The sequence below is a fragment of the Dromiciops gliroides genome, chromosome 3 (genome assembly GCF_019393635.1).
Source record: "Dromiciops gliroides isolate mDroGli1 chromosome 3, mDroGli1.pri, whole genome shotgun sequence".
NCBI lineage: Eukaryota > Metazoa > Chordata > Mammalia > Microbiotheria > Microbiotheriidae > Dromiciops > Dromiciops gliroides.
Window position 1 is genome coordinate 241392987 of NC_057863.1, and position 72089 is coordinate 241465075.

Consider the following 72089-nt stretch of genomic DNA (forward strand, 5'->3'; position numbering starts at 1 on the left):
AGGTCCTCCTGAATCCAGGGCCAGTGCTTTATCCACTGTGCCATCTGGTTGCCCTAGATACATATTTTTTTTCTGGAGTGGCTGCTGTGATGGAGAACCCTGAGAAGCTGGTGTATATTTCTCAAACAAAACTAATCTGGTCAACAAGTTAATATGTCTACCAAAAGGAGTGAATGACAATGTGATTGTCACTTGCAGGAAAATGCCACACTACCACCATCAGTGCATATGTTCCTACTACAATGAACCCCGATGAAGTAAAAAAAAATTATGAAGACTTGGAGACTTTCATCATCATTGTGCCAAAAGAGGACAAGCCTATAATTCTGGATGACTATAACCACAGAGTAGGCACAGACTATCAGACATGGTAGGGAGTCCTTGGGAGGAATGGAGTTGGAAATGTCAACAGCAATAGTCATTTGCTACTGAAGATTTGTGCATATTATGGCCTTCTCATCATCAACATTGTCTTCCATTTACCTAAATGCAATAAAACTTCATGGATACACCCTTACCATGAACTTTGGCATTTAATAGACTATGTCATTATAAGGAGAAGAGATGGACAGAATGTGAAAGTGATAAAGCCAAAGTGTGACTTAGAATGCTGGACTGATCACAGACTTCTCTCCAAGCTAAACATTTACATTAACAATGAAAGTGGTGGCCCCAAGGCAAGATGACCACCAGAAGACTTAATGTCAACAGATTAGAGTGCTTCTCAGAGTGTTAGCCTTGCTAACTTGGAGGGAAAGCTGAGACTTTGGTTGGCAACAGTGGAGCAGAAAAGGAGTGGACAGCTGCCAGAGATTTGGTGTAAAGCACTGCATTAACTGCTCTAGGCTAGAACACTCACAAACATCAATATTGGTTTGGTGAGAATGATGGGGAAATAAAAAATAAGAACTCTACATGGTTTACCAGCTGGATGGTTCATCCATCTCTAAGAAGGCATCATTTAATTTCATCAAAAGTCAAGTTCAAGCAAAACTTAGAGAGATTCAGGATTCTTGGCTCAATAAGAAGGCAGATGAAATTTAGTTTTATACTGATAATAATCCAAAGCACTTTTATAATGCCCTGAAGGCTAATATGGGCTGAACATTTCAATAATATTCTAAATAGACCATCATCAACCAATGCTGAAACCACTGACCAGGTTCCTCAGGTTGAAGTCAATCCCCATCTAGTCAAAATTCCAAATGAAGAGGAGGTTTTGAGTACTATTAGGTTCCTCTTGTGTGGAAAAGCACGTGGGACTGATTCTATTCTAGCTGAGATTTACAAGGCAGAGTGTCCACTGCTTACACAAAAGCTGACAGAAATCTTCTGGGTTATATGGCAAGAGCAGGTTATCCTCCAGGAGTTCAAGGATGCCTTCATTGTCCATCTCCATAAAGAAAAGGGAAGATTATTCTGTGAGAATCACAGTGGGGTCTTTCTCTTAGTCACTCTTGGTAAGATTCTGGCTAGAGTCCTACTAAATAGGCTGATCCTTCACCTGGAAGATGCTTATCTGGCTGAGAGTCAGTGTGCTTTAAAAAGGGCCAAGGGATGGTATTTGCTGCCTGACAACTCCAGGAGAAATGCCAGGAGCAGAGGTTTGTATACAACATTCATAGATCAAATGAAGGTTTTGACACTGTTGGTCATGAGAGCTAATGGAAAATTATGACAAAATTTGGGTGCCCAGAGTTCATCAGTACTATATGCCCATTTTATGATGGCATGCCTAAATGGGTCTTGGATAATGGACAATGCTCTCGTGCTTTCCCAATCATCAATAGAGTTAAGCAGAACTGTGTGCTTACTCTATGCTTTTTAGAATGATGTTTTTCTGTGATGTCAGATACCTTCAATGAAAATGAAAACAGCATTAAGTTCATCTACCACACTGATGGTAAATTATTTAACTTGAAAAGGCTATAAGCCAAAACTAAAATGGAGGGAGTATTGGTGCATGACTTTTTTGTTTGCAGATGATTGTGCACTTAATGCAGCCTCTGAGGCTGTGATGCAATGGAGTATGTCTTGGTTCTCTGCTGCTTGTGCTAATTTTGGTCTAACAATGAACATCAAGAAAACAGAGGTTCTCCACCAGCCAGCACCACACCATCCATATGTGGAACCACCAGTAACAGCAAATGGAGAAATTTTGAATTTGTGGATAAATTCACTTACCTTGGCAGTATAATTTCCAGGGATGCACATAGATAATGAGGTTGACATATACATTGCCAAAGCTAGCTCAGTGTTTGGGAGTCTCCAAAGGAAAGTGTGGGAGAGAAGAGGTATTATATTGACCACCAAACTGAAGGTTTACAGAACCACTGTACTGACCTTGCTGTACGCTTGTGAAACCTAGACAGCACACCAGATCTATGCCAGGAAACTGAATCACTTCCATTTGAATTGTCTTTGGAAGATTCTGAAGATCACCTGGCAAGACAAAGTACTGAACAATGAGGCTCTTTCTTGAGCTGAACTGCCAAGCACTCAAACTCTACTTTAGAGAGAACAGCTCTGGCCACATCATTCAAATGCCAAAAGGACGTTTGCCTAAAAGACTATTTTACAGAGAACTCACACAAGGCAAGTGCTTACACAGAGGTCAAAAGAAGTGATATAAGGACACTCTCAATGTCTTTCTGAAGAATTTTTGGAATCAATTGTGAGACATGGGAGACATTGACACAGGACCATCCAGCATGGTGTGCCTGCATTAAAGAAGGCTCTCTGTTCTATAAGCAAAGCAGAATTACAATAGCTCAAAAGCAACGTGAGAGGTGGAAATTTAGGCACAACTCCACTCCAAATGTTCATATGACTATTTGTGCCCAATGTATTATAGATCCTTCTGAGCTCAAATTCGTCGGATCAGCCATAGTCTGACATACTGTGCCTTGACCCCAACTTAGTGATGTCATTTTGGTACTCTTCAAAAAATAAGGATAACAATCTGCCAGATAAGAGGCGTTTATTTTTGTCTTCACCCTCCACTCCCCTTCCCCCTTGTGATTAATTTCCTTATAAGGTTGCAATGCCTTGGTTTGATTTTTAGTCTGAATAATACAGATTGATTTCCAGATCCCATCTTTCCAGAGTATATGTCTCTGTATACCAAAATCTAGGACACTAGTGAATATTTCAATCTTTTTGCCAACTTTGGCCATTTCAATTGCAGAGTATCATTAAAAAATCATTGTGACTATTAATTTCCTATCAGTTGTAAACTGCCAGTTCTAGCTGAAGTGCCTCCTATAGTTCAGAAGCCTCACTGGCCTCTGACATTTTCTCCACTTTTACTAATTTGTTTAAAATAGCATTGGGTGATAAAATGATAGTCCCATTCAGGTGATGCTTGCAGTAGTAACCAATGATGAGGAAACATTTCCTTTGGTGTAAAATCATTCTGTTCACCACGCAGTCCCCAGGGCTTGTGTCCAGAGCCAAATCTTCTGGTGTCATGCAAGTTCACCTGGCTCATGGATAAAAGTCTCTAAGAACAAAAAAGGTAAACGCTCAACAATCTTCATTGGTAGAAGGTTTCTTGACCAGGAATTTCCAACACTAGTGAAATCACAGGTCTACACAATAATGTTAATATTTTGTTTAGGTAATGGTGAGGAATGTCTGAATTTGTGAAGTATGTTAGGTATTTAATGACTATAAGGACCTACCTCCTTTCTCCCCATTTTATTGCTATTGTCTGAAATTCTATCACTCTTCCTTTAAAATAGAAATTACCTTGGGATAATAAAAAAAAGTCAACTACACAATTAGTGACTTGTCAATGGATATTGGGAGCTTGGGAGGGACAAAATGTGGAAGAAGACCGAAGTGTGGGAGGCTACTAGGAAAGGTACAGAAAAGAGAAGTTAGGTCACAGTTTTACCTCAGGTAGTCCTGAGCTTCTGAAAGAGACCAGTATAAACCTGGGTTTCAGGTTAAACCCTCCTGAGGACCTATGTCTCCAATATGGCCATGCAGTTTTTTCCTTCTCTGCCACAGTGCTTGAAACAATTAGAGGTAACTACGTGGCACAGTAGATCGAGTGCCAGGCCTGGAGTCAGGAAGACTTGAGTTCAAATCCGGCCTCAAACACTTACTAACTGTGTGGCCCTGGACAAATCATTTAGCCTCTATTTGCCTCAGTTTCCTCATCAGTAAATTGAGGATAATAATAGCACTGACCTTCCAGGGTTGTTATGGAGATCAAACAAGATAATTATAAAGAATTTAGTATAGTTCCTGGTACATAATTAGAATGATATATTAGATATTATTATTAATTCAATTTAACAAACACTATTTATAAGGTACTGTTAGTGGCTAAGAATACAAAGACAAAAAGAAAAATGAAATTTTCTCTGCCAAAGAATACAATAATATGTGTAAAAATGTACCAAATATAACAAAAAACCCAAATACAAATATACAGACATATACATACACATATACATTTGCACACATGTATATAAACACACATGTGCAATGCATAGATATACATCCATACACTATATCTCTTATCTATGTATCAATCTCTGTCTTTATCTCTACCTCTATATATCTATATCTTTCTATAACTATCTTTATATCTCTCTATGTATATTTCTCTATCAATCTTTATCTCTGTCTCCTATTTCACTCTATCTACATGTACTTGTGGATCTCTCTACTTCTTTCTATCTCTATCATCTATCTTTATCTCTCTGTAAATGTATCTATCTCTATTTCTATCTCTTTACATATGTATATCTATCTGTATGTATGTATGTATCTTTCTATCTCTTTCTGTATCTGTATGTATGTATATGTTTCAAAATTGTGAGGCACATATGTAATTGGCAAGAAGACAGAGTCACCTCCCTACTCACAATTGATGTGTACTGCAGTGGAAATAGTGTTAAACTCAAAGTCATAAAGATTTGAGTTGGAATCCTGGGTCTGCCACTTATTACCTCTGTGACCCTGAGCAAATCCCTTGATCTCTCTGGGCTTCTCAAACAAGATCACCTTTAAGATTTCTTCTAGTCAGTTCCAAATCTCTGATTTGGTGATTGCAAAATCTTGCAAGTTTCCCCTGACTCATATAGTATTTGTCTCATGGTTAGGCCAATGCAGATCAGAATTAGAATGTCTTAGTCAGGTTGTATTTGCTCTTAAGCTTGAAATTTTCATTTTTGTCCAGGATACTCTTTACTAAGTGTCTTCCTTCCTGGACATTGATGGAAAGAGTGGTCTGTATGCTTGATAATACTTTGGGAATTGTGTTTATTAGAAGGGTATCACTGAGGTGAAATGAATCCAGTATGCTATGCTTTACCTCTTTAACTTGGTCTGATGAAAGCAGAGAATGACTCAACAGCCACCAAAACTTGTGCATACCTGCTGAGTTGAGGAAGAGTTAAAGTTAATTGAGGTCTTTTTCTATACTGAGTAGTCATCACTTTCTGAACAACTGGACAATCTTACAGACAATTTTGTGTTATGTCCAAATAGAGTAATAAGTAACTGCATAACTTTGTAGATATGTCTCTCCTCCCCAACCTTCCTGGTAATGGGCAATAAAATGATTCAAATACACTCATACCTCTTGTCAGTTAGCTCTCCTTACATTGGAGGAAGATTTAAGCTCTAGATTATATCTTTCCTTGCTACTTGCCCTCGTCCCCACAATCTTGAAGACTAGATTGTAATACAGCTAAAATCTTGTTTAAAGCAAATAAGCTCCAAAAGGAATGGCTTTATTCTATTGTTGAACAGACATTTTGTAAATATTTCCACGAAAACAGCAAATATTGTAACAGGATTTGGCCTCGAGATTGCCTGTGGTTATAACACACTGTTTATTGTTTAGAACTCCATTAAATTAAGTCTCTGAAATTCTTTTTTTTTTTTTTTAATTGTGGATTTCGCAGTTACTGTGTCCAGGCAGACCAGTCCAAAACTAAGGGCCTAGTGATAAATACAGGATGTCTGTTTGAACTGGCAACAGAATTTCAAATTTGGAAGGGACTTAAGAGTGAATCATTTTGCAATATTCCTATCAAAGTGATGATCTGGTCTTCACTTGAAAAACTATATTGAAGGGGCTAGTTGGTACAGTGCATAGAGCACTAGGTGTGAAGTCAAGAAGATAAGCTCAAATTCTGCCTCAGCTACTTACTAGTTACATGACTCTGGAGAAATCTTATAACCTAAGTCTCAGTTTTCTCATCTGTAAAATGGGGATAATAATAGCATTTTACCAGGCTGTTGGAAAGATCAAATTAGATAAAGCATAAAGCACTTTGAAAATCTTGAAGCACCATACAAATGCTAGCTAACTGTTTTTATTAGTAGTTCCAACCAGGAACATGCCATTCTATTTTTGGATAGCATCAATTGTTAGGAAATTTCTTCCATTTAATATCTGAAGACTAAATTCATTTAAAAAATAGGCACTGAAACCTGTAACTGTGATGGCTTTATCTAAAGATTATTGTAGATGTAATGGACTAGATAATGGAGCTTCTCCACTTCCTTATCTCTCCGTCCCCCCCTCCCTCCCCCAATATTCAATTGCCATTCTTGATTCTAAGGTTTGGAACCTTATAACTGCAAGGTAACTAGTCATGTTTTATGGGGGTTAAGGGAAGGAGAAAAGAGCCTAATTTCATAGAAATAACATTTTACTGGTGAAAATAATTGAAGGACCTTTGAAAAAGCTGTTTGTACCTTCAGGGGAGTGAGTGAGTGAAATAGCCTGATATTCAGGCCATTTTAATTTAATAATTTTAGTTTGAGCCATTTTTCCTTGATTAGATGTTTTCAAATCTTGGTTTAAATATTCTTTTTCTTGCTTTTCCCTGAAATTTCCAATGTTGTGCAATGCACAAGACAGAGATCCTAACACATTTTGTTGGCATTTTGAATAAAAATGATGCATGGAAAGAAGGTAGTACACTGACTATGTATTGTAGGGCCAGGGAGGGGGGTGGTGGGGTATGATAATGTTCTTCTGAATTATGACAGTTTATTTCGGATTATTTTGAGGTTAAAGTCATGGGTTTCATTGTTAATTTATATGTTAGAAATGCAGGAATGTGAGAAAGGTTTATGATCATTTATGAGGAAATTTCCGTGAATTTAATCATTGACTACATCCAAGTCCAATTCATTCTAATAAACATTTATTATGCATATTTACCAGGCACTGTACTAAGCACTGGGGATATAACTAGTACAAAGAAAGACAGTTCTTTCCTTCAAGAAGCTTACAATCTAAAGAGGGAGACGACACACATCAGTGTTCTCAAGAGCAAAGGTTCTTTTTTATTTAGTTGGTCTAAATCCCTGATTAACCCACTTGTCAACAAACATTTAAGTGTTTTATTAACTACACACCATCATAACCAAAACACAATCATCAGAGCTGTGCATGAATCTTTATGGGGGATGGTATATATTCTCTACATATCTTCACTCTAAATCTGGAATATTTCTACCCTTTCACTTCTATGTGTTCTATGCAACACATACAAGGCAAATATAAATGCAAGGATAAAGGTTAGATTTTCTCCTGGAAATGAATGAGAAAAAGAAATAATTTTACTCTGGAGATTCATGCAGTTTCAAAATTTATCTGGGTGATATAGCTAAGAGATAAAGTTTGGGGAGGAAAACCAAGGATTAGATGAAGTCAGGTATTTCAGTAAAAAAAATGTAATTTTGGTTTAAAAATCTAGATAACAGGAAATCTGGGAAATTCTTAGAATTTGAGCTCTTTCACAAGCCTAGTTTTATAGCTGGCACTCTTGAGTCAACCCCGAAGATGACTGGGCAGTCTGAGACAAGTGCCATGTCAAATACACCTATGCTGTTTCAGGAAGTACTTATCTCAAATTCACCTAATACCCAAAGACTGATAATCTCCTTACTCTCAACTGGCTCAAAAGAAAGTCACCAACTGTAGTCACAACTAAAAATACCCAGAGGGAGGGAAAATGGGCACACAAATATCTTCCCAAGGGTCTAGCTGTACAACCCTAAGTAAGTCATTTAACCTCTGTTTGCTTCAGTTTCTTCCATTATAAAATGGGGATAATAGCAGTACCTACTTCCAGGAGATGTTTTGAGGATCAAGTGAGAGAATATTTATAAATAGAAGGCATTCAAATGCTTCTTTCTTCCCTTCTCCTTTTCAAAGTTAAAGTAGAAAAGGTGACGCACTAATTGCCTCCATTACCTCACCTATTTTCTCAATTCCTTGAAATCTGACCTCTGACCTCAATACTTGACTGCAGCTGATCGAAAGTTACCAACAATCTTTTTTTTTTTTTTTGGCTGGACAATGAGGGTTAAGTGACCTGCCCAGGGTCACACAGCTAGTAAGTCAAGTGTCTGAGGCTGGATTTGAACTCAGGTCCTCCTGAATCCAAAGCCAGTGCTTTGTTCACTACGCCCTCTAGCGACCCCCATCAACAATCTTTTAATGACTAAATAGAATCTTTTCTCAGTCCTCATTCTATCTGACCTCATTCTGCAGCTGTTTTCACTATCAACTATTCTTTCCTCCTGGACACTTCCCACTCTTCTTATCCCATAAAATTGTTCCTTCATGGTTCTTCTCTCACCTGACTAATAATTCTTTCTATGTTTCCTTTGCTGGACCATCATTCTGTATGCTCTCTGAGTGTGAGCTTCTTCTAAGGCTCTGTCCTAGGGACTCTTTTCCCTCACGGCTGACTTTCTTGATGATCTCATTAGTTCCCATGAGCTTCATTATCTCTGTGAAGAAGACTTTCAGCAAAGTCTATATACATCAAATCCTAATTTCTACCCTGAATTTTAGCCCTGCTTTATCAACTACTTACTGGAATTCTCTACCAAAGCATGCGCTCTCTTTTATAAAGGTAAATTTTCATTGCTACCTTTTGTTTTTATATCACTTAAATTTCCCAATGATTTCTGTCTCCCTTTCCCTCTCAGTGAACTATCTCTTATACCAGGAAATTTAAAAAAGAGAAAAAACTTTAGCAAAACTAAACATATTGAAAAAGTCTAGGGCAGCTAGGTGGCGCAGTGGATAGAGCACCAGCCCTGGATTCAGGAGGACCTGAATTCAAATACAGCCTCAGACACTTAACAATTACTAGCTGTGTGACCCTGGGCAAGTCACTTGACCCCAATTGCCTCACCAAAAAAAAAAAAAAAAAAAGAAAGAAAAGAAAAAGTCTGACATTATCTGTAGCATCCCACTTCTAGAATCCTGCACCTTCTCATCTCTCTTTTTAAACATTTTAATTTATTTTTTATTTTTAAATTTTTTGGGGGGTGGTGCAGTGGGGGTTAAGTGACTTGCCCAGGGTCACACAGCTAGTAAGTGTAAAGTGTCTGAGGCTGGATTTGAACTCAGTTCCTCCTGAATCCAGGGCCAGTGCTTTATCCACTGCGCCATTTAGCTGCGCCCTTTTCTTTATTTTTAGGAGTGAGGTTTGTCATTATAATTTTTCAGCACTCTGTTGCATTTGCCTTGTTATCATTTTTTCAATTTGTATCATTGTAATCACTGAACATATGATTTTCTTGATCCTGATTTATCACTTTGCATCAGTTCATATACATTTTCTCATGCTTCAGAGTATTCCTCACATTGTTTCTTACACCATAATAACATTCCATTGTATTTATATCTTATACCAGAACATGTTTTGCCATTTCCAAATTGATGAACATTTACTTTGTTTATAATTTTCTGTTACAATAAAAATTAAGATTGCCAAGGGAGTGAGACTACTAGATAAAAGGGAAGGTCAATGCCAGGATCTTGGAGGGGGGAAAAGGGGAACCTCTACCTTAAGGAGTCCTAAAGAAGTTAGAGAATAGCAAGCAACTGAGAAGCATATAATGGGCTGCAAAACATCTATGTGGGTTTGGCTGTTAGGAGGTCTCTGTGACCTCGGAGAAAGCATTTTTAGTCAGAAGACTAGAGGAGGGATTGAGATTTCAAGGGGTTTTAGAAAGTATAGGTAATAAGACCACAGAAAAATGAAGCATGGACAATTATCTCAAAAAAAATTAGCAATGGAGGAGAGGGATAGAATAGAATGATAAGTGAATGGGGGAAGAGGTCAAGGGAAGGATTTTTCAAGATTGTAGAGGCCTGAGTATATAGGAGGCAATGAATATAGAGGAGAGAATGCCAAACCTATAATTAGGAGACATGAGTTTGAATGATAGTTCTAACACAGAACAATAACTATCAAGCTCTCTGTGTGTCAGTTTCCTTTTCAGTGAAATGGGAATGATAATACTTGTACAAGCAACCTTACCAGGTTGTTGTGGGGAAAGTGCTTTGTAAATATTAAAAATCTGCATGGTTGTAAAGCTATTAACTTGTTTGTAGGCAGGTGGGAGGAGAGGAGAGTTTGAAGATTGATGACACTCTTAGACATACTCCTTCCTGTCACCAAAATTTCAATCCTAATACTGGGCCCATATCCTGATCTTAGTCCTTTAGTCTTGCCAGAACCATCATCACATCAAGCAATGGAGGCCTTGGAAGATAACCAACCTATACAAGCCCTTAGGAGTTGGTATCACTGTCTTTTTTGATACTTCCATGTGTGCTCCCAATTTTGGCACTGGAAAAGAAATGAAATGAGGTCATTTTAGATATAGGGAATAATACAACAGAATAGGGCACAGTAAAAAGAGGATTTATTTTGGGGGCGGGGAGGGGATGATGAATAATCTCATTTGGCTGAGACAAAGGGAGGGTTTAGACCTTATACTGGTGGCTGTGGGAGTCAATGAATGTTTGTGAGAAGGGCGATCATATAATAATCACATACCATTGTGCTCTCTCATCATATGGAGAAACTTAGAGACAGGATTAAAGGGAAAACCTTAGAAGGGCAAGTTTTGCTTTAATGAGATTGAGGGGGTGGTTATAGCATTTAAGTGTTAAACTGAATCAATTTCTACCGAAGGTATAAAAAAGACAATTAAAAACAGAAAACCACAAAAAATTGCTTTCATTTCTCAGATATTAAGATACTTACTCAGAGTAACATAGATAAAAATATAGTAGGATTTTAAACTTGAATATGTGTTCTGATTTCTATTCTGGAACTTTCTCAAGAACAAATGGAAAAGCAAAAATATGGCCAATAGTGCTTTAATTTTAAAGAATACTTTATTGAAGCCTTTTGTTTTACTCCAGTCATTTCTGGGTATAACTTCTGCCCTCCCCAGTCTCTTCTGGAATGGAATCTTTGCTTCACCAAAGAAAACAGTTAAAGATAAAAGTAGTTTTGGCAACCATGTCAGATAATGTATGCAACACATTTCCCTTGTAGTTAGTCCCTTATCTTTTTGCTGAGAAAGAAAAACTACATTTTATTATAACTTTTCCCATCTCATTACTCAGAGTTCAGTTTCCTTTTAGTGATATTTTAATTTATTTTGTGGTAATCATATTGTATTTTGTTCCCAGGATTCTGCGTTCTTTACAAGGCATCCATCCAATTGTTATATATATTCTTTCAAAAACCAGCTTGTCATTGACATTAAGATGGTGCGGTATATGGAGCAGTGGGCCAGGAGTTAGGAATACAGCATCATGACATTGAAATACATGAGTTGAAATGAGTTGAAATACAGCATCAGACATTTCCTAGCTATGTGTCCCTGGGCAAGTCACTTAATCCTTTTATGCCTCAGTTTCCTCATATGTAAAATGAGCTGGAAAAGGAAATGCCACACCACTCCAGTATCTTTACTAAGAAAACCCCAAATGGAGTCATGAAGATTCTGACACAAGTGAAGCCACTCAATGACAGAATTCATCACCAATTCCTATTCACATTAATAATATATAGTTTAGGGTTTGGTTTAAGGAAAAATATAATATATATGTGTGTATATATGCGTATATATAAAAATATATACGCATATATATGGATATATATAAAAATATATACGCATATATATGGATATATCCATAAGTTACTCTATTCCCTAAACAACGTTTATCAATTACTGCTTAATTCAGCTTTGATGTTCTTTTCCAGAGCTAAGTGGAAAATAGCCTTCAATCACCTGTTTGAGAAATGATTATTAATAACCAATATCTTACGGAAATTCAGAGCTTGCCCATCTTCTTCCAAAGTCCGTAAGTTCAGTTTTTCTTCAGTAGGACATTACTGATAATAAGATTGCATAGGCTCTCCTCTATCTTGATCATATCCCACCCAAACTTGCAAGGAATATAATCTAAGGAGGGGAAGTCAACTGTGTTCTTTTACTCAAGCTGCCCTAATACTGAGAAAGTTCTTATGAGTTAGAAGTATCATCTTCACATGTAGGAATGTAAACAGTTTAACAAAAAACGTCCATATTTGCTAAAGAGATTTCTTCTTCCTGTGGTTTCTGTTCTAAAACCCTTTATACCCTTTCGCTTTGACTAGTAAAAAATAGAGATGCAAAAATGTAGTCACACACACACACACACACACACACACACACACAAAAGAATGTAGTCACATGCCTCATTTCTACAGTCTGCATTTTCTCCATGATTATCTGTTTTCCTAATATGCCATGTTACTAGTCTCCTTTACTTTGGGGCACTTCCATTGTGCATGTTTTGATTGATTATCATAATGAGCCTAACAATTCCCAGCTCTCGCTAATAATCATAATATGTTTTTGCTTTTTCTCCTACTGAACATTTTACAAATATATTGTAACAAAATAGAACAGTTTTTCAGCACAGGTAGACAGCATTTCCTTATTGGAAAAATATCGCCTTTTCAGAAATCCTTCTGAGAATTAGGGAGGAACAGGTCAATAAGAGTAAGAAAATCTTTTGTTTGCTAAAAGGCAAAAGGGCAAGGATGAGAGAAGAAAAAAAAGAATAACAAAAACAACAGCAGTAATATAATAAGTGTTGTTCTACACATGTTATCTTGCTTCAAACCACAGGTTGGGATATAGTGTAATATGATAAATGTGTAGCTTGGAATACCAACCCTATTACTTTATTAAATGTGGCCTTGAGCAACAAATGGCTTTGCCACTATAAGACTCAGTTTCCTCATCTGTAAAATGAGGGATTTAGACTCGATGACCTCTGTGGTCCCTTCTACCTGTCTAAATCCTGTGATCCTTATGTTAAATGCCTTGTACTTGGCAAGGCACTTTCATATCCTTGATGTTGTTGTGTTGTTTCAGTTGTGTCCAACTCTTCTTGACCCCATTTGGGTTTTATTGGCAAAGATACTGTAGTGGCTTGCCATTTATTTCTGTAACTCATTTTATAGATGAGGAAATTGAGGCAAACAGGGTTAAATGACTTGCCCCAGGTTACAGAATTAGGAAGTGTCTGAGGCCAGATTTGAACTCAGGAATATGCCTTTATCCACTGCACCATCAGCTGCCCATATCCTTTATAGCCTAACTGCAAATTGTGAGGTAGGTAGGACAAGTATCATTATTGATATTTTAACATGCGGCATGGAGAAATAAGACTTCCCACAAGTAACTCAGCTAGTTAGTGGTAAATATAAGATTAGAACCCCAATCTTCTGCCTTTTAGTGCAGTGTGTTTCCTGTTACAGCGCCAGCTAGTAAAAACATTATAGGAAGAGTTGCTATCTTTAAAAAAAATGCTTAGTTCTATAGCCCTTTAGGCTTAATTCCAAATTGCTCTCTAAAATGATTGGATCTTTTCACAACTCCACCAACAATGGATTAGCATTCCAGTTTTCCTACATCTCCTCCAGCATCCAATATTTTCCATTTTTGTTATATTTGCTACTCTGATAGGTGTGAAGTGATCCAGCAATACCACTGCTAGGTTTATATCCCAAGGAGAAAAAGACCTATCTGTACAAAAATATCTCTAGCAGCTTTATTTGTGGTGGCTAAGAATTAGAAATCAAAGGAATGCCCATCAATTGGGGAATGACTGAACAAGCTGTGGTATATGGTAGTGATGGAATATTATTGAATATTATAATATATATTATATATTATTATAATATTATGAATAATCTTATAAGAAATGACAAGCAGAATGATTTCAGAAAGGCCTGGTAAGACTTGTATGAGCTGATATATAGTGAAGAGAGCAGAACCAAGACAACATTGAGCACAGAGAGAGCAATATTATTTGATGATGAACTGTGAAAGACTAAACTATTCTCAACAATACAATGATCCAAAACAATCCCAAAGGACTAATGATAAAACATATTATCCACCTCCAAAGAAAGAACTGATGTTGAAGGAACACAGACTGAATCATGCTATTTTCACTTTCTTTCTTTCTTCTTTTATTCAAGTTTTCTTATACAAAATGACTAATATTGTGATGTTTTACATAATTGCATATGTATAATCCATATCTGATTGCTTACTGCCTCAGAGAGGGGGTAGGGGAGGGATAGAAGGAAAGATAAAAATTAGAACCCCAAACTATAAATAAAAATGTTTATTAAAAAATGCATATCTTGTAAGATGATCAACTGTCAATGACTTAACTGTTCTGAACAATACAATGATACATGTCAATTCAAAAGGACTTATGATTAAAAATGCTACATAGCTCCAGGTCCAGAACTGATGGAATCTCAATGCAGATTGAAACATATGTCCTTTCTTTTTTTTTCTTTCCCTCTCTCTCTCTCTCTCTCCCTCCCTTCCTTTCATCTGTTTTTTTTGTTTGTTTGTTTATTTTGCCACATGGCTAATATGGAAATATGTTTTGTAAGACTGTACATGTTGGGGCAGCCAGGTGGCGCAGCAGAAAAAGCACTGGCCCTGGATTCAGGAGTACCTGAGTTCAAATCCGGCCTCAGACACTTGACACTTACTAGCTGTGTGACCTTGGGCAAGCCACTTAACCCCCATTGCCCTGCACACACACAAAAAAAAAGACTGCACATGTATAATCTAGATCTAATTGCTTGCTGTATCAGAGAGGGAAAAGGGGAGAAAGGGTGGGAGATGATCTGGAACTCAAAATTATAAAAATTGTTTTTACATGTAATTTGAAAGAAAGTATAAAAAAATCACAAAAAGATGCTGCTTCTATCTTTCAACTCCTACAGTTATAGAGAATGTCCTAAATAAAGAAAATAGCTATGGTGTGAAAGACCCAATATAATTCCCTTTGCTTCTCTCAATAAAATTCCCTCTTCTTCTTCCCTGAAGCTAGTACTGATTACAGCATTCTATGGGTACCAATCTATAGTGATGGATAGGTTGAGGCAGTATTGATTTGGACAGTCTTTTATTTCTTCAGTGCTTTCGTGTACAATTTTTTGTTGCCTTTTATATCAAAGCTTTACTTCACAAACTTTCTGTATAACTTCTTTGCTAAATCAACAGAAGAAGTCATTCCACTGTGGTTACTAAGCAACTATGACTTATTTACAAGATTACTCATAGTCTGCTGGGGGTGGGGGGAGGTGGGTCCATATTTTCTGAGCATTACTTGCTCTTCAAATTTCCCTACAGATCTCTTCCTGTAGGAGATTGTTGCTATTGGTATTAAGGCATTTTGATGGATTGAATCCTAATCAATTTTATACTCAACTTTCTCTTTGAAAGCAAAAAATCCATTTATTAAATACATAGGATTAAAACACACATTGACTCTGGGGATGTGACCTAAGAACAAAAAAACAAATATGGCAGTCTACAAAAATGACTTATCTGCATAGAAAATTTAGTTCCAATACTGAAATCCATTCATATAAAGAGAAAAAATACATATGGATTACATAACCTTATTGAAGTTTATTGGAAGGATTGAAAGTATCAAGAAAATAATATTTACATAGCATTTAAATGTTTACAAGGTGCTTTATGTATATATATACATATATATGTATGTATATGTATGTATGTATATATACATATGTATGTATATATGTGTGTGTATATATGTGTATATATATGTATGTATATATATACATATGTATGTATATATGTGTGTGTATATATGTGTATATATATGTATGTATATATATGTATATATGTATGTATGTGTATATATATATATATATATATATATATATATATATATATATATATATATATATATATATATATATATATATATATATATATAAAAAGCTCATTTGACCCTCACAGCTACCCTGAAAGATAGTTGTTATCATTACCCCCATTTTACTTATAAATAAGTTAAGGCCTCGACTTTCCCAGTAGTAAGGAAAGTGAGTTGTTTGGTATCAAACAGATAGCAAGTGTCTGAGACAATCTTATATTCCTGCCTAGGAAAAGCTTCAAGTCCCCAGACCATGAAACAAAAAGGATCAATTCTATTGTTTTGCCTCATCTCCAACCACAGAGAAGACGGAAGGAGGAATGATGTAGCTAAACATCAGTGTGTTTTTTTGGTTCTTAAGAAAACAAAGGGATACATTTGAATAGTCCATAATGAAGCACTTAACATAAAGCTGTCAAATTTCTTATCTTGATCTAGGATTATCAACCCCTTCAGTAGATTATCAGGGGACCACATTTTAATTTTGGGTCTATTTTAGGAATCTGGGTAGAGATTGTTTGATATTTAAATATCAAGTTCTCATCAATCCATCTCCAAATTATCCAGGAAGTTTTAGGTGAGATTTTTATTTGATCAGTCAATTCATGCTCTAAGGCATCAAAAGACACAGAGTTTACATATACTAATTTCAGTACTATACTCCGAGGACCAAATAGCTTCTATAAGACCTGGAATCCCAAATGACTATTTAGGACATTATAGCAGTCTAATGTTACTGGTTTCTAATTCTAGAAAATTAACAGAAATATCTCTATAATCAATGCCTACTTTAAGGCTTTATCCTTATTTTATGGGATAGAAATATTCAGACATCTTTCTAGAGTATTTAGATTTTCTTGCTAACAAATCATTTATCATCTTTGAACTAATATAGTCAAATTAGTATTATATCATGAGAATGGTACAATGATAGATTTGGTGTCAGAGGACATGGCTTCAAATCCTGATGTTGCATCTTACTCTATGATTGACTGTAGATAAGTCAATTCAGTTCTCTGGATCTCATATGTAACATGAGAAGGTTAAACTAAATGGCTGCTGAGGTTGCATTCAACTCTAAATCTCCCCACTCCCCATTTATTTATTTAAATTTTAATTTATGGAATAAAACAAGCATTTCCAATGACAGTATAATAAAAAACCATGATTACACATGAAATTGCAAATCTGTTATGCACAACTTGCTATTCCTTTTAAATATACAACAAAGTTATCATGTAAATTTCTTTTTGCCCCTTTTTTTCCCCTTCTTTCTCTCACCCCTGCCCTAGAGATGGCTACCACCAGACACAAATAGATATAGATTTTAAACATTAAAATAATTGATCAAACACATTTAAAAATAACAGAGCGAGTTCAATATACCCTTTTGTATTTATAATGAAACATTAACTTATTTTATATATAATATGAAGACAAGTATAATAATTTCAATAGCTATATTACATGTTCTCAATTTTTTCATTCAGCTTTATAAATATACTAATTTTCCCCCTTTTATATATTTGAAGTTGTTATAGATTCTTTTCTAGTCCTACTTTCTTTACCTTAAAGTACTTTATTAGGCTTTACTAAATTTCTTCATTTCTCTTATTTATCATTTTAATGACATTGTATTTTTCTATTACATTAATTGTACCACAGCTTATTTAGCTCTTCACAAACTGTTGAACATTTAGGTTGTTCCTAGTTCTTAATATAAATACAAAACTATAGGGGAACTGAATGTAGGATTCTGTGTGCATTTCCTATCCTCACTGACAGTGTCATAAGAAAACTTGACTTCTTATATAATGAAGTGAAAAAGCTTATCAGGATAGATGCAAATCTATCTCTCCACCCCCAAGCATCTAATACTTTATAAATACGACTAAATAGTTATTTATTTCCTGTAGTCATTTCCCTTCTATCTCTTTAATCCCTTTAAAAGGTGGTGAACTCTTGATGTAAGCATTAGTAATAAGCCACTTGTATTATCTTTGACAATATTGCTCATACTCAGTGTCTCTAAGGATGGGGAGAGTCCTTTGGGCTTGTGTAGCAGTGATTCTACTGGGAGACCGAGTGATTTCTAGAGAACCTGAGAGAAGTAAGTGAAACCTTTTGGGTACAAATATTCATAGGATGTGATTTTCCCTTATTTATTTATTTACTTATTTATTTTTGTATATAAAACAATCCCTTATCTATTTTATCCATGAAACTTATAAGAGACTTGTCTGGGACTGTGTCCTTACAAATTAATTCCAGTAATGTTTAAATTGTATTAAATGGTTATTTCTTGTTCTGTCAGGATTAGAGTTTATTGATTTTTGGGGGTGGGGTGGGGAGGAGATAGAAGAAGACAAGGCTCTTTCTTCCTTTTTACCTTCAAGGATATTCAGTTGGCTTTTGAAAAAAAAAGTGTTTATTTTCCTGTAGTAAGGTCATCTCACAATGGAATAAAAAAAAAAGATAGGAGAAGAGTAATAAGACCCAGTGATGCCAATAAAACAATGGTCACTGAGAAATTAAGACATAAAACTTAGTTCTAAGCCCCACCGAATTTAAGAGGGTCTGTTCACACAGGAACGCCTTCTGGGAATAATTAGAATCCTTATCTTGCTGTCCTCCCAACCTAGTTTCTGTGGAGACTTCAGAAAATTGTTGCCAGGCTATATCATATTATGAACTCAGTTCAAAGGACAAGTAGGAGATGCCAGATGGGAAAAGTTCCAGCATACTGAAAAACACATTGCAGATTTCAAGTCAGACAGCTAATATTTTATACTCCAGTTCAATATGCTGGCAGTGCATTGCCATGCTATGCAGATGAAAGCAGGTATCTTTCTTTATGGTCCCTTAACACTCTGAATTCTCCCAATGCTTCAACTATGACACAGCTCCTTACTTTCTAATTCTGTGCCAACCTCCTATCCACATGAATTTGTAAAGGTCCTTAAAGACATCACTTTACTCATGGTTTAGTGGTTGCAAATTGGATTGCCATATACAGTGCTCTGGAACACTAATAAGATATTGTACTGGGCTTTTACTTGGGGAATGATAACAATGCAACTTTGCAATTGAGTTCCAGCCTACATCCATGATTTACAGCTCCATTTGTAATCTGAGCTAATCTGTCTACACATGATCCAATTAATTCAATTCTCTACCAACATCAGAAGTCAGGGCAATGATGAATTAAGTTCTAATTCGAGTTGCTGGTATACAAGGAAGTATATTCAAGTCTCTTCTTTGAAAATCTAGACTTTTCTCTCTAACACCAACCAACTTGATACCTGATTAGGAAAGGGACTTAAAAAAATAGATGCCTAACCCAGTTAAGTACATGTTATTAAGGGGGGAAATTAATGAAATAATTCCTCATGCTCCCGTTTCTTGACATCATGCAGCACGTACCCCTTTCTATTGTTGTTATTGTTCATTTCTTTTAGTTATGTCTGATTCTGTGTGACCCTATTTGAGATTTTCTTGGCAAAGATACTGGAGTGGTTTGTCATTTCCTTCTCCAGATCATTTTATTGAGAAAATTGAGGCAAATAGGGTTAAGTGACTTGCCTAGAGTTACACAGTTATAAATGTCTGAGGCTGTATTTGAACTCAGTTCTTCTTGACTCCAGTTCTGGCTCTCTATCAACTGTGCCCCCTAGCTGACTCACTCCTTTTTCATACCTCTTTAGAAAATAAGTTGGGATATTTTTCTTTCAGAATGTGGGGTTTGCTTTCTGCTAACTATACCATAGTGCAAAGGAAAAATCACTGGCTCTGGAGTCTTGAAGACTTGAGTTAACATCCTACCTTTGATGCTTACCACTGAGTGACCTTGAGCAAGTCACTTAATCTCCATTGGCTTCAGTTTCCTCACTTGTACAATGAGAATGTTGGATAGAAGGCCTCTGTAATCCCTTCCAGCTCCACATCTTTCTCATCCAGGAGTTCTCTATCTCAAAGAATTAACAGTTCTTGTCCCTATCTATTTTCCTAGTAATTAATTCATCTCATTAGCAGTTCATCCCAAATGTAGGGCAGAGTAGGTAGGATCATGCACATTTTTTTTTTTAGGCATTGGGGGTTAAGTGACTTGCCCAGGGTCACACAGCTAGTAAGTATCAAGTGTCTGAGGCCGGATTTGAACTCAGGTACTACTGAATCCAGGGCCGGTGCTTTAACCACTGCGCCATCTAGCTGCCCCTCATGCACATTTTGTAAACGGGGAGACAAATCTAGAGCAAATGTCCAAGGTCATGCAATGGATCAGTGGCAGAGCCAGTACTTCTTCCTAATTTTTAGACCACTGTCCTTCCCACAAAAGGTAGCAGGGCTCCCGATCTATGGGGCTGCCTGCCTGTGGTGGAGATAAATGATATCAGGGATGCTTCAGAGCCTGGATGGAGTCTTCTCTTCAAAACATCCTATTCCTACTGATTCAGGGTACAACAGTGAGGTTCAGTGGGAAAAAAACCAACAACAAAAAGTTGGATCTGGAATCAGAAGACCTAGGTTCAAATCTTGGCTTTGCCATTTGCCACCTGGGTGACCGTAGGAAACTCATTTAACTGCTCTGGGCCTTTGTTTCCTCAACTATAAAGTAGAGAGTTTGAACTAGATGGCTTCAAAGAGCTCTTTCTGCTTTCAACCTATGAAGCTATGGTTCAAAGAGAGAACTAGATAGTCTACCCCTTAAACTCCTCCTGCCTGGTTGGTTATTTCTTTTGGAATTTCTTAGAGATCAGGCAGAATGGCTGACTTTTGTAATGAGAAATCAGCCTTCTCAGCTTTAGTTATGAGAAAGAAACTGATACAATGATCACTAATGAAAAGGTATGGCCCATTCTGATCTTGTAGTTCTCTTCCTCTTGAGGAAGTTATGCTATGCTTCTTGTTCTCTTGTAACCATAGGGTTTTTTTGTTTGTTTGTTTATTTTGGTTTTGTTTTGGTTTTAGCAATCATTCAAAGGTCACTTTGTTTGGGGGTTTATTTAATTTACACTATTAAATTAATTCATAAATAATTTTTAAATCCATGCTTGAACTTGGGAAATCCAAGTTTTATTTTATTTTATTTCATTTTGACACAAAACTTGTGAATAAGATTCTGGGCTGATAGTGACATTTGTGGTTGCTGATGAATTTTCATCATAACTAGGGAACTGAAATACTAAGTAAGTGAGTTATTTTTTTTCCTGGCTGACAAAAGCTCTTCCAGAGAATTTGGTTTAATTACACCACCATTCAAGATAAAGATAATGTTCCATTATATAATATCTTCCAATGTTCCATCCTTGAGGAAAATGAACTAAGTTATTTTTTTTAATGATGCTTCCTAATGTTAAGAAAACATTAACCTCAAAAAATGCTTTTAATTCTTTACTTATCACATAGTCATATGGGCACAAGGCTTGATACATTCTTTTTTTTTTTTTTGGCAGGGCAATGAAGGTTAAATGACTTGCCCAGGGTCACACAGCTAGTAAGTGTCAAGTGTCTGAGGTCAGATTTGAACTCAGGTACTCCTGAATCCAGCACTGGTGCTTTATCCACTGCACCACCTAGTTGCCCCAAGTCTTGATACATTCTGTTTTGTCATTGACCATATATAGAGTAGATCTGTGGTTTCTGTGGTACAGAGGACCCTTTTGATTGTCTCTACAAATGCAGACCTGCATCTGTTCTGCAACCTAGAGTCTTAGAGATTTGCCTAAAGTACTGAGGGATTAAGTGACCTTCCCAGTGTTACACAACCAGTATATGACAGAGGTAGACTAGGTCAATTTACCTTTGAGGCTGGCTCCCTATCTAATATATCAAGTTGCCTCTCTACTGTCTAGCCCCATTTAAATTCAAATCCAGAAGATAAGATTTAACCTTATGTTAGAGAACACAGAGGAATTAAGATCTAGCTTTACACCAGAAGATGATTCTTTTTCATTAAAAAATAACTCATTTTAGGGGCAGCTAGGTGGCACAGTAGATAGAACACCAGGCCTGGATTCAGGAGGACCTGACTTCAAATCTGGCCTCAGACACTAACACTTACTAGCTGTGTGACCCTGGGCAAGTCACTTAACCCTAATTGCCTAAAAAAACAAAACAAAACAAAAACCCAAAACTTCATTTTGCTTACCATGTCAGGGAAGAAAGAATAGAATTTAGAACTCAAAATTTAAAATAACTAAATGTTGAAAATTTGTTTTAACATGCACTTGGGGAAAAATAAAATATTATGTATTAAAATCATTGTTATGGGCATTTATTATACCCCCTGTCCCCCATTAAGGAATTAAGAAAGTGAAAAAGAAAATCCTCATAACAAATAGATGCAGTCCAACAAAAAAAATTTCCATATTAGCTGTATCTCAAAGTACATCTCATTCTGTTTTTCTTCCTTCCTTCCTTTATTTTTTTTTTGGGGGGGGGTAAATGACTTGCCCAGGGTCACACAGCCAGTAAGTGTCAAGTGTCTGAATCCGGATTTGAACTCAGGTCCTCCTGAATCCAGGGCCGATGCTTTATCCACTGTGCCACCTAGCTGTCTTTATTCTGTTTTTAAGTGTATCATTTTGGTGGCTGGAGATGGGTAGAATGTTTCATCTCTAGGCCTTTGGACTTATGTTTTATCATTGCATTGGTGAGAGTTCTAAAGTCTTTCAAGGTCATTTTTCTTTACAATGTTGTCCTTGTATAAATTTTTCTATTGTTTCTACTTGCTATTGTTGTTCAGTCATTTCAGCCAAGTCCCACTCTTTGTGACCCCATTTGGGGTTTTCTTGGCAGAGATACTGGAGTGGTTTGCCACTTCCTTGTCAGCTCATTTCAAAGATGAGGAAACTGAGGCAAACAGGGTTAAATAACATGCCCAGAGTTACCCAGCTGCCATCTTAAGGCCAGAGCTGAACTTGGAAAGATGAGTCTTCTTGACTTCAGGCTTGGTACTCTATATAATGTACCACTTAGCTGCCTTGGTGTAGGGGCCAAATTTTAATTGGGGAGTGTTAATTAGGTGGCTTGCCACAATATTGGGGCAAGGAAGGAGATTAACAGCCTCTTTCAAAAACAGAACAGGGCTTATTAACAAAAATGAACTTAAAACACAAGTAAGATTAGTAGAATTAAGGGCAAGGAAAAAAAGGGATGGGGAATGGAAGTTTATACGACCTGCTATCACTCCACTGCCTGGGGCTCAACAGAAAACACAGCTGCATCCTGTCTCTTTCCAGCTCCAACGCCAGAATGGCGAATCTCCTCCCTTCTCCTTCCCAGCAGACCCCAGGCTGTCCACACACAGCCCCAAGCTAATTGACTGGCAGCCCTGATTGACAATCACATGACTGCCCTCACTGGGCTTCCAATCCTTATAATTTTTCCAGGCCCATGTAGGCGTCAGAGAGTGTTGATTATGTGAGCTGCCAGCACCATGGCAACAGCTACAGCCAGTGGGTGGAGCACCCACTGGTGCTGAGGTGGGGTGCCTGAGCTTGGGCCAGTGCTTGTGCTGGGTTTTTTAAATTCTAACCAAAAGATGGGGTCATAAAAACCTCAAATCACAATTAATTCTTTACATTAGAAAAAAAAAAGTTCAACTTCTATAGTAGAGGGTTATATTTGTTTGATTGAATAGGCAAATGGCTATCAATATAATTTTCATGCATTTGACACTTCCTATATATATCTTCTCCCTTTGCTTTATAGGGCTCATAGGTTTAAGACTGGTGTGGGGTGCAGCTAGGTGGCACAGTGGATAAAGCACCAGCCCTGGATTCAGGATGACCTGAGTTCAAATCTGGCCTCAGACACTTGACATTTACTAGCTGTGTGGCCCTGGGCAAGTTACTCAACTCTCATTGCACTATAAAAATAAAAGAGTGGTAGGGGGCCTTAGAAACCATCTATTCCACCCTTCCCAGTCCCCACCCCTCAACTTATTTTATAGATGATGAAGTTGAATCTAGAGAACAGAAGTGACTGGTCCAAGGTCATATAGGTAGTAGCTATCAGAATTAGAATGCAAATCTAGGTCTTCTGAATGTCACTTATAGGTCTATTTCCATTACTCCCTGCTGCCTTACACACACACACACACACACACACACACACACACACACACACACACATGCTACATTCCATGTGATTAAACTTTACAAACAGAAAAAGAGAAATAAAGTTCAGGTCTTCATGATAAGGTTCAGGAATGACCTTTTACATCTGCTGTCATTAACTCACATGATTTAAAAATGTTAGCTAAGGAATAAGCTCTGCAATAGTCAGTGGTGTCTGAGAGTGAAAATATTGATGTCTCTGATGCCATTATATCCTCAGTAGGAGGCAGTGAGGTGACAATGGATAGAGCTCTGGAGCTGGAGTCAGGAAGATCTGGATTCAAATCTGGCCTAACTTACTTACAGAAACTAACTAGCTGTGTGATCCTGAGCAAGTCACTTATCCACTCTCTGCCTCAGTTTCCTCACATGTAAAATAAGGATAATAATAGCACCTACCTCTAGTGGTTGTTGTGAAGATAAAAAAGATGATATCTGTAAAGCTGCAAACCTTCATGTGATATGGAAATGCCAGCTATTATTATCAGGCCCAGGCTAACCCAAAGGATGTTTACTCTTACATAGTCTGTAGTATTGCTCCTATTTCTGAGAACTAACAAAGGAGTAGTCCAGAAATGCTTTGCTCATACATTTGCTACTAGTGATGTAACAGAGGATGCCACCTTTCTGAAGTGATGCCATCCTCCAGGAATCCCAAACTATCTCTTTTTTTTTGGTGGGGAAATGAGGGTTAAGTGACTTGCCAAGGGTCACACAGCTAGCAAGTGTCAAGTGTCTGAGGTCGGATTTGAACTCAGGTTCTCCTGAATCCAGGGCTGCTGCTTTATCCACTGTGCCACCTAGTTGACCCCCAAACTATCTTTCAAGGCGGCAAGATAGCATTATTGAATTGCTTCCTGAATTAGGTTTCCTATTCTATTGATACCTTCATTCTTCAATAGGACCATGACATCAGGGTGATGCCATAACTTGCAGTGAATTGGATTTAAGTGAGGGAGGGCTGTGCAAAGTCACCAACATCACTCTTTCTTCTGGAGCAATGGGTCCAGTGGCAAGATATACATCAGAATTACTGGAGATGGCCCTGGATGTTTAATGCAATTAGGGTTACATGACTTGCCCAAGGTCACACAGCTAGTAAATACCTGAAATCAAATTTGAACTCAGATCCTTGGAGATGTAAGGCTTAGTGGGAAGAGTGATGACTCCATAATCAAGAGGTCGTGGGTTCAAAACTTGCCTCTGATGTATACTACCCAAGTGACCTTGGTCAAGCCACTTAATCATCATAAGGCCTCAGTTTCTAGATCTGTAAAATGGCAGTGTTAGAATAGATGACTTCTGAAGTATTTCCCAGCTCTGAGCTATGATCTCATGACATTTTTTGTCCCATTTAACAGTGTATACATTTATTAAGAATTAGCATATTCTCCAAAAGAGAGAATAAATTTAGAAGGCTGCCTAAGAGCTGAGCTTCTTGCCCAGCACATTGCTAAAAGTCTTTCTGTTGCATCTGAAAGTTGCTGCTCCTTCCCTAAACTCATCATCCTTTCCAAAAACATGGGTCTGTTCATTCTCTCTCAAACATTCCATGCACAGTCTTTCCTCAGCCTCTGGACTCTCATTCCCCTGGGCGAGACTTCCATAAAAGCTCAATGTCTGGAGGGGCAGAAATAATCTCTTACACTTATTGGAATTTTACAATGTGTCCCTGTTCAGCATCACCCATTCTAGGCCATAGTCTGCTTGTCTTTCTGTATGCAAGCAAGAGATCCCCATCCCTTCCCCCTTGTCCCCTGCCCCAGTTACTTTTTTCTTAATGCGTTGTTTTTAAATTTTTTGTATTTTTTTGTGAGGCAATAAGGGTTAAGTGACTTGCCCAGAGTCACACAGCTAGTAAGTGTCAAGTTTCTGAGGCCAGATTTGAACTCAGGTCCTCCTGAATCTAGGACCAGTGCTTTATCCACTGCGCCACCTAGCTGCTCCCCATCCCATGCATTGTCTTTAAAACAAAGTATTATTGATACCTTTTGGTTTTTACTTTATATTCATTTTGGACTATGTCCCTTTCCATTCGACCAAGTGAGTCTTCCCTTGTTTAAAAAGATGTGAAAAAAAAAGCAGTTCAGGAGAACCAATTTACACAGCACCTCTTTCTGACAGAGTATCCAACATTCTACATCTGTAGTTTCCCACCTCCCCAATGAAAAGAGGAAAGCATATTATTCATTTCTTCTCCAGGAACAGGCTGGACCATTATCATTGTAATACATTCAGTTTAAATTTATTCAGACATAAGAGATTTTCATGATTTGGATGAGATTTTTGGTGATCACAGCAGTCCCTGTTTGGGAGTTATTGTCAGTAACTGCTGACAATTTTCAAATGATGTCAAATAGCTGTAAATGTTACATAAGGATTTTTTTGATAATAATTTTTTTTTTGTCAGAGAAATATGTCACGTGTCGCTCTGTGGTTTGGCACACGGGCCACAAAGTTTCTGAGGTAACAGTATGACTTTGATTTTGTACTCTATGTCCTATAGAGTTAGGCTATTGATTTCCATAAGCGATCATAGTTTGTTCTAGTTTCTGATAGATGTTTCTACAAGTCAGTACTTAAGGGAACCCCTCCTAATTTTGAAGGAAAATTTCATATTCAAATGATGTCTGTCATGTGTCTTGCTTCTACAGTGTACAAATTTATCCATCTCTAGAATGCCACAAGGACCGTTTTTTTTTTTTTAGTCATTTCCTGCAGTGTTTATGTTCTGAGAAAAAGATCTTTAGAGTGTGTTGTATCAAACAATTAAAAAATACCCAGAGTTTTACATTCCACTGAATTAATCAGAGTCAGAGATGGCATAGATATTAATGTCCTGTTTTGCGACCATATTCTCTTAGAATCATTGGTTGTCATGGTACCTGGAAAGAGAAGCTTTTTAACAGAGATTGAGAATCAACTGGATGGAAATGGGACCTGGAATGCCTTAAACGATGAATAATATTTTAAGCTCTTGCCAAGGTTCATAAGCTCCTAGCTTTCTTAACCTAGATGACTCCTGATTCCTTTTGTTTCATTTGTCAGAAAACAGAAGGAAAAACTCCAAAATCCATTATAATCTATCCCTGAGGTAGAGATTCCCAACTCGAGCGCGGCTGCAATTATTTCATAATATATTGTAGATACAGAACTGTCATGGGATTCTCTAAACATTTTCAGGCCAAAATTAAACTGCACTTATTTTTTTTTTACATTAAAAATGTGCCACATAGCATTCTTGTTTTTTGTTTTGTTTTTTGTGAGGCAATTGGGGTTAAGTGACTTGCCCAGGGTCACACAGCTAGTAAGTGTTAAGTGTCTGAGACCGGATTTGAACCCAGGTACTCCTGACTCCAGGGCCAGTGCTCTATCCACTGCACCACCTAGCTGCCCCCACATAGCATTCTTTTGCACTTATTAAGTCATTTTTCAGTCGTGTCTGATTCTCCATGACTCCAATTTTTCTTGGCAGAGATAATAAAGTGCTTTGCCATTTCCTTCTCCAGCTCATTTTACAGATGGGGAAACTGAGGTAAACAGGGTTAAATGACTTGCCCAGGGTCACACAGCTTGTAAGTGTCTGAGGCCAAATTTTAACTCATGAAGATGAATCTTCCTGACTCCAGGCCCAGTACTTTATCCAGCTGTCCATTCTTTGTATAGTTTATATTTGAAGGGAGAAGGGGACATTACAAGATTTCAAAAATGACTGAGTGTTACAAACTCTGCAAAGTTCGAAATTTTTGCCCTAAGGAACTTACCAAATGATCAGCCTTAAGGATCTGTGTCTAAATCTTGGCCCTGAAACGACTGATTTCAGAAACGATCCTCCTGTGTCTCTTCCTATCCACTTTTTTGTTAATTCCAAAGCAAACAATTTCCCTCAAATCAAACAAACAACAACTACTGAGAATCTGATTAGTGTAGAACACTGTGCTAGCTTTGTGGGAAGATAAGTCTAAGATACAGTCTCTACCCTAAATCTAACTAGGAAGTCAACCTTTGAAAAATTAAATAGCAGTACAAGAGTAGAGATTCAAGATAACCATAAGACAAAACACAATTAATGTCCAAATGAGTGCTACAGATCGTGTGTATCTTATTAATTCAGAATAGAGGGAATGATATTGTAGGTAGTTATAGAAAATAGGTTGGATTTGGAAGCATAGACATATAGATATATAAATATAGAGCTTAAAGAGAACTTGGAGGACATCTATCTCCTTATTTACAAATATGGAAACTGAGGCTCACTGTCAGTGGTCAAGTGACTTGCCCATGTTCACACAGGTAGGCAGTAAGTGGCAAAACTGGGATTCTTTTATTTTCTTTTTTTTTTGCAGGGCAATGAGAGTTAAGTGACTTGTCCAGGGTCACACAGCTAGTAAGTGTCAAGTGTCTGATGCCAGATTTGAACTCAGGTCCTCCTGAATCCAGGGCAGGTGCTTTATGCACTGTGCCACCTAGCTGCCCTTCCCTTTTACATTTAAATTAAATTTAATTATTATTATATTTTTTTCTGTGTGTGGCAATGAGGGTTAAGTGACTTGTCCAGAGTAACACAGCTAGTAAGTGTCAAGCGTCTGAGGCCAGATTTGAACTCAGGTCGTCCTGAATCCAGCACTGGTGCTTTATCCACCTGTGCCACCTAGCTGCCCCCAAAACTGGGTTTCAAACCTAAATCCTTCTACTTCAAATCCCATGCCCATTCTTCTATACCATGCATCCTCTCAATCAAGAGAAGGAAGATAGGGCAATCGTATGAGCAAAAAGGTTTTTTCTCTTGTCTAACCTACATTTTGTGCTTTTCAACAGTCTTAAAAAGGTCCCATGGTGAAAAGACAAGACATGTAACCTCTAGTTCCCATTGCTTTAAGAAAACGAGGAAATGAAAACTGTTTTGTGCAATGTATGAAAGCTCTTTCCCACCCCCACCTCCACACCACCAAATTAGTCGAATACATCCTAAATTACTTTGCAGCTTGCCAAGCCTAAATAATTATTACCAACGCCATTTAAAAGCAAGAATTTAGTGTGTATATAATGCAGGAAAGCAAACCAATGCAGTCCTAAGCTACTTAGTTCCTTTTAAAGAAAGGAAGCAAAATGATAAAGAAAAGGCAGACAGATTTATATTTCTAGCTTTGCCACTGAGTCATTCTTTATGTGCATGAGTCCTTTAACTACACAATGTTTTAACACTTTGGTCAAAAAAATAGGATGTCAGTTCTTATCCCAAAGTTTTTTTATAGGCAGATCCAAAGAAGGTTGATGACAACATTCTCCAGGAACAAAGTTGTGATCCTCACATGATATGACAATCAATAGAGGGTGCTCATGCTAAATGATAGATTGAGTCCGTCCCTGGCAGATGGGAACTCTCTATTCAATCAGCCATTACCTATCTGACATTTGTAATTGCAAAAAAAAAATGTGGTTCAGGAAGTGGTAGTAGTCACATGGAGGAGACATCTGATGATTGATGTCATTGAATGAGAGGATCATGGGATTTATGAGCTGGAAGGGACTTTGAGGGAACCTTAGGCTAAGAAAAGTGAACATCATGCTCTAGTGAGACTAAGCAGAGTTACTTAGATTGAGTCCAAGTTCAGTGTACATGTTGTCCTCTCAGTACATATAAAATATGACCCTCAAACCTAAGGAAAGTATTATTTAGTGAAGGAAACAAGATATGGCCAAGATTTTTGAACACTACTCAAGTTCAAGGCATACTATGAGTCAGTGTCCACTCAAAATTCTAACTGCTCTAGACCAACCATAGAACACACTAATTTAAAACAAAAGAACTTCATTAAGTAACATAGCAAAATAAATGATACGGAAGATTTCTTCTATGCAGAAAAGAGTTCAATTTCTCATATATTTCCAGAATATTGCTGGAAACACATGTGGGAAACAACCAAGGGAGAAGGCAAATGTGTCCGGAACATTTGTGGCCTGGGCAATTTATTCTTGAAGGACCACATCCCAACCAGATTCTGCCTCTGCTCCTACTACAACCACTTTCTCTTGGGAGCCACTGAAGATTATCTGTTTGTCTGGTGATTGCTATCAAGTCATAAGGTACTTCCTCTACTGCTGCACTCACAGATCAGGGTCCTCTGCTGCTACTTAATGGTCTTCTGTTGAGTTTCAGCTGCTATATGTCTTCCCCCAAAGGTCAGTGTCTTGTCTCTTTTAGTCCCCTTGAGTTAAGGGGCCATAGAAGATATTTCTTAGACTCATAATCATTGCTGTACCTAATTCTGACTGCAAAACCCAACAGAAGCTCAGATGGTTAGAGTAAGTTTATTATTTACACTGGATCTGCCTTAGGCTTCTACTCCTTAAATAAGACAACTATTTGAATTGAGTGAGAAATTTCCTTGTAGTTTCTTTCAACTCCCATCACACCAATTGTGGACCATGTGGATTGTTCTGGGATCTTTACTGTTGGCCACTTTTGTCAGACTTTTCTGCCAGCAGTAAAGCCACTGACTTTCTTACAAAGATATGGAATTATTTCTGACCAATGCCAAAGGGGTATAAAATAAAGCTCTAACCCAAACATAATAATGTTCTAACAGCTATATAACAAGTAACTTAGCACATTGGCAATTAATATTTATTGTTTAGAGTAGACAACAACATCCTTATGCCTCAGTTAAAGCATAGGCACATTGAGATTACTAGGGTAGAGATAGGAAGGGATGGAGCCCTTCAGCATCAACAGGAGGCCAAGGAACTTTCTAGAAGTGTTCTACTTTGCTGCCAACAATATGCCACATTTCTTACATCTGTCCTCTTCTCTCCATTCATACTGCTACATTCTTAGTACAGGTCCCTGTTGCTCAAATTATTGAAACAGTCTTCCTGTCTCGAGTTTTGATTTTCTCTAATCCATTAATCAACCAAGCAAAGAAACTAATGGGGAAAAAAATCCAAATATTTATTAAGGATCAATGACTTTGTCAGGCACTCTGCTTGCTAGGCACTGGGGGATATAAAGAAGAAAATGAGACAGTCTTTGCCCCAAGAAACCAATTCAAAGGGGGATGGGGGGAGGACAGAGAGGGGGCAGAAAACATGCACAGATTTATGAATATGGAAAATACATACACAAGAGATATAAGGGAACCTTAAGGATAAGGTAGCAGCAGCTGAGGGGATCCAGGAAAGGTATCAGGAAGAAGGTAGCATTTGAACTGAGTTGGAAAAGAAGTCAGGAATTCCAAGAATCAGGGGTGAGGAGGGAGAGAATGAATTAATAGGCTCACAGGATCATAAATTTGTAAGTGGAAAAGGACTTCAGAAAGATCACTCAAACTTCCTCATTTTGTTGTTGTTCAGTCTTTTCAGTCGTGGCTGACTCTTTGTGATCCCATTTAGGGTTTTCTTGGCAAAGATACTGGAGTTCTTTACCATTTCCTTCTTTGGCACATTTTACAGATGAGGAAACTGAGGCAACCAGTGTTAAGTGACTTGACCAGGGTCACATAGCTAGTAAGGATCTGAGACCAGATTTGAACTTATGGATACGAGTCTTCCTGACTTCTGGCTTGGCGCTCTATCCACCATACCACTTAGCTGCCCCAGCTACTCTCATTTTACACATAAGGAAACAGGGATCATTCCAGAAGTAATAAATGACTTTTTCCAGATCACATAGGTAGTCATAGTCAAGATTTGAAACCAGGACCTCACTCATTACCAGAATCAGCCTGCTTTCTATCCAGCATGGAGTACTGCCAGTGCCAACACCCTGACGGAAAAACCGAGTCTATGCACAGGCCAAAATTTCTGGGTTCTCCAAATGCCCATAGCAGAATTTGGAAGGAAGAGTTGAGTGCCTCATTCATTTGCAGATGAGGAAACTGAGGATTGCACAAGTTAAGTGACTTGCCCAAGTCACACAGGTAGTAAATAGTACAATGAGCTCTTGAACCCACATTCTCTGATTCTAAAGACAATGCTTTTTTTTTTTTTTTTTTACTATACTGTGGAAGCTTTTAAGGAGCCACTTTTTAAATCCTCCAGACACTGCAACCAACATTAAGGATTCATTTGAACAGAACAGGGGTAGAAGTGGGAAAAAGAGAAGAGAAAAGAAAGGGAATGTAAGGGGACATAGATAAAAAAAAAGAGACCAACTTCATAAAATTGAGACCATGAGAAAACAAACAGCAGGGCAGGAGCAAGATTAGTACTAGCAAAGGTAGGTCTTTACTTATATCAGAGATGGGCTACCAGTGCTCATTGAGGAAAAGACAGAAATTCTGCCTCTTTTTTTGTCTCTCAGCATCTTTTTTTTTTCTTTCTTTCTTTTTTTTTTTAAAGCGGGGCAATGAGGGTTAAGTGACTTGCCCAGGGTCACACAGCTAGTAAGTGTCAAGTGTCTGAGCCCACATTTGAACTCAGGTCCTCCTGAATCCAAGGCCAGTGCTTTATCCACTGTGCTACCTAGCTGCCCCAGCATCTTTCTTTCCTAATCCTCTTTATTCTGCTCTCTGAGGCATCGTACCAGTTGAGTGCATGTGTTATTCAGTGAGGGCTTGCCAAGCCCTTTCCAGGGCTGCTTATCCATATTTGGTGTCCACCTCTCATGCAACTCTCACCTGTGGCTTCAAGAAGCTATAGCATGTGTAGCGTTTATATCTTGGTAAATTATCTTAGCAGACAGCTAAACCAGGTTGAGGGTAATTGAGAGGACTCGAACCTGTCAGTGAGTTAGGGGGTATCTACCTCACACATATGAAGACTTTCCCCCGCAGAATGAGTGGATGAGAAGAACTAGTTCCAATGGCCATGAAGATGGCTGAAGTAGAGGTTGTGGAGTACTCTGAGCTTGGTTAGACATGGAAGACTCCAAAGTCATCCACTGAATCTCAGGCCACTGTCAGTTGTCTTGGCTTGTGTCTTGGCAATGGACTTTGATGACTTTGGAATAAAGAGTGAGGCTGATGACTTTGTGTAACTCTGCCTCACTTAATGTCAATACATGAGAAAGTCCTCGCTGGTGATGTCACTGGTCCTCTTTGAAAATGAAGGATGAATAACAACAACCAGTTGAAAACATTCCCAGAAAATATTCTTCAAGCTAATTGAGAAAACTGCATTCTGTGATTAAAGGCTAATACAATGTATGTGTTTTGCTCTTCCCTGTTGACAGAAAAGCTCTTAATGGTAAAGGGCTCTTTTCTGCTTCTTACTCATATTGTAGCTTATTTTAATTATTTTATTTTAAAAGTTGAGGTCAGCTCCTGGGGCATAGGGGCCACTGTTTCAAGGTTCTTGTGCTGGGGGATAGGGGCTAGTCCATTCTTTTAGAGACATATGCTTTCTCTCTCTTTCTTTACTAACTTATAATATACTTTAATAAATGCTTAAAGGCCTAAACTGTCTCTGAATTTATAAGTAAATCCTAGGTTGTTTTCCCCCCACACTGGGGGGCAGGTAAGGACACACACATTAGATTTTAATGGTCACAGAACCAATGGATTTGGGTAATGCTATCCAATTAGCTTTAAGCAGGGTGGAAGGATCACCTCTCCTTGGGAGGCAGAAGGAGCTTCCTCAGTTAGTTTGTTGCTCAAACAGGTGGGTGGTAGAGGAATTGAGGACATTAGGCTAGAGAGGCTTTTTCTTGGCTTTCTGACCCAGGTGTTCTCCTTTTCACTAATGCTTAATGCCCCAAACTGGTGCTAAAGCTTCTAATTTATAAGTAAACCCTAGCTAGTTTTCCCTACACTTAGGACAGGAATAAGGTGACCACACATTAGATTTTAAACATCACAGTTGGCAACCATGAAAGGGGGTGCTGAACCCCTCAATCTTCTGATCTTTGATCTTTACTGCAAAAGAAGTTGGGCAAGAAATTTTCTTATTTTCATGTGCCTGTCCCTTTAAATCTTCAAAGTACCTAGGTAGCTCCTAAGTACCCATTTTGTTTTGCTTTTTTCCCCTAACTTTAGTCTGGTTAATCAGACAAACGTTAGATAAGATCATGTTAACCCCTTATTTTTGTGAATTTTCTATTTTGATTTTTAATTCTATTTATCTTTTTGCTTTAGCTGTGGATTGTTTTTATGGATTTTCTATTTTTATTTTTAATTTTATTTACCTTTGCATTTTAGGAAGGCATATTTGAATTATAATATGGTTACTAAAAATATCATGGGGATTAAAAACACTGAACCCTACTATATAATACAGGGGTGTCCCCTAGAAAGGACATTTACAGCATGGGATTTGTATAAGCTACCAATTCAGCCAGGCATGGAAAAAAAGCTTATCAAACTGTGTTTTAAGTGGCATGAAAAATATTTTAGCTTATTAGAGGACCAGTGGCCAGATTTGCAATTAATCTTGTACCTTAATTCCCCCAAAGATTTAACTTATTGGGATCTCTGGAATATAGTGAGTAATGAGGTTACCCAAGGGGATACAAGAGAAGGGGGATCCAAGCCCAAGTTTGAATCCAAGCCTGTTTCTCAGGCTAAAATGCCAAATGACCCAATTGCTATCCCCTCTCCCTCTATTTCCTCTATGCTAACTACAGAAGAAAACTCTATGCCAACAGCAAAAGAAAATTCACCTTTAGAGAAACCAGAAAAGCCCCCAATTCTTCTCCTTCAGGAGATCCTCACCCATGGTCAAAATGGTTCTGTACTGAGGCTCAGACAATGAACACCTTTTGGGCCCAAAGATTTGAGTTCATGGAAGCGAGATATTTCTAAATTTGATGAGGATCCCACAACAGTTATCAGCCAGTTTAGGGAAATTTTGAGAGGATATCAGTCCACTTGGGGTGATGTTACTGATCTCATGGAAACAATATTATTCCCAGAGGAAAGAGTTGATATAATAGCTGCAGCAAAATCCTTAGAAACATCAGAAAAAGCTGCTATTCGATGGCCTTTAGAAGACACTAACTGGGACCCTAATATCCCTGAGCATTTTGGTAAATTGCAAGAAGCAAGGGAAACATTGTTGAAGGCAATGGAATCCTGTGCTAGCAAGACTGATAACTGGCAAAATTTTATAGATACCATTCAGGAACCTAATGAAAGACCTAATAGATTCTAAGATAGATTAAGAGTGCCAAACAATATACTAAATTAGACCCATTAGATTCTAGAGATGCACATTTTATTTCTAATCATTTTGTTCACCAATCCTTACCAGAAATATGGAAATATTTTGAAAGGAAGTGTCCAGGTTGGAATGCCCTGAGTACTGACAGAATTAAACAACATATATTTATGAAGGAAATGAGGGGGAAGAAAGGAACGGACAGAGCATTTTAGCTCCAATACAGGAAACCATGAGGCAGCGAGGTCAAGCAGATGAGAATTGCTATCAACCCCTTAGACTTTGCTATTACTGCAATAGATGGGGACACACAATGTGGTACCATAGGATTAGGCAAAAGGAACTTAGAATTTAGAAACCCCTTCAGGGGGCAGAATCAAAACAGTTATGGATCCTTTCAGAGAGATACAGAGGATTGATGGTGTAGGGGAGGGGAAAAGATGGTGGAATCTGAAGACTTTACCTTTCCAGAACCTGAGATCTTTAGCCCTCTTGTGCCAGTCCATTCACCTTTCCAGAATAATGAATCCCATGTAACCCTTAGGGTTGGGGACACTTATTATGATTGTTTATTAGATACAGGAGCCTTAAGATCAGTTCTAGTAAGCAAACCTGACCCTGAATGTGCATCTATTGGATCTCTAAATGTAGTCAGGGTCTCAGGGAAAACTCAAACAGTTGCAAAATTAACCCCTTGCATGGTATCTCTGGGCCTATTAACAGAACATTCATTTATACTTATGCCCAACTCTCCTGCAAATCTATTAGGTTGTAACCTCCTTTGTAAACTATGAGCAACCATATCTTGTTCTCTAGATGGTGGCATTTCCCTGGAAGTGCCAGAGGACACTGTCCACTAGCTACCAATTTTGATCACAGACACTTAGGAAACAGTGAGGGATACATTTGAAATCCCTTCTGATACTCCCGAGTCCCTGTGGGCTTCTTCGTCTTCTGATGTAGGTCTCCTTAAATCTGCTGTGCCTGTTACCATTAAGCCCAAACGTGGCCCACCACCATCCATTCCACAATATCCCTTATCTAGGAAATCCATTTAGGGAATTGCACCTATAATTGAGGCTTTGAAAAACCAAGGTATTATTGTCTCATACCATCATTCCCTGTGTGATACTCCCATTTTGCCAGTTAAGAAGCCTAAGCCTGGGCCAGATAGCAAACCTGTTTATTGTTTTGTACAAGATCTGCAAGCAATTAATTCTTATATTGTACCTAGACATCTGATAGTGCTCAACCCTGTTACTATCATTTCCTCAATCCCGTGTGAGGCAACATGCTTCACAGTGGTAGATCTCTGTTCTGCTCTCTTTTGAATACCAGTACACCTACACTCCCAATACTTGTTTGCCTTCACCTGGAAAAATACACAGTGGACTTGGACCAGACTCCAACAAGGATTTCTTGACAGTCCCACACTATTCTCTCAAATTTTGCAGCAGGATTTACCCTCCATTACTTTTAAAGGTTCCACCTTAGTTCAATATGTAGATGACTTATTCATGGCTGCACCCAATGTTGAGATTTGCCAGGAAGATAGCCCCCATTTGTTGCTAGAGCTGCACAAGAGAGGTTACAAGGTCTCCAAGTCAAAGGTACAATGGTGCCTACTTCAGGTGGAATATTTGGGTTTTGTTTTGGTCACTGGCATGCGATCCATCTCTCCTAAGCATGTCCAGACTATTCAACAACTTTCTGTTCCCTCTACTAAGAAGCAGCTAAGGGCTATTCTGGGAGCAGCTGAGAATTGCAGATAATGGATACCCTTTTTCTTGGTGAAATTACTAAGCCTCTTATATCTCTAACCAAAAATTCTGTCCTAGAACCTTTACAGCTGGATTCCCAGCATCTTTCAACGATATCAGAATTAAAATGGGCTTTGTTATCAGCATCTGCACTAGGACTCCCAGACTACAGTGTTTTACCTTTTTTTGTACATGAACAGAGAGGAGTGGCCTGTGGGGTCCTGACTCAAAAATTAGCACCTGCCCAGTGCCCAATAGCCTATTATTCTGCTCAACTTGACTCTGTAGCTTCTGGAGCACCACCCTGCCTTCAGGCTGTGGCTGCTGCTGCTCTCCTGTTGGAAAAAACTTCTGATCTGGTCTTAGGTAACCCTCTAATTGTGCAGTGCCCTCATGAAGTTGAGGCTCTCTTACTGAGTCATAGGACATAGGTTTCTTCAGATCAAAGGCTCACTAGGTATGAAGTAACCCTGCCAGGAAATGAGAGAATCACTTTAAAGCATTGTACAGTCCTTAACCCAGCAACACTGCTTCCTGACTTGCCATTCTCAGGAGAGCCTTTGCATGACTATACCTCCCTAGTTGACATGGCTGAGAAACCTCATGATGATCTTTTTGACACACCTTTAGAGAATGCTGATTTTATTTTCTATACTGATGGATCCTCTTTTATATGTGAGGGAACCTGTTATATAGGTGCTGCTGTAGTTTCTGATTATGATACTGTCTGGGCAGCTTCTCTGTCCTCCCATCTTAGTGCACAGGCTGCCAAACTTGTGGCTCTCACATAAGCTTGTCAGAGGAAAAAGTGCTACTGTTTACACTGATTCCATATATATATATATTTAGTGTCTGCCATGCTGTAGGAATGTTATGGCTGCAGAGAGGATTTTTAACCTCTGCTGGCAAAGTCATTGCTATTGGAGAATTTATTAAAGATCTTCTATTTGCCTTGAACCTTCCCTCTGCTCTAGCTACTATTCATTGCCCTATCCACACAGGGAAGAATGACCCTGTCTCAAAAAGGGAATGTATGAGCCGATGCTGCTGCTAAGCTTGCTGCTTTGGAAGTCCCTGAACATGTATGTCACCTCTCATGTTCTGATGATGTTTCCATTTCTCTTACTTATAATAAGTCTGAAGTAGAGAAGTGGAAAAAGAAATTCAAGACTATGTGATAAAATAATGGGATTTTGGCAGATACTCAAAGGCCTACCTGGAGATTAATCTAAACTGATTGAATTAAGTGAGAGTGATTGACTGATTAGCCTACTTCAAGTAACCACACCTGGCTAGCCCTTAGGAAGGTATTGTTCTTAGAAGCTAAGGACTTTGAACTCAACTTGAGCCCACCTTCAAGTCCAGTGAACCAATGGATTTGGATGATGGTAACCAATCCAGCTTGAAGCAGTGTATAAGGACCACCCATGCTCTGGACCTACAAGAAGCTTCCACACTCAGTTTGGAAGGAGTTTGTGGTTGAAGCAGGCTCGTGTTGGAGGACTTGAGGAAGAATTAGACCAGGCTGGAACTCTAGGCTAGATAGGCCTTTTCTTAACTTCACATGTTCTTTTTTTTCCTAATACCTAGTATGCTTTAATAAATGCTTAATGCCCAAAGACTGTGCTAAAACTTCTAATTTATAAGTAAACCCTAGCTAGTTTTTCCTACACTTGGGATAGGAATAAGGTGATCACACATTAGATTTTAAAAGTCACATAACTCAAACTCTACACATTAGCAAGGATCACATTTCTACTGTTTGTTGAAACAAAGTTTGTTCATTTATAACTCCTTGGCTTTATTCATGTAGCTTTGTGCTTAGAATTCTCTCTTCATGCCCTCTTGCCAACAGCAAGGTGCCCTATTTTTCAAGACCCAGATCAATCAAGGGGTTGAAGAAGTTATATTGTTCAGGTCCTAGAAACCCTGGCCCATGCGGATATCTACCTTTTTTAAGCCTTATTGCATGCCCAGGGATGTGCTGGTCAATATTTAATAACCAGCTCACCAGGAAAAAATGTATGACATACTTTAAGTTTAATTTCCATTATTAACATTTTATCCATTGCTTTCTTTCTTTTTTTCCTTTTCGGGGCAATGAGGGCTAAGTGACTTGCCTAGGGTTACACAGCTAGTAAGTGTCAAGTGTCTGAGGCTGGATTTGAACTCAGGTCCTCCTGAATCCAGGGCTGGTGCTTTATCCACTGTGCCACCTAGCTTCCCCCTCTCCATTGCTTTCTTAAGCTTAGGTAACCAATAAAACAGCCATTCAAGCCCTAATCTATAGCATTTCCCCATTTATAAGGTACAAAGGCTGACTGAAAATTTAATGGTTCTTGAGAGCTTAAGAGCTGGCTCCAGCACATCTTTGCATGTGCCACTTAACCATGACACTTAATCCTATTCTATCCTGTACTATTTAACTTTTTTTTCCAGGTGTTTGTGCTATCTCAATGAGACTTTAAGCCCTTTGTGGGCAGGGACCACCTTCCACACTTCTAGCCCTCTATGGGGCTCATGGTTAACACTGAATAAGCATTTATTTGTTTGTTTTTATTGATCATTTCTGCCTGCTACAAACTCTTGTGAGGAAAACAGCCACAACTATGAATATATTGTTTAAAATAATTTCTCTCTTTCTTTTGCCTAATATATTCCCATTTCACAAATGTTTGCTTTCACTGGCAGCTCCTCATGACTGTTATGTATGCTTTCTGTTTCTTGGAATCTCTGGTTTCCTTTAAAATTCTTCTCTATGCTACGTTCTATAGGAACCTTTTCCTTCCGAAACTACCTGGTAATTATTTCTCTCTCTCTCTCTCTCTCTCTCTCTCTCTCTCTCTCTCTCTCTCTCTCTCTCTCTCTCTCTCTCTCCCCCTCCCTCCTTCCCTCCTCTTTCTCATCCCTCACATTAGCAGTAAGCTCCTTGAGGGAAGGAGCTGTTTAACTTTTGTCCTGTATCCAGCACTGTGTGCCTGGTATATCAGAAGTATTTAATAAATTATTATTGATTGGTCGAGGCAAAGAATAAAAAAAAACACCCAGCCATGACTCTCTTATACTTACTAGCCTATTTTTCTCCTTAGGAGGCAATGTAAGTATACAGATTATCAACTTCAATCTTGAAAGGACTCTTGTTAAGTGGAATGTCAGTGAATACTTGGCTGAAAAGAATTTAACTTTCCTTTATGGGTAAGTATTTGTGTAGAAAATCCTCAATACAATGGAAAATGAATTGTATATACTCTTTTGAAATTTCTTCTTCATATGGGCAGCAAGGAGAATGCCAGAGAAAGATACCAATCTATTTAAGTCTCTATCTTTTAGAGCTTAGTTTCATCCTTAGTCTATACTACAATCACATTTCTCTAAAGCTTCTGATGAGTCACAAGCTTACCCACTCAGGCTCTTGTGCTAGTTATTCCCAACTATGCTTATTCACACCATGGAGAATGGTGGGTTTAGAGGTTAGAACAGCTAATCCTGTGGCATCCTTTCAGGGAATTTATGACATTTTTTTCCTGCCATTTGATAAGATCAAGGATAGGGGTTAGACCTGTGGTACTACTGGGATAGGGAATTTCCCAGAACAGGGGCAGCTAGATAGATGGCTCAGTAGATAGAACAGTTGGCCTGGACTCAGGAAGACCTGAGTTCAAATCTCATCTCAGATATTCACTAGCTGTGTGAATATGGGCAGGTCATTTAACCTCTGTTTGCCTTAATCCATTGAAGAAGGAAATAGCAAACAACTCTAATATCTTTGGCAAGAAAAGCTCATGGACAATATTGGCTTGCTATGGTGCATGGTGTCATGAAGAGTGGGACACAACTGAAGGAAAACAATGCAAAAAAACCCCTTCAAAACCTGTAATAATGTTGATTTAAGCCAAGGTTTTCCTGCAATCTTATCTTCTTACTAGCTGATGATGCCCTTCACAAAATCCTACACTGATACCTCATTGTAGTATGGAGTTGATCCTGGGTTCTTAAAAGCTATGCCAATGGAGTGGGAGTCCTGGCATATGCGGCCATTTTGGAAAGCTTTAGGCATGGTTCTATGGACCTCTTTAGCTAAGATCTGGAATAGTTCATCACTGAAAGGCTGTACACTTGGCAAGAAATGTCTTAGCCATGACTACCAATAAGACAAGGGAAAATCCAAAATGGCCCTCAATTGTAGGTAGTCTTTTAAAATTTTTGTAGTAATGGCAGAATGGTGGAAAAAGTGGAAGACTCCATTACTAAGAGTGGCATAAGTTTTAGATGGTCTATGAATGCTAACTCCCATTGAAAATGTCAACAGAAATTAACATAAAAAGTGACAGTAACAGTAGCTTTTTTCTTTAATTGTAGATTGGACAATGCTTCACCTTCACAAGAGTGTCCTCACTACACTATTTATCAAGGTTATACTTCTGGATGTGTTTTTAAGGCTGAAAATAAAGGACTGACTTTTTTACTCAAGAGAGAAGATAAAGTTCTTGAACGAAGGGTTGTGAGGCTTAGGCATTATTGTAAGTACCAAATATGGTCTACAGTTTTGCTTTCTCAGCTGCTGAAATCCAGTGGAATCCATTTTCTAGCCAGGTCCATAGCAAGAAATGAGTCCCCCACTAAGAGACAAACATGACATTTGCTAGCTTTCATGGTCTTTTTATTTTTGTTGGTTTGAATCCATATCCATTTGATAAGGAGAAGTTAAGAAGATGAGAGAGGGAACTAAGGTCTAGCCTCCGCCTATTGATTACAAGGAAAGGGAACAAATGTTATCTATTTAATTGTCTTTAAAATTCAACTAGACATTTATGATAATTCCAAATAGCTCAAATATGTTCATCTTCCTGATTTCTGCCTGTTATCTTTAGGGAAAAGGACTGGACATCTGATTTCCTTGCTATAGCAAACTTCCAGATGAGATAATTTCCTTTCCTATTGCAGTTCAGTGTGTTCTCCACAACTCAACACTTTATTTTAGGGTTGCCATTCTAGAGCACTGAGCATGTGCTTAAAAATTTGGGCCAATAGTATGAGTCAAAGGCAGATTTGAACTCAGATCTTCCTGGCTCTAAGGCTACTTCTCACTTTATTATACCATGCTGTCTCTCTGTAATCTTAATCATATAAAATACTATATTAGGGCAGCTAGGTGGCACAGTGGATAAAACACCGGCCCTGGATTCAGGAGGACCTGAGTTCAAATCCGGCCTCAGACACTTAACACTTACTAGCTGTGTAACCCTGGGCAAGTCACTTAACCCCAATTGCCTCAGCAAAAAAAAATACTACATTATATACTATTATCATAATGTTTTATTATTATGTTAATATTATTATATAATATGCAATATAGTATAACAATAATGTAATATATACAAGAAATAATATAACACATTATAATTGTGTTTATAGTTATATAAATTATAATTTCCTTTTATATATTAATTATAATATAAATTACTGCATAAATATTCTAATTATAATGTAATATAAATATATTAATATTTTCATATCATTATATTTACATATTATTATATACTAGTATAACATTATACTATATTACATAATATATATTTATATATAAAATACTATATTAACATTATATTAAAAGAAAATTGTTTAAAAAGACTGATGCAAGTTTTGAAAGATTGATATTAAAAGGAAAAAACAGGCAAGAAAAACGCAGGGATTTAATGGAGCTGAAATATTTGTCTCTGAATGACTTACCTTCTGGTGAAGTATGTTTTTCTTTCAGTAAAACCCAATTCTCCAACCAATGTGAGCTTCACATGGAGAGAAGACTCAGTTATAATAACATGTTCTGATTTGCCCTATCATGGTCTCACCTATGAAATTCAACACAAAAGCATCTTTGATCAAAAATGGCAGGTATGTCCATCAAGAATGTTTTAACTTCTTCTGATTGTCTAATCTTAGAAGGAGAGCGATGTTAGGTCCAGGATAAGACATCCTAGTTAGAGAAGTATAAAGTAACACAATCTTCCTAAATATTTGTCCTTTTGCTTTACTTACATCTTACTAAATTTCTTCACTCTATGTGGTCCTCATTAGCACTTCAATGTTAATCATCAGTTAATATGTAACTGTTGAACACCTTCTATGTACTTGGGGTAGAGGGTCCATTGCTGAATCTGTAGTCAATAAGACGAGTTTAAATCTCACCACAGGCATTGACTACATTTGTGACCCCAGGCAAGTCATAGAACCTCTCTGAGACTCAGTTTTCTCCTCTTATGAGAATAAGATGTAATAATGGGTGTAACAATAGCACCTACTTCTCAGGGTTGCTATGAAGATCAAATGAATTAATAAAAGTAAAGCTCTTTGTAAATCTTACAGTACTATAAAAACACCAGCTGGTTATTATTGTTGTTATTGTTTGTGATAATTGACACTAACCACTAAGCATTGTGAGATATATATGAAATTTGAGACATGCTCCCTGTTCTCAAGGAGCCTAAACTTTATTTGTAGAGAAAAGATTCAAAATCACAGAATGTGAGAGTTGGAAGGAACATTAGTGACAATCCAGTCTAAATGATCTAGTGAGAGAATCTCTGATATAACTTATTTAACAAGTGGTCATCTGAATGAAGACTTCCAACGAGAGGGAAATCTACCACCTTTTGAAGCAGCCCATATTTCTTCCCACCCCTGAGATCAAGCCTAATTTAGACTTTGCAGCTCACGTCATTTCCCCTGATTCTACCCTCTTCCTTCTCTCCCATGATAGCTCTTCAGATACTTAAAGACAGTTGTCATGTTCCTCCCTGAATTTTCTCTTCTTCAGAGTAATCATCTCAGTTCCTTCAACTGAACCTCATGTGACATGGACTTAGGATTCTTCATAATCCTGGTTGCTCCCCTCTGTATATATGGAATAAAAACAAACCATATAAGACAATGCCATTAAATGCTAGATTCTGTGGTACAGATGATAAGAACTGTAATAGTCAAGAGGAAGGCTGGATGAGTGAGAGTTGGGGTAGTCGGGGAATCCTCCATGGAGTAAAAGGGACACAAAGTAGGTTTTGAAGGTTGGTGAAGATTTGGATAGAGGAAGGAAGGCACAAAAATGGGTGATTGCACCAAAGAAAGGTGAGTATGGGATATTCATAGAAAAGTAAGATATCAGAGTTGTTTTTTCCCTTTTTGCTACTTCTCCTTTCTATTTCTCATAATTCCTTTAATACATATCAGCCAGACTATACAGTTAAGGGTGAAGGAAAAATGGAGAAATGGGACATTCCCAGAACAATGTTTATATTTTGGAATGACATCTATCCATTTCACTGGGGAGTTCACTCAGTGGGGAAAAAGTGTCTTACATGTATAACACTTTAGGTATAATTTTGAATCTTCTACTCACTTACTTTTCCACTGTGTCTTACCTTCCCTCAACAAGCACATGCTGTCTGTTCACTCCAGAAATAAACACAAAACATGGAGAATATTTTTCAATGCTTATTATCAATCAATCAATCAATCTACTAGCAGTTATTTTAATTATATATTTATATGTAATTATATGTTACATATATAATTGCACATAAAAAAGATTATTACATTCTTCTAAGGAGAGAGGTGGTCAGGTGAAAGACCAATTTAATATATAAACTCATTTGTAAAATCTTATCAAAGGGCATGTTAAAAGTCTATGAGCAATATTACCAAATTTAAAAAAGCAAAAAGTTGTGGAGAAAAAAAAATTGACACATAAAGCAAGGCAGAGACCAAACCAAACAAGATCATAGTAATGACATTTAAAGAGAAAATTGTGAAGAGTCAATCAGGCATTCAAGCACTTAACAAGCATTAAATTAACAATAATTTAATCAATTATTTAAATAACAAGAATTTTTCTTATAACTACCATGTGCCAGAGCCCATGCTATAGTTCTGGGCAAAGAAAGGAAAAAACAATGTCCCTGACGTAAAAGAGCTCACATTTGATTAAGAAGACAACATGTAAGGGGAAGCTAGGTGGTGCAGTGGATAAAGCAATAGCCCTGGATTCAGGAGGACATGAGTTCAAATCCAGCCTCAGACACTTAACACTTACTAGCTGTGACCCTGGGCAAGTCACTTAACCCCCATTGCCCTGCAAAAAACCAAAACATAAAAAAAACAAAACAAAAAAAGAAGACAACATATAAATAAAAAATGTATATACAGGCTAGATGGAAAATCACCTTAGAGAGAAAAACCTCTTTTACTTGGAAGGACCAGGAGAGACCTCTTGAAGAAGATGACATTTGAGTAGGATATTGATATTGAACGAACCCACAATTGGGTCTTTATGTGGCATGATTAATGTAATGAGTGGCAGGTGTTGATTGCTATAAGTGGAGACAAGAACTGACCTCCACCCAATCCAAAATAAATTGGTATTTTTGCTGAATAGAGGGAGGCATTTTTTTCACTTATCTACTAAAGTTTCATATTTACTCCTTTTTGAGATACTCATAATGGAGTCTGATTTTGAATACTGAAATTGGACAGGCCACCAATATGGAGCCAATTTTCAATGCAGTGACATCTAGTAAGTCAAAATGCTAATTAATGAATGTACTTGGACTTCAGAAAACAAGGACTTGGATCCTAATTCTTATGCTTACTATCTGTGTAGCACTGGACAAATAATTTTCCCTTTCCAGGCCTTTAATATGTAAAATGAAGCAGTTGATAAAATGAGAAGAGAATTTAGAGGTCCTTTATTTCATCTCTGGGCAACCAAGTGGCACAAATTGAGTGCCTGGCCTGGAGTCAGGAAAATTCAACTTCCTGAATTCAAATTTGGCGTTAGACACTTACTAGCTGACCCTAGGTAAGTAATTTAAACCCTGTTTGCCTTAGTTTCTTTGTCTGTAAAATGATCTGGAGAAGGAAATGACAAACTAATTCAATATCTTTTCCAAGAATACCTCAAATGTTGTCATGAAGATTTAAGCATGACTGAAAACAAGTAAACAATAAAATTAATCTCTTTCATTTTACAGATTAGGAAAATGAAATCCACAGAGATAAAGTGACTTTTCCAAGAGTAGTCACATAATTTCTAAATCTTTCTAGCTCTAAATCTCTGACTTTTTGTCCCAGCATTTACCTCAAACAAAGGAGTAGGAGAGAGGGAAAAAAAGTCAACAGTAAGGGAAGTGTAGGTAGTGGAAGGGGCAGCCAGGTAGCGTGGTGATGGATAGAAACCTGGAGTCAGTAAATCCTGAGTACAAATCTGGCTTCAGATACTTCCTGGGCAAGTCACTTAACCCTGTTTGCTCCAGTTTTCTCATCCGTAAAATGAGCTGGAGGAAAAAACAATGACAAACCACTCTACTATCTTTGCCAAGAAAACCTCAATTGGGGCCACAAAGAATCAGATGGGACTGAAGCAAACAACAAGATAGTGGAAAAATGGGGAGTCAATAAAGGACAGAACTGAGAAAAGAGATGAGAAACTAGAAATTAATAATAATTACTAAACAAATTAGACCAGACCTATACTTGTATTGGTTTAAGGAACACTGAGTGAGAAATTTTAATCTAGACGTAGAGATCATCATTTGTCCTGCAACTTCTAGTTTCAGAGAGTTGCATGGAGATATAGGGAGGTTAAATTATTTGCCCAGCATTACAAAGCCAGTATTTTTCAGAGGCAGTATTTGAAACTATATCTTCATGATTCTAAAGCCACCCCCTTTACACATATGCTATGGCTGCTTCTTACTAAATGATTTTTTAAAATCACATTTTTGGGGTGGCTAGGTGGCACAGTGGATAGAGCACCGGCCCTGAAGTCAGGAGGACCTGAGTTCAAATCCAGTCTCAGACACTTGACACTTACTAGCTGTGTGACCTTGGGCAAATCACTTAACCCCAATTGCCTCACCCCCCCCCATCACATTTTTATTGTTATTATTTTTTTTGGTTTTTGGATCCAGATCTGTATTTTCATTGATATAGAGCTGAGGTGTCAAATGTCTGGACTACAATCTGAAGTGCAGCCTAAACCAAATTAAAACATAATCAGGAACTATTTCATAAAACCCCCATTAATATGCCTCCATCCATATGTATGATTTAGTGACCTCTGTTTATATTTGAATTTGATATCATTGGTGTATAGGAAGCTAGTTGGTACAGTGAATAGAGTGCCAGGACTGGAGTCAGTTCATGAGTTCAAATCTGGCCTCAGATACTTACTGTCTGTGTGGTCCTGGGCAAGTCATTTGACCCTGTATGGCTCATCTTCCCCATCTGTAAAATGGGCTGGAGAAGGAAATAGCAAACCACTCAAGTATCACTGCCAAGAAAACCCCAAATGGGGTTACGAAGAGTCTGACAAGACTAAAACAGCCGAACAGTAATAACCATTGGTGTATACAAATGCTAAAAGAAACTCATTTTATTAATCAATAGAGGTTGGCAACTGCTTTATAATTTATAGATTTTAAGTCTTTCCTGGGAGATGGAGAATTTAAGTGACTCGCCCAGAATGGGCACAGCCAAATCATACCACTTCACCAAAAGTTATTCCATCTTTAAATACCACTTCATAAAAACATTTTATCTCCTTTGGCTTGTAAGTTGTCATTCATTATAAAAAAAATTTTTTTAGAAGGCTTATTTTTCTGAAGTTCCACCTTCAATGCTAATGCTCTAGGAAATGGATAGAAAGGGAAGACCAGATCAAGAAGGTCAAACAAAGCACTTGGATGAATTGTGTCTTGAATGACTGAAAATAGAGTGTATCACTTTGTGTGATACTCTTCTCAGTAAAATGTATAATTAACTAATTGATACATGTATCTGTTTGCAGTCCAACACGAATGAAATATGTAATGTTACAATAGGCAGCTTGGATTTTGAAAAGTGTTATTTCTTCCGGGCCAGAGTCGTAGCAAAAATGGCTATGTATGGCAGTAGGACGTATCCTAGTGATTGGTCCCCTGTAACACACTGGAAGAGGAGCAAATTGAAAGGTAATGCCAAAGCCAAGGTATCCAGCTATTTTTACATGATGAATTTCAAGGGGAAGTGTGTGATGTGTTACTCTCTGTAGGTATAGTAGTCTTCCCAATGTGGTTATGGATGAAATATGACTTGTTTAGATGACCAACAATGTTAATACCCTAGCTTCTTTTTTTTCTTCACAATAAAAGAGATGGATGAGAAGGAATTTCTTTTAGTTTTCATATGAAGAAGCAGACTTCCTCACATCATAGTGAATTGATTTGGGTTAGAAGCAGCTAGGTGGGAAATGCAATGAAAGAGAAGCAATTGAGGCAACATTTGGGCACTGGACATCGGAAAGGGCACTACTAAAAAGGCAAAGAACATAGGGAAGGTATTAAGGATGGCATTAAAGATAAACTTCACCTAGTTCCTCACTGAGGACATCGTGTAATATTCTGTGGCTTAGAATGACGAGTATGATGCTATCTTATGAAAAGGAATGTCAGAAGGATCTCAACATTTATTTAAAAAATCATTCTTGCATTTGAATTCCGTAAAGGATTTTCTGGGGGCATCTAGGTGGCACAGTAGATAAAGCACCAGCCCTGGATTCAGGAGGACCTGGGTTCAAATCTGGCCTTAGACACTTGACACTTACTAGCTGTGTGACCCTGGGTAAGTCACTTAAGCCTCATTGCCCCACCCTCCAAAAAAAAAGGATATTTTCTATGACAGTTAAAAATATATCTGGCATGCATCTCCCTTTTTAATGCCTGACAATATTAATATTCATATCATTTAATAGCATTATCTTTGTGTTTTCATCTATTGAGGAACTTTGTATGATCTTAAAATATGTATAATAATAATAGCTAGCATTTATATAAGCACTTTAAGGTTTATTACCAAATCAAGTATATTAATCTTGGAATGAACTCACTTAGTTAATAATGCTGAGATTTACTCCTCTTTGCTGTTTATGAGAAGATAATGCTTTTTAAATCCCACCTTTCTCTTGTGCAATGTTGTAATTTGAAGTAATATCCTAAAATTGGGTTCTTCTTGGCTTCTGTGGTTTACCACTTGGTAGAGGGATCAAGTGTTTATTGGAAAAGATGTTTTCTGGTTTCTTTTGCCTCCTCATTACAAGAGTTGCTTTATATCAATTAAACTTCTATAAGAATTGTTAAAAATTAAAACCTGTCTTTTCCTCTCTCCTTTCCCCAATTTTTGATCTCAAAAGGACACTTGAAGAAGCAAGATTGAAACTCTTGTGCCTGTTCACAGTATCTTTGTCTCCACTTTTATCTTTTCATCTACTTTGATGTTGATTTTAAGCTTTTGTTCCAATTAGTTGATAGTCTGACAGAATGAAGATGGCTGATGGACTTCCATATCACTAATGAGTAGCTTACTGTCTCATTCTTTTCTTTGTATGCCTAGCACTTAGCAAAATGCCTTGCACATAGTAAACATTTAATAAATGCTTGTTGATTGAACGATCGCTAAGGTGCTGTCGTGTTCAGTTTTTGTATATGTTGTTGTTTGCTGTTTACCATATCCTGTGCCTTCTGATTCTATTATTAAAGAAAGTTTTCATAATATTCAGGTGTGAGGCTGCTCAGTAGTCTAAGAGCCTGTGGCCTCTCCAGTTTTGCCATCTCACACTCTATTTTCCAAGATAGTTTTCTCATCATTTGCTCTGCCTACTTTTTCTTTGAAGTCATAAACTCTCTCTCTCTCTCTCTCTCTCTCTCTCTCTCTCTCTCTCTCTCTCTCTCTCTCTCTCTCTCTCTCTCTCCCCCTCAGCTTGAAGGATTTTTTTTATTATTTTGCAGAATGTCTTTACTTTTCTGTCTTCTGCAAAAAATGTCAGCACATGCAATTATCTTCATGGTGATCTTTTTGTTTATGCCCATTAGTAGTCTTGTAGGGGGAGATGACCAAGTGAATCATGAAATAGTTTTCTAGTTGCTTTTGGGGGGGGGCTCTGATGAAATTAACTGCACCAACTCATTTATTCCTCCTTCCACAGAATGCCTGGGACCCACCATTTATTTATCCCTAAGTTCCTTTTGTAGGATCATAGATTTAAACTTTGAAGGGACTTCAGAGGCATCTAATCTGATCCCCGCCATCTTATAGCTCTAAGAAAACAGAGGCCAAGAAGTTTTAGTGGCTTGCCCATGGTCACACAGGTAGTAAACGTTAGAAGTTAGTTTTGAACTTAGGTCCTCTGACTCTAAGTCAGTGCTCCTTCGACTGTATTCAACTGTCTACTCATTTATTTTATAATGAGAATTCCATCAGCATTGGCATACTTTAGTTCTTTTAGTAGCATACCAACTCATAGTTGAGTATCTATGGTTACATTCATATTTACGAATGGTCTAAAAATGGGCAGATTCTTAATGCCCCAAATAACCATTTTAAGGTTTTCTTTAGTTTCATGTCTTGCTATGGTTAAAGGATTTATCCCATAGTGGCCAACCTATTGGCAATGGGCTTCTATATACTTAGTCTGTCACTAGGGCCATACTTAAAGTCTTTCAAAAGCAGTAAAACTTATTTTTTGCATTTCTTTTGTGGCCTTCCTTATCCCTAGACCATCTTTATACTTTCTGGAGGCTCTAGGGTTGGAAGTTTTGTGGATTAAGTGCCTGATTGTCACTTTTACAATTCTTTGAAGATTGAATATATTTTTTTTTTAGTGGGGCAATGAGAGTTAAGTGACTTGCCCAGGGTCACACAGCTAGTAAGTGTCAAGTGTCTGAGGCCGCATTTGAACTCAAGTCCTCCTGAATCCAGGGCTGTTGCTTTATCCACTGCACCACCTAGCTCCCCCTGATTGAATGTCATTGAACTTCACTTTCATTCTCAATTATATATTCTAGGTACTAAATGTACATTCTTGTAGTAGTGTTGGAGTGAAATTACATAAATATGCAGCAGGGTTCTCACCATTCGAGAGCATATTAGGAAGTTGGACAGGTTTTCACCTTTTTTGCTCCAGTTGACATTAATTATAGCCTTATGCTTGACTGATAAATAGTCTATTCATTAACAGGAAGTTCTTTCAGAAATACATGGGGCTATTCAATATTTCTTTCCTTAGAATGCATACTTGAAATAGTCTGGTATAACAGAAACCAAACTTTAAATCAGAAGGCCTGCATTTTAGACCTAAGTTTGCCACTGAAGAGCTGTGTGACCTTGAGCAAGTTTATTTAAACTCCCAGAAACTCAGTTTTATCCTCTATAAAACAGGGAAAATTATATCTATATTTTCTCTATCCAGGATCATTGTGAGAATCAAATGAGGATGTGTTAAATTGCTTTGTAAACTGAAAAGAGCTATACAAATGTAAAGTGGCATAGTGCATAGAGTGCAGAACTTAGAGTCAGAAAGAATAGTTCTAAGACATTTACTAGTTGTTTGGCCCCTGGGTTGGTCACTCAACCTCTTCTCAGCCTCAGTTTCTTTATCTGTAAAGAATTGTTGTGAGGACCAAATGAGATAACATATGTAAAGGTTTTGCCAACCTTTAGCTATAATACTATTTTATAACTATGATATAATACTTATCATTATTATTATATTTAAGCCAATGTCAGCCCAAGGCTCCATAACTAAGAAAGGTTTTGTCAGGAAATATGACCATAGGAATCCCCATAAAAGGTCATTGAATCTCTTCAAACTCCCAGTTTTGCTAAGAGTCTCCTTTGCAGAATGCCTCCCTTGGTAGGACCTGTCTCCTTGACTGACTGTTCACTTCATGCTTAGCAGTATTAGTTTATGGACTGATCATGTGATAGCTTTTGACATCCCTTTCTAAATGGAAGGGTTACACAATTTAAATATGGGGACTAGATAATGACCTGTCCTTTTACACATTTTTTCCTACCTAGGATTATTCTTATTGCTGTTTTAAAAAAATCAGAATCCAATGAGGATTTTTTAGAATTTGCGAAGAAAAAAGTTGGACTTTAACTGGAAATACGCACCAACAGTTATCCTGTTTTCTTACAGATTCATGCACCGAGGCAGTTGAAAAAACTTCCCCAAAATATATCTACATAATTACCAGTCTGGTTATCTTCCTAATGGTATTGCTTCTCCTTTTATTTTTGAGGTAAGCATAAATTGAATGCTCTCAGGAGATAAATGTGTCATGGACATTTTAACATGCATAACTATATTCATTTAAGCTCCTTGAAGGCAGGGCCTAGATCTTTGTACCTCCCCTAGTACTGAGCTCAGTGCCTTGTATGCAGAAGGCTTATTATGATAAATGTTTGTTGAACAAATGGTGAAGGAAGCAAATTATTAAGTAAGCACGAAGTCTGTGATTGTCTCAATGATTACCTTCCTACTTCACCAAAGGAAACCAAGCAATGATCAGCTAGAAAAAAGACAAGTAAATACCTTGAAGGTAAATTAACCTGGAATATAGAAACTCAAAATTCTTTCAATATATGCCAGATATGAATTATTTTAAAATAATTTTATTTTCCCCCAACTACATGTAAAACAGTTTTTAACATTCATTGTGGTTTTTTTTTTTAAAGTGAGGCAATTGGGGTTAAGTGACTTGCCCAGGGTCACACAGCTAGTAAGTGTTAAGTGTCTGAGGCTGGATTTGAACTCAGGTACTCCTGAATCCAGGGCCGGTGCTTTATCCACTGCGCCACCTAGCCGTCCCTCATTGTTTTTTTTTTTTTGATTTTGAGTTCCAAATTCTATCTCTCCTCCCCCCATTTCCCTGAGATGGTAAGCAATCTGATATAGGTTATGCATGTGCAACCAGATATTAATTATGAAAGAACTTTTGAGAGACTGATAAATTGAATGGATATTTGTAGAATTACTGTAAGCTGCTAAATTGATTATAAGATTTTTAAAAGTAATAACTCATATTTATAGAGTACTTTAAGGCAACATAAAAGTGCTTAGCATATATTGTCTCAGAACTTTGTAACTGAGAGGTAGGTAATATAAGTATTATTAATCTTCATTTTGTGGATGAAGAAACTGAAGGCAGAAAAATCCTGATATATGTTATTTGTATATGTTCTACAATCAGAGTTATACATATGATTGAAAAATACTTATTGAAATTGAAAAAATTTCCAAAAAAGCTTTAGCAGAAGACAAATTTGAGTGGTACTTTTGGAGTTCTTTAAAGTCAATTAGACTTGAGTTGTGCATTTCGGCCAAAAGAAAATAACAGTTCTTAACATACTCAACTTATGTTTTATAAAATCCATATTGAAGACATTTAAAAATCTTTTCTAAAAAAACCTTTAATCATCAGCTATTCCTCCCTGTACATAAATTGATTTAGAGCCTAGGTGCCAGAAAAGTTAGATTGACAATGGACAAATGGACTGATTATACACAGTTACTTGAACCACGGTGGGATTGTCTATCTTCAAATGACTTTATAGTTATAAATTGGCTGGACATATTACATTGAATTCTTGCAAAGGGGCCCGTTTCAATTTTGTCTTTAGCAGGAGAGGAGCTCAAACTGAAGCAATCAACATCAGTCTCTCTTTCAAAGGAAATGAAGTAATCTGATAAGCATATTAAGGGCACAAAGACAAGACAATCTGTTCAATCTAGATGACTGTTTGGTATTTTAATATAGAACAGATCTAGTCCACAAAGAAAAACCTTAGAAATTACCCTCTAGATGGAAAAATACACTTTTACTCTTATTCAGGGGAATCCCTTGCTCAAACAAATAAAGTATAGAGGAATCAATTAAGTCAAAACAATTATTATTAAATGAACAATATTAGTACTTTTAGGATGTTTCTTAGACATATGAAACACAGCTTCCTGTAGAGTATTTCTAACATGTGCTCAGGATCCAAAATTTGATCATCAAGATGATGTTGGAAAGGACAAAAAAAAAATGAAAATATGGGCTGATACCTGAAGAATTTAAGAGAGCAACTACTTACCCTTGATGAGGTCTATTTGCTGAAGCCAACTATATCCATTAGTCCTGAAAGAATCAGAGGATTTGATTGCCAAGGTACCATCAGGGATCTCTGAAAGATCATGGAGAGTGAAAATAGTTATTGAAGGAATTGTTAATGAACATCTATAAATGGAAGTGTTGATCTCAAAAAATCACCTTCACTCTATCAAGAATAAGTTATAAGGGACAGCTAGGTGGCACAGTGGATAGAGTACCAGTCCTGGAGCCACGAGGACCTGAGTTCAAATCCGGCCTCAGACACTTAACACTTACTTAGCTGTGTGACCCTAGACAAGTCACTTAACCCCAATTGCCTCACCAAAAAAAAAGATATGATAGTCTAAGCTTATTTCCTTTTTTGATAGTTATTAGACTGGTAAGTGAGAATGCTATAAATTTAGTTTTATTCAGATTGACAAACTATTCAATAAAGTCTTTTGTGCTACTCTTGTCAAAAATATGGAGAGATGTGAGTTAGATGATAGTACCAATACATAGGTTATCAACTGACTGCCTGGACCCAAAGAGTGCTTATTAATAGTCATGGTGGTAACATTGAAGATCCCTCAGTAAAGCATCCCCAGGATCTGTTTTTGGCTCTGTGGAATTTGACATTTTTATCAATGACTTGAATAAAGACATAGTTGTGCTTATCAAATGTATAGATGATGTGAAGCAGGTGAGATACTTAACACACTGGATGGCAGTCAGACATTGCTGGGATAGAATATGAGATTGAATCAAATAAGATATAATTTATTGGGGGCAGCTAGGTGGTACAGTGGACAAAGCACTGGCCCTGGATTCAGGAGGACTTGAGTTCAAATCTGGCCTCAGACACTTGACAGTTACTAGCTGTGTGACCCTGGGCAAGTCACTTAACCCTCATTGCCCTGCAAACAAAACAAAACAAAACAAAACAAAACACCCAACCCCAAAACAAAAAAACCCACCACCCCCCCCCAAAACCGCAAAAGAATAAATATAAAGTCTTAAATCTGGATTACAAAGCTTACTTTAACAACTACAAAATGGGGCCATGTGGCAAATAGTTCATAGTAAATTTATGATTCAATAGTATGATATAGCAACAGAGAAAACTAGTGGAATCTGAGGTTATTATTTCAAAAGAGGTTCTAGGATTAGGGAAGTGGAAGTCCAGCTGAATTTTGCCCTTGTCAGAGCACATTTGGAGTATCAGTTTTAATCTGTGTGCCACATGTTGTTAATGACATAAACAAAAGAGTATCATGAGGAGGGCTGGATGGTGTAGGGCTTTCAGTTCATCTTGGATATGGATCAGTTGAAGAACTTATACTGTGAGCTCTTTGAGAATGGGGACTGTCATTTACCTTTCTTTGTATACTCATCACTTAGCATAATAATTGGCACATAGTAGGTGCCTAACAAATGCTTGTTGACTAAGAGTCTGTTTATTCCAAAGAACAGAAGATCTTGCACGGATTTGATTGCTTGATTATTTAAGTACCTGGAGGAGGGATACAATTTATTCTGTTTGGCCCTAGAGGGAAGAAGTAGGAACAATTAAAAAAATGATTACAGTTATCTAAGAGTAGAATAGGCTACCTCTGGAGGTGGTTGGCTCACCACCATAGGAAATCTTCAATTCTATACACTATGCCACATGTTAGGAATATGAAGACAGAATCAAGACAGTTCCTGCCCACAAGGAGCTTATAGTCTATGTGGGGAAACAACATGCACATATTATTATAAAGTATATATACATAACAAATTCAAAGAGGTATTTGATAATAGGTGGCACCTGAGCTGTTGTTTGAAGGAAATAAGGGATTTTTAAAATATAAAGAGTAGGAGAATTCCTTGGTGGGGAGGTACTATTTGGATAAAGACTTGGAGGTAGGAAATGGTATACCATGTACCAGAATACAGAAAGTAGGCTGGTTTGGCTGAAGCATAGAGTGTCTGAAGGAGAATAATGTATAATTAGGCTGGAAACCTAGATTAGAGCCAAATGAGACACATTAAATACTACCTGTCTAGTATGTTGTAGAATACATTATTTTTTAGGCATGAATTGGACTAGATAGCTCCTAGGGCAGCTACGTGACATAGTAGATAGAGCATTGGGCTTGGAATCTGGAAAACCTGTTTTCATGAGTTAAAATCTGGCCTCAGACATCTACTAACTGTGTGACCTTAGGCAAGTCACTTTTAACCCAGCTTACTTCAGTTGCCTCACTTGTAAAATGAGCCGGAGAAAGGAATGTCAAACTGCTCCAATGTCTTTGCTGAGAAAACCCCAGATGGGGTCATGAAAAGCTGGACACGACTGAACAGAAACAAAAAAGATAGCCACAAATGTTCCTTCTAACTCTGAGGTTTGGGAGTTCCACAAAATGACTTCAGCTGAGGCTGTGTGATGTTATGGAATGAGCAGTAGCTGGGAGAACAGGGTTCAAGTCTGCTATTTACTAACCCTATGACCTTTGGTAAGTAACCCAACTTGAGCCTTTTCCTTCATCTGTAAAGTGGAGGTCATAACATCTACCTGTCTTTGCTAGCTGATGTCAGTTTCAGTAAAATGGATCCCAAAGAGCTTTGAAAACTCCAGACTGCTCTCTTTACAGAGGTAATGGGAATGCTATGAGATGATAACAATAATAACAACAACTATAATAACAATAAAAATCCTAGGGTTTGCAAAGAGCTCTCTCTTAAGGCATAGGTAGTATAGTTACCATCATGAACATTTTACTCATAAGGAAAGTAAAGCTCAGAGGTTTTAACGGATTTGTCCATGGTCATCCTGGAGTTTAACCTAACCTAAAGAGAATTTTCATTTTAATTTCAGAGTTAAGAAATTATTCATGCCCGTTGTACCTGATCCCAAATATTCTTTTCCTGGTCTATTTGATTGTCATAAGGGGAACTTTCAGGTAATTATTAGTATTCTTTTGCATTTTGTTTTTTTTCAAAATCACTGCTTATTTGTAGTCAAATATAAAACTGTGAAGAATAATCTGTTTAAAAATGAAATATTGGGGCAGCTAGGTGGCGCAGTGGATAGAGCACTGGCCCTGGAGTCAGGAGTACCTGAGTTCAAATCCGGCCTCAGACACTTAACACTTACTGGCTATGTGACCCTGGGCAAGTCACTTAACCCCAATTGCCTCACTAAAAATAAATAAATAAATAAAAGAAATATTATCTTCTTTCCAGAGACTCATGAGTACAGTATAATTCAAAAGCAGAAGTTTTGTCTCAATCCCTTAATATTTCACTCATTCTGAGGCTTTCAATTAGGCCTAAAAGCATCTCTCGTTTTTCAATTTCCATGAGTGAGACCCAGGGAAAGTATGTGCACTTAACCCATGTCATGGTACTGCAAAGAAAATATTTTCTTTCTAATTTGTTAGACCAAGTGGCAAGGAAGTTCTCTTGATATTTAATCTAGTTATGCTTTTCTGTAATTTAAACACATTTCTCCTCCTCTTTGGAGGTGAAGAATATCTTAGCCAGCTTTCTTTTAAAGTTAGCATGCAAATCAAAATGCATTTGCTTATTTACCCTAATCCAAGATCCTGAATACAAATTTGGGGACAACAGGAGGAAGCTGGACAGAGGATTAGAGGAGAGGAGCAGGCCCATACGGGTGCTTTCTAGCGCCAGTTCTATCCCTCTTGAAATCTCAAAATAGCTGGAAAGATGTAGGGGAGGCAGAAAGGATTGGGAGCAAGGCACCAGACTTCCAGGAACACTCACTCTGGGTGAAGAGCTTCCCTCTGTCTTGTGCTTACCATAAAACCTAAAAAATTGCCCTTCTGTTTACATATTTTAAGGAAAACAATACTTGTGTTGAGGACAGAGAAATTGGGTCTGACTCCCAGCTTTGCTGTTTATTAAGAGCTAACAATTATATAGGACTTTAAGGTTTGCACAGTGCTTTGCAAATATCATCTCCTTTAATCCTCACAACAGCCCTGCATGGTAGGTACCATTATTATCTCCATTTTACAGAAAAAGAAACTGAGGCAAATAGTGCTGTAAGTGACTTGTCCAGGGTCACAGTGTCTGAGACTAGATTTAAACTCAAGCCTCTAGATGGTGTAATGGATAGAACATATGATCTAGAATCAGGAAGACCCGAGTTCCAGTATAGAATTCAGATACATACTAGTTATGTGATTCTGGACAAGTCACACTTAGCTTCTACCTGTCTCAGTTCTTCATCTGTAAAATGGGTTTAAGTTGTCCTGAGAATCATATAAGAGAATAATTGTAAAGTGCTTAGAATAGTTCCAGGCACATAATGGGCTATATAAATGTTAGCTATGATGTTAAGATCTTCCTTATTCTAGAGTTCCACTGCTGTATCCACTGTGTTATTTAGCTGCCTTATTACTTGTGTGATCTTGGACAAGTCACTTTGTCTTTCTGAATCTATTTCCTCCTCTGTAAAGTGAGGGGCATAGTCTTGATGATCTTCAAGGTCACATTTGTCTCTAAATATCTGTTATAATGTGTTTTGTTTTTTAATTCCAGTGAAAGGAGCATAAGACTTAGACCTGGGAGGGACTTTAGAAATCATCTCTCCATTTACTTTTTACATGATGAAACTCAGTCTGAGAAAAATTCCATGACTTACCCAAGGTCACACAAGTAGTAAATGACAGAGTTAGGATTTGATCTTCAGTCATGGCTCCATTCTCTCTCCCCAGGTTTATAGCTGACAGAAAATCACAGAAATGATTCACTAATGAATTTTATAAACATATTTTAGAGCAAAAAGTTGAATTTTCTCTTCATCTTGCTAGCTCACACTGAAATTTTTTTTATTTTGGGGGCAGGGCAATGAGGGTTAAGTGACTTGCCCAAAGTCACACAGCTAGTAACTGTCAAGTGTCTGAGGCCAGATTTAAACTTAGGTCCTCCTGAATCTAGGACCAGTGCTTTATTTACTACACCACCTACCTGCCCCCCCTCACAGTGACATTAAAGCATTAAGCGAGCAGATATGGCATTTGATATTGCATTTTTGGACATCTGTATCAAAAGAATGGATATGCAGAACCAGGTAAGCGTTTTAGTGCAAAAGAAGTTCCCCTAATTTCTATATTTCACTTGAACAGGAGTGGATCCAGGATACTGAAAACGTCACCAGCTCAATTAAAGTAGAACATTTGGAGCAGGAGTGTGTTGTTGAGGAGGGGCTTATAGAGGAACTTGCCAAGAAAGAGGCCAAGGACAAGGATGGAAAAGCCTTCCAGGAACATCTACAATCAAATGAAGACAATCTGAGCTCTAATCAAGTCTCTTGTGTCCCACCTCAAGGCAATGATTCTGTGTGCCTGGGTGATCTGAAATTTGTTATGAATGATAGCATGTATGTTGTATTATGAAGCTGCATGTTGCACAAATAGGAGATGGGGTCTGGGCCAGGATCAGTGCAGTAAGTTTCTGGAATTGATGGCAATAATGATGATAATAGCTAACATCTGTAGGGTGCTTTAAAGTTCTTAAAACCCTTTACAAATATCTCATTTTATATTCACAACAACCCTGGGAAAGAGGTGCTATTATTATCATCTCCCTTTTTACAGTTGGGGAAACTGAGGCAGGCAGAGGTTAAATGACTTCTTCAGGATCACACAGCTAGTAAGTGTCTGAGGCTGGATTCTAACTCAGGCCACCTTCCTGATTCTAGGTGTCATGGTCTATCCACTCTGGTAACTAGCTGGCTATGACACAGATGGGAAAAGGTTAGTTCCAGGAGTTCCTAAACTCACAAGTCTGCCATGAATTTAACAACTATTCAGTGAGAAATCTTGAACTAAATTAAATTCATTTTTATTTTAATTACAGCATCTCAGCACTTGTACATACAGCAACTCATCATCCTTAATGTCTCAGCTTTACAACTCAAAAACATAAGCACATTTCAATCTGAGTGCTTATTAAGCTACAGATTTATTTTATTTAGCATACTTAGAATACTTAACTAGAAATGTTTATCATATTTTTTTCTTAATTCTACATTTGCTCTGTGTATGCTTTTCATTTCACTTGCACTGAGAGAAACACCAGTATAGAAGGCCAATAAAGAAACATATGTAAAAGAGTTTGCAAAAATGTAGGATGAGATAACATAGTATAGGGGAAACATTGGAAAAGGAGTCAGGCAAATGGAGTTCTAAGTACTTTCTCTCTATAACTTTACTATACTTTTACTATAACTTTAGGACTTTGGCCAAATCACCTCTCTGAGATTCCTTTCCTTTGTTATAAAATGCTAGGGCTGGACTAGAAAAATCTCTGAAGTCCCTTTGAGCTCTAAGTCATAGACAAAGTTTAAGGTCACCTCTAGTTCCAAAATGATCTTTTGCAAAATAGCTTGCAGTTTCAAATGGTAAAGGGATTCTTGCACTGATTTTGGATATGACACAGCAAAAAATGACAAAGTATGAGCTTAAGTCCCCATATTGGGATAGGCAAACAAGAAAAGGATTTTCAAAGCTAACACAATTGGCTGAATCATTGTAGTGAAATGATAGACTGTCTTTGCAAAATGAAAAATATTTCCTTATGAGGGAAAACCCCGAAACAACCCCCCCCACCTTTTTTGTAACAAACCATTCCAGTGTTTGTAATGTGCTCTGCTTTATAAAACATTTAGCACAGTCAGTTCCTTGATGTGTCTGGTCCTTGATTTCATTTTGCTGTGTTTTTGCTTGTTAAATAAAGGGGAAAAAAGTTACCGTGAAGTGTTATCTTTGAGAGTAAAGTTCTAAGTGCTTGATTTCCGTGTTGATAGTGGAGGGGATTTTTGTTGTACTGAAAGTTCTTCTAGGGTTTGAGGACCATCAGGTTTCTTAGATGATTGAGATTGTAAATTCAAGTAGGTGGAAACTAGGTTGAATTGTACATTTCTCAAAATGGTTGAGCAAAGACGCTGTAAAATTTTCACTTTTCTGTCTGCGTTTTTCTGAAGGGGTTTGGATGGAAACAGTGACAAGGAACACACCATACTATTCTCCAAGGCTATTAAAAAGTCTCAGAATGTTCTTGGTAAGGACTGAAAATAGACAGGAATGGTGGTATGTGCCAAGGTATAATAAGAAGTCTAAAAACTAGGTCATAGCATGCGGCCACCTCCTGGAATGAGTGGTGGGATCCATTTATCTACCTTAGTATACTGTTGTTGCTGCACCAAGTCACATGAGGAAATTTCAAGTAGGAAATCAGAGAGAAGAGGACAAAGGTGTGAGGAAAGAATAAAAAGTTTCAAATTACCTTGGGATCAATTTTCAAGAGGGCTTGACGTAGGAGCTGAATTCTTAAGCTGACCCAAGACTACTTCATAAAGGGCTAGTTGCAGAAGCTCTTTTCATATTAGACTAAGGATGGACATTTTATTTCAATAAAATGATGGAACTTTAGAATATGGACTTCTTCAAGTCAGAAACTCTCCTTGCTGTTATTGTCAACAGTGGGCATTCAGTGATTATTGTTGCTCAATTATGATATAGAGAAAAAAAGAATAGTTGTTTCTTGTTAAGGAAATTAAAAAAAATTGATAGGAAAATATTCTAAAAGTCTCTTTCATTTTATTTTATTTATTTATTTATTTATTTTTGTGGGGCAATGAAGGTTAAGTGATTTGCCCAGGGTCACACAGCTAGTAAGTGTCAAGTGTCTGAGGCTAGATTTGATCTCAGGTCCTCCTGAATCCAGGGCTTGTGCTTTATCCACTGTGCCACCTAGCTGCCACCAAGAGTCTCTTTCAGGTTGCTGTTTGACTGTACATGTGGCAACAAATCTCCTAGGCTTTAAGTTATCCTACAAAGACTGAAGTAAGAATGAGAAAGTAGTAGTCTCTATGCAACTTCTACCTGCTGGCCCAATTACCCCCACCCCCCATTCCTTTCTTTTTTTTTAATAGTAAACATTTTTTATTTATAGTGTGGGGTTCCAACTTTTATACTTCTTTCCCTTCTTCCCCTCCCCCTCTCTGAGGTGGCAAACAATCAGATATGGGTTATACATGTATGGTTATGTAAAACATTACCATATTAGTCATTTTGTACAAGAAAACTTGAATAAAAGAAAAAATGAAAGAAAAGTGAAAAATAGTACGTTTCATCAAGTGAAAAAACAGCATGCTTCAGTCTGTGTTCCATCAATATTAGTTCTTTCTTTGGAGGTTGATAGTATGTTTCATCACTAGTCCTTTGGGATTATCTTGGATCATTGTATTGTTGAGAATAGTCAAATCATTCACAGTTCTTCATCAAACAATATTGCTGTTTCTGTGCACAGTGTTCTCTTGGTTCTTCTCATTTCACTACACATCATTTCATATATGTCTTTCCAGGCCTTTCTGAAGTTATCCTGCCTGTCATTTCTTATAGCACAACAATATTGCATCACCATCTTATACCACAGTTTGTTTAGCCATTCCCCAATTGATGGGCATTCCTTTGATTTCCAATTCTTAGCCATCAAAAAAAGAGCTACTATAAATATTTTTGTACAAATAAGTCTTTTTTCTTTTTTGGGGATGTCTTTGGGATATAAACCTAGCAGTGGTATTGTTGGATCAAAGGGTACACACAGTTCTATAGCCCTTTGGACTTAGTTCCAAATTGCTCTCCAGAATGGTTGGATCTTTTCACAACTCTACCAACAGTGTATTATTGTCCCAGTTTTCCCACATCCCCTCCAATTTCAAATATTTTCCATTTCTGTTATATTTGCCTCTCTGATACCAACACTCCTTTCTAAAAAATTCTATCATTATGGGAATAATTATAAGTGTAATAGAAGAAAATGCCAGTGATGCGGTAGTTGCCTTCCTTTCCTCCCTACTTCCTTGGTTTCTGGCCCCTCAGGCCCCCACCCCCGCCATGATTTCCTACTCAGTTGCTTTAGGGAGTTTATATATACAAAATGGAAAGTTAGGGGTACAATCACAATAGCTCATAGCCCCTAGGTAGAAGAATTCCTAATATTCAGACAGATATTTGACTTTTGATTTAATTCTTCGTGGTTGAGACAAAATTCAGGTTACTAGAAATGTTTAAGTAAAGAAATGAGTGAGCTATGCCATAGTGTCTGTTAATAGACACCAGAAAGGGGAGCTGGGGAAGTTCAGAATTTTTCTTGGAACTTCCCTTAGTCTTTAAAGAGGTACACACTGCTTGTTGGCTTCAGTTTGAGTCTTATGCTCTGAGATGGGTGTAGGACTGATGGCTCAATCTCTCCCTTCTCTGCCTTCTCTGCTCAGTCTTACTCTTTCTTTCCCCTTTTGCCTCTTGCCAGTCTCAGCTCTTCAGGTTCCTAACTCCTTCCTATCTGGCACCAGACACTTGAATCTCTCTCTTCCAAATTTGTTTGGTATTTTATATAAAAGCCAAAGGGTATGACTAGTCTCCTCAACCAATCCAAATGCATTTTTTGTATAGTCTCATTTCACTTCACCCAGTTGCTTTTAAGGATTTCTGAACTTATTAAGATAAACATTTATTCTCTCTATCATTCATTTCTCATGGACTGGACTTCTCATTTAATGCTGTTGCTAGATCACTTTGAAAAGTTCTTGTTTAACATTAAATGAACATATATTTTAAGATCAGGCACATCTCCAAGATGATATTATTATCTTCATTCAGATCAATAAGTATTTTATATTTTCTACCTGTTTTTCAAGGGTTTTAAAAATTAAAATTATTAGCTATTTTTTCCCAGTACAGTTAGGTAGTACTGTGGATAGAGTGCTGGGTCTAGAGTCAGGAAGACCTGAGTTTAAATCTGGCCTCAGACATTTACTAGCTGTGTGACTCTGGGCAAGTCATTTAATTCTGTTTGCCTCAGTTTCCTCATCTTTAAAATGATCTGGAGAAGGAAATGGCAAACCATTCCTGTATCTTTGCCCAGAAAACCCCAAAAGGGGTCAGGAAGAGTCAGACACTACCAAAAATGACTAAGCAACAACAAAGTTATTCTTCCTAAAACCATCATCTCATTTGCATGTGAGTAAAATACATCTGGTAGGATTACAAATTCCTCTTTTAGACTTTTGGATATTTTGAGGGCAGACATCATGTCTCACTTAGTTCTGTATTGCTCCTAGCACAGTGCATTGAACAACAGAAGTTCTAAATAAATACTTTTTAGGTTAATACATTTATAGACAGTGCCTTTAAAATGCTGGCATAGTTGAAGTGCACTAACACTCATTATAATCTCTCCATATTTTATCAGAATCCAATATACATTATTTTTTTCAGAGGAGATAATTTGGTTGCTGTCTTGGATAATCCCTGGAAAAAGAGCAACATTAAAATAAGATTCTATTTCATTTGTCTTCTCCTGAAGTCCTCTGATACCGCATTATTGCATGGAAGTGACCCTTGGTTCTTTAAGACTCTTGAAGGCAGGGTATGAGGTTGGCAAAAGGGGTTACAAAACTGGAAAGTCCTTGAATATAAACCTTATGAGGGATTGTGTTTTTTTCATTTGACCACCAGCCTAGCTAAAAACAGAGACGTTCAACACTACAATTCTAGCATGCTTCTCAACATTGTCAGAATGCTCAATGCCCCTTCAGCCCTTTTTCTCTTACAAAGAAATACTGTTAAGGGCTAAAATTCTAGCTAAACTGTCTAAAATATCTAATGAGTGGTCGCCAATAAATTATAAGCTTTAGCAAGAGTTAGACTTTTAAGCATTTACTAAGGAGAATAAGAATTTGGTAAAGAGAGAAAGAAAGGCCTACATTCATCTATCTATTAAAGGGAGTGTGCATTTCTAGCTCCGCTCTCCATCAGAGTCCACAGGAAAAAGCCCCAGTCAGAGCGCCAGGCTCCCCCTTCTTCCTCCCACAAACAAACGTCACTTCCTGATGCCAAAGAAAAGACGCATGGTCTTGCCCTCAAAGACCTTCACTTCATGGCGGAGCTTTTCTACAGTAAGTCTCCAGCAGGTGGTGTCATTCCAATCCTTACAATACACATCCAAATTACAGATATCCCATAACCCTACCTTAACTAATGGTTCTCCCTTTACACTGCTTTACTTAATATCACTTAGGCCAGCTTCCCATCAGTCCTCTACTTCCTCATGTTTCTAAATACTTCCTATCAGAGTACAATCTTCCCTCTATGCCTTTGAAAGTTTCTTGTCTGCTGATATCTGTTATTCCATTATCTTCAGCTAGATGTGCACTTTTTGCTTGTTTTTAGAACTGGCCTGAAATTTCTTTTGGACATTTCAGTGGTCTGAGTAGTACTGAGATCCACTGTAATCATTCCTTGCTTTCTCCTTTCTTAAAGTCTGTCCACTTGGCTAAATTTAAAGTTGCCATCTAGTTGGCTTTCATCCTTGCCTCTAGAAGTAAGGCCTGGCTACCTTTCTTAGGGTGGGAAGGATGTTATTTAGCTATTCCTCACCCACTGGATCTCATCTAACCAACTTCCTAAGTCTTTACCTTCAGGTAACTTTGGAACTGAGCTGCTCTTACTGTGGTGCCCGTTGTTCAGGTAGGCTGTTGAAAAAAAACTACTCCAGGTTCAGGGTATTCTGTGCATCCAAATCCACTCAAACCCATAATGGCTGAGCCCCATACCAATGTGTTTACTTTTACTAGCTAACCAGAGTACATAATCAGGATGAAGCAAAGGCATGAAAGGAAAAATAGCAGTAGAATATTTTTCTTATAAACCTTGGGCACCTTCTCCTGCAAATTCACAAAGTATGAGTCAGAAGAATAGATAGGCATAGGAGTTATATTGTGTAGCACACATGTGAGGAACACAGGTGATTAAAGTGTACTTTTATCAGGGCACACATAATGAAACAAGTATATCCAATGAACACCCATGGAGATCTTCACAGACAGGAAATTTGTGTATCCAGGGATCATATGTAGAGGGGCAATTCATGCTTCCCACTTTATATGGAAGTGCTTATCTTTTGGTGATGTCATTGTACTGCTCCCCACTGGGGTCTGCTACCTATTGGGTACTGATGTCTATAGAACTTAGTTCAGACAGAGTCTCTACTGTTTCTTGCTCCCCATTTTCTGCTTGGTGCAATGGTATATCATATGTGTTGATTCCCATCTCTCTCTGCTGCCACCCACTGATCTATAGCTACCATCCATGGCTACCTCTTTCCTATGAAGAATGAACATTTTCTGAGCAAACACTGAACATCCTTATTCCAACTCCCACTCTCACAGATGAGTCTTGAATTCCAGCTACAATATATCAACTACATGTAGTCCCAGTGGATACTATCTCTTTTTAATGGCTCCATCTATTCTCTTTGTGCCTAAGGCAAATCTTGGAGCAAAACCAGTTCATGCCCCCAAGAAGTTTATATTCTTATGAGGGAGATGGCATGCAATTAGTAGGTACACACAAAATGAGTATATGGAAAGTCATCTGAGCACAAAAAGTGATGGTATCTGGGTAGGAACCAATAAAGGCATCCTGCCAAAGGTGAGATGTGAGAGGAGTCTTAAAGGAAGCCAGGCAAATTTTGGTGAGGAGGCAGAGCATTCTGAGGATGTGGAACAGACAGTGCAAAGGTTTGGAGATGGAACAGCAAGTATGCCCGTATAGCTGAATTGTTAAGTTAATGGAGGGGATTATGTGGAAGAAGATAGGAAAGGAGGAAGAAGCTAGGTTGTGAAGGGTTTTAAAAGTCAAACAGCATTTTATATTTGATCCTGGAGGTAAGAGAGAGTCACTAGGCCTGAACAAAGGTGGTAGCTGAATGAATGGAGAGATGCTGTGAAAATGGAAATGAAGGGATTTGGAAAGAGCTTGGATAAATGGCAAGAGTGAGTGTGAGGTATCAAAGATGATACTGAAATTGTAGGCATGAGTGGGTGATTGGGAGAGTGGATGGAAAGAGATAGAATTCATCATCTTCACCATATATAAGATTGTACTCTTACCATTCCATAAATTCCAGTATGAGAGGAAATGGTGAAAGAAGAAGGGAAAATTCTTGTTGTGAAGAAATAGAGAGCATGGTTATGGTGGTCAAGGATACCTGAACAGATGTTCTTTTTCTGCATATGTTAGCTCTGTTAATGCTCTAATTAACCACCACAGGAGGCATCTGGGAAGACGAGGCCATGTGTGCTTCCTCTGAAGGTGCCTGGCATATTTGAGTTCAAATAGCTTGCTATTCTAGAGTTTGGACATGGTTGGGACTATGCAGGAATTGCCTATAATGACCCTGTCTACAGTTTTTTTAGAAGGTACATAGTTCTAAGAACTATCTATGAATGTTTCTATGGTAAGGCCATGCCTGGGTTGGGGGGGGGGTGCGGAATAGGGGCAGGACGAGTAGAAAGCTCTCTAGTATGCACTACCTATTCCTTCAGTTGGCTTTTGCTATCAGATCAGGATAACACACAGATAACATATGAATACTGCTTCAGAGAGTGTTTTTAAAGACCTACACTAATTTGAGCAAGAAATCAGAAGAAGAGATTTTAACCACCTGCCGTGAGGAAGAAAGCAATGGAGGGCTGTCATATCTCCTGTTTATTTATTCAGAAGTTGTCCTGTTCATCAAAGGAATATTTTCCTCAGATGCTGTTTAGCACCTAATTATATCCTATAGAAAGTCTGGTGTGGAATATATAAGTCTATAGATTAATGAAACTGTAATTTTTGAAATGACAAATAGCCAGGCAGTACATTTATCTGTCATTAAAACATGCCTTGAGATGAAAAATTCATTAATTTAAACTTGATGGAGATGACATCAAGGAGGTTAGCCTAGGAAATAGGAGTTGAATGAAAACCCACCTCTTCCTTGAGCTTACTTTGCAAACAGGGACCAGTAGTGGGAGATTTGCTCATATTCAGTGATTTTTAGTTCTTCTCTGGTTCACTTCATATGAATTCCCATCTTAACCCAGAATAAATTAAATGATAGAACCAAAAGGTCATTTCATGCTTTACATTCTGTGGGAGGTCTTCTGTGGCTTTCCCAGGTACTAGTGCCTTTGCCTCTGGGCTATCTCCCATCTTCTTTGTATATGTCTTGTATGTTCTTAGGGAATGAGGAGGAAAAGAATTCAAGGCATGAGGGACATCCAGTAAAAATGCTGGGAGGGGGCCAGTTCAAGAAGGGTTTTGAAAGAGAGAGAATTTTATATTTGATCCTGAAAGTGGTAGGAAGAGGGAGAAGGGGTGACATAGTCAGACTCGCACTTTAGAAATATTAATTTGATAGCTGTGCCCATGAACTGGATTGAGGAAAGACTTGAGCCAAGGAGAGAATGAGAAGGCAACTGCAATAATCCAGGTATGAGAAGTTGAGGACCTGTATGTACTAGGCTGGTAGCAGCGTTAGAGGAGAGAAAGGAGTGTGTCTGAGAGATATCGTGAATGCAGAATAGTTAGGACTTGGTAGCAGATTGAAGAGAGAGAGAGAGACAGAGAGAGAGAGACAGAGACAGACAGAGACAGACAGAGACAGAGAGACAGACAGAGACAGAGACAGAGAGAAGTACAGGATGTCTTAGAGATTGCGAGCCTGGGTGACTGGGAGGATAGTAGTAGCCTTGATAGTAATTGGAAAGTTAGGTGCCCCATCCATCACTCTTGAACCTTGCCAGTATCACCATATAAATTCTAGAATCATGTTCCTAGAATATACCAAATGTTAGGCAAACACATACACACGCGCGCGCGCGCACACACACACACATATATGCATATTCACAGACATACATAGACATATTTGTAGATAGATTACATAGCAATAATATGTAGATAGAGAGATACTAGAGAGGGTGGCACTGAATTTTCTCACTCCCATTTTGCCTAATTATTTGTATGTTTTCCTGCGAAGTAACTTTTCCTTTAGTGTGACCCAGCTATATTTTAATTGCTGGAGAAATATTTTATTGTATTTTGTGGCCTAAAGATGTACATGTGATAGGATGTGTCAAATGTGTTTGAGCAAATTATTTTTGGAAATTTTTTTTGTTCTATAAGAATATAAAACTGCATATATGCCTAAGCAATGTTTTGAATGCTATGAATTAAAAATACATAAGCTATACTTTTGAACTTGGTAAGTATGTTTTCTTAGTTTTAAGTTAATCTGATCCTATGGTACTATTTTAAAATATCATACAATGGGGTATGAGAATTTAAAATCATAGCATTGTAAAAATCCCTTTAAATTTAGAATCAAACAATAGAAGAAAAAAAAAACTTTTTCGCTTTAAAAAAAAGGTTTTCAGCCTTGTGAATTTAGTCTCCTTACATTATACCTCTACTAAGTGCCCCATGAACTTTTAAAACACTGTGGTGTGACCTGCCACTGATATATTGTTTGCTCCTTATTACCTAAGAGTCTATTCCACTTATAATTAATGTATGTAGGATAGAGTAAATACAAATTTTAATCTTGAGCTTCTAAAATATTATATTTAAAAGTTACTTGGATTTTGTAAATTTAGGAGCAATCCCTTCTATACAGAAAAACTAACCATTGGTCATGTAGATCACAACTTAAATATGAAGACATGAAATGGTGTTTAGAGTATAATTTAATATTAAAACATTGCTTGTGTAATATCTAATAATTAATTTGGTGATTTGTCCCCTAGAAATGAGAACCATGTTCCTCTAGCCTATTCATACCACTGTATTTCTGTCACTGCATTTTCTTTCTTTCTTTCTTTTTTTGGTGAGGCAATTGGGGTTAAGTGACTTGCCTAGGGTCACAAAACTAGTAAGTGTAAAGTGTCTGAGGCTGGATTTGAGCTCAGGTCCTCCTGAATCCAGGGCCAGTGTTCTATCCACTCATCCACCTAGCTGCTCCTGTCACTGCATTTTCTATTTTGTCATGATACTTTTTGGAATTAGGTTTCTTTGTCTCATTCTTGATCTCCTTCCCCTTCTTTCACTGAATTTTCATTTTCCTCCTGAAGGATTATACTCAGTTTTGCTGTGTAGTTGATTCTTGATTGTGATCCCAGTTCTTTTGCCCTCTAGAATATCATATTACAAACCCTCTGATCCTTTAATATAGAACCTGTTAAATCTTGTGTTATCCTGACTGTGGCTCCACAATACTTGATTTGTTTCTTTCTCGCTGCTTGCAATATTTTCTCCTTGATCAGGGATCTCTGGAATTTGGCTATAATGGTCCTGGGAGTTTTCATTTTGGGATCTCTTTCAGGAGGGGATCAGTAGATTCTTTCAATTTCTATTTTACCTTCTGGTTCTAGAATATCAGGGCAATTTCCCCTGACAGTTTCTTGGAAGATGATGTCTAAGCTCTTTTTTTGATCTTGGATTTCAGGTAGTCCAATAATTTTCAAATTATCTCTCCTGAATCTATTTTCCAAGTCAGTTGTTTCTCCACTGAGATATTTCACATTGCCTTCTATTTTTTCATTCTTTTTGTTTTGCTTTATTGTTTCTTGATTTCTCATAAAGTCATTAGCTTCCATTTGCTCAATCCTAATTTTTAAGGAGTTATTTTCTTCAGAGAGCTTTTGTATCTCCTTTTCCATGTGACCAACTCAGCTTTTTAAGGCATTTTTACCGCATTCGCTTTTTGTACCTCTTTTACTATTTGGCCTAGTCTGTTTTTTAAGGTGTTATTATCTCCTTCTGAGGGTGTTTTTTTAATCTTTTTTGTCACCATAGAAACTTTCTATGGTCCACATTTTTTTTTCCATTTGCTCATTTTCCCAGCCTATTTTTTTTTTTTTTACTTTTAACTCTTTGTTAAAGTGGGGCACTAGTTGTACTGTCCCAAACTTCAGGAGGTTTGTGCAGCTGTTTTCCGAGATACTTCTAGGAATTTGTAAGTTTTTAGTTCTTCCAAGGTGGCATGATTTAAGGAGATATGTTTACTACTCTCCTGGCCTGTTCTCTGATCTGTAAGCAACTACAGGCCTGCTTTTCTGACCTGGAACTATGAACAAAGTCCCACTGTACTTTGGATGCAAGTTCTGGTACATTCGTGCTCCTCCCCAGCCTGGGACCACCACCCAAGACTATGACCTGGAGTATGGGCAAAACAACAGAGTCCTGCCTTGGTGCTAGCAAAGAGAACCCTGTAATCTCCTTCTGGCCAATTGTTTGACCCTCTTACCATCTGTGGGCTAAGAGTTCAAGAAGCAGTTGCTGCTGCTGCTGATTCAGAGGCTCCTGAGGCCTGCTCCTGATTTGCTGGCACTGGGACTGCACTGATGCAGCCTGTGTTGAACTGCACTTTATCTCATGCTGGTGCAACAGACTTTTCCTGCCAACCTTCTAAGTTGTCTTTGTCTGGAAAAGTATTTCACCCTATCCTTTTGTGGGTTCTGCTGATCTAGGAATTGTCTTATAACATTATTTGAAGGTATTTGGAGGGATCTTGCAGAGACAAAATCCTAGGTATATAATCACTAGATTATATTCACCATCTTAATTAGCACCAGAGACTTATTCATTGAATTGTAGTATGATTATGTCTTAGGTACCTCTGAAAGCTAACTTCATTGTATTTGCCATTTGTGGGGACTGGGAGAAAGGGAAAAAGGGGGGGGGGTGGAGCCAAGATGGCAGAGTAAAGGCAGTGACTTGCCTGGGCTCTCTGCTATATTTATAGTAGCACACAATGGGGCTAGCAAAACAGCAATTCAAAATGTGGTATTTAACATGGGAATAACTTCGCAAATAAAAATGTTTGGTGTGATTAAGCACAGTCTGAAATAAAACCAAAAGGTTTCTCATTGATATAGCTGATTGCAGAAGCCTATAGTGTCAAACTCTGTGACTGTATTTAAACTTTTCTTGCTTGTTTAAACCTTGCCTTGACCTTTATGTAGAGTTAACTTTGGTTTGTGTTCAGCATTGTTCTTTAAAAAAATAAGGATGTGAAACTATACATATTAAGAGGTAGCAGTTGAACATGTTTCAAAACCTCCTCTCTAAGTTTTGGAATTATTCATTGATTCGTTTGATTCAATAATCAAGCAACTATTCTATGTTTTTTAAAGAAACATTGTTTAATTATACATTAAGTGTATGATGATTTATGGAGCATATGAAATGTTAAGACAGAG

At 37.7% G+C, this 72089-nt stretch overlaps 1 protein-coding gene across 1 annotated transcript; it reads left to right on the forward strand.

Moving 5' to 3' along the window:
• The first annotated feature begins 18100 nt into the window (after nucleotides 1-18100).
• On the forward strand, nucleotides 18101-59391 carry LOC122745522 (cytokine receptor-like factor 2). Its single transcript, XM_043990858.1, has 9 exons — nucleotides 18101-18176; nucleotides 40130-40235; nucleotides 41400-41560; nucleotides 42799-42932; nucleotides 47881-48043; nucleotides 52048-52150; nucleotides 56760-56771; nucleotides 56844-56928; nucleotides 59122-59391. The coding sequence occupies exons 1-9, from the start codon at nucleotides 18101-18103 to the stop codon at nucleotides 59389-59391; spliced, it is 1110 nt and encodes a 369-aa protein (XP_043846793.1).
• The last annotated feature ends 12698 nt before the right edge of the window (nucleotides 59392-72089 follow it).

Coding starts and splice junctions, on each gene's coding strand:
- LOC122745522 (XM_043990858.1), top strand. CDS start 18,101: ATGGGGAGAGTCCTTTGGGCTTGTGTAGCAGTGATTCTACTGGGAGAC. Junction 18,177..40,129: donor TTCTAGAGAACCTGAGAGAA/GTAAGTGAAACC, acceptor TTTTCTCCTTAG/GAGGCAATGTAAGTATACAG. Junction 48,044..52,047: donor GAAGAGGAGCAAATTGAAAG/GTAATGCCAAAG, acceptor GTTTTCTTACAG/ATTCATGCACCGAGGCAGTT.